At 43.6% G+C, this 50,632-nt stretch overlaps 1 protein-coding gene across 1 annotated transcript; it reads right to left on the bottom strand.

Moving 5' to 3' along the window:
- Positions 1–9,353: 9,353 nt before the first annotated feature.
- Positions 9,354–49,371, bottom strand: NLRP8 (NLR family pyrin domain containing 8). The gene is made up of 10 exons (XM_512922.6): positions 48,934–49,371; positions 44,614–44,688; positions 41,127–42,726; positions 35,019–35,189; positions 30,877–31,044; positions 26,563–26,715; positions 23,461–23,631; positions 20,965–21,135; positions 17,713–17,883; positions 9,354–9,483 (listed from the first exon to the last, which is right to left on the bottom strand). The coding sequence occupies exons 1-10, from the start codon at positions 49,298–49,300 to the stop codon at positions 9,354–9,356; spliced, it is 3,177 nt and encodes a 1,058-aa protein (XP_512922.5). The 5' UTR covers positions 49,301–49,371.
- Positions 49,372–50,632: the final 1,261 nt, after the last annotated feature.

The raw sequence follows: 50,632 nt of genomic DNA, 5'->3' as shown, positions 1-50,632 counted from the left end.
CAACGTCTCTCATGAACATAGATACAAAAATCTTTGACAAAATTCTAGCCAACCAAATCTAAGAACACATCAAAAAGATCATTCCCCATGATCAAGTGGGATTCATCTCAAGGATGCAAGGGTGGTTCATCAGCAGACTGAAGGACAAAAACCACACGATCATCAAGACATGCAGAAAAAGCATTTGATAAAATTCAACATTTACAAGAAAAAAAACAACACCATCAAAAAGTGGGCAAAGGATATGAACAGACACTTCTCAAAAGAAGATATTTATGTAGCCAACAGACACATGAAAAAATGCTCATCATCACTGGCCATCAGAGAAATGCAAATCAAAACCACAATGAGACACCATCCCACACCAGTTAGAATGGTGATCATTAAAAAGTCAGGAAACAACAGGTGCTAGAGAGGATGTGGAGAAATAGAAACATTTTTACGCTGTTGGTGGGACTGTAAACTAGTTCAACCACTGTGGAAGTCAGTGTGGTGATTCCTCAGGGATCTAGAACTAGAAATACCATTTGACCCAGCCATCCCATTACTGGGTATATACCTAAAGGATTATAAATCATGTTGCTATAAAGACACGTGCACACATATGTTTATTGTGGCACTATTCACAATAGCAAAGACTTGGAACCAACCCAAATGTCCATCAATGATAGACTGGATTAAGAAAATGTGGTACATATACACCATGGAATACTATGCAGCCATAAAAAAGGATGAGTTCATGTCCTTTGTAGGGACATGGATGAAGCTGGAAATCATCATTCTGAGCAAACCATCGCAAGGATGAAAAACCAAACACTGCATGTTCTCACTCATAGGTGGGAACTGAACAATGAGAACACTCGGACACAGGAAGGGGAACATCACACACCGGGGACTGTAGTGGGGGAGGGAGCATTAGGAGATATACCTAATGTAAATGACGAGTTAATGGGTGCAGCACACCAACAGGGCACATGTATACATATGTAACAAACCTGCACGTTGTGCACATGTACCCTAGAACTTAAAGTATAAGAAAAGATGAACAAAGAAAAAAAAATTCAACATCCCTTTATGATAAGACGCAGAAGAAACATAACTCAGAACAATAAAGGCCATGTATGACAAACCCACAGCTAGCATTATATTGAATGTGGAAAAGAAGAAAGCCTTTCCTCTAAGAACTGGCACACAGGGTGCCCACTTCCGCCACTCCTATTTAACACAGTACTGGAAGTCTTAGCCAGAGCAATTAGGGAAGAAAAAGAAACAAAGGGCATCAAAATTGAAGAAGTCAGATTGTTCATGTTTATAGGCAATATAATCTTTCATTTAGAAAAGCCTACAGACCCCACCAAAAGACAGAGAACTGATAAAGGAATTCAGTAAAGTTGCAGAATCAACATACAAAAATGTTGATTTTTGGATAAATTTTTCAGTATGATGCAAGTTTTTATATAATAAATGAACTCAGTATGATGCAAAACTCAACATAAAAACAGCATTTCTAAACACTAATAATGAACTAGCTGAAAAAGAAAGCAATGTCCGTTATAATAGCTACAAAAAAGTACCTAGAAATAAATTTAACTAAGGAGCTAAGAAATATCTATAGTAAAAACCACAGAATACTGAAAAAAATTGAAGAGGATAGATAAAAATGGAGACATCTAATGTTCACGGATTAGAACAATGTTGTTAAAATGGCCATCCTACCCAAAGCAATCTACAGATTCAATGCAATCCCTATCAAAACATCAACGACATTCTTCACAGAAATAGAAAAACAATCCTAATATTTGTATAGAACCACAAAAGATCCCAAATAGCCCAAACAATTTTGAGCAAAAAGAAAGCTGGAGGCATATTACCTGACTTCACAAAGCTATAGTAACCAAAACAGCATGGCACTGTCATGAAAACAGACATAGACCAACAGAATAGATAATTCAGAAATCCATATATTTATAGCCAACTCTTTCTTTTTTAATGTATTTTTCAGGACTTGTTAGAATATTTTAATATTTAAGTTTTTTTAATACTTTAAGTTCTAGGGTACATGTGCACAACGTGCAGGTTTGTTACACAGGTATACATGTGCCATGTTGGTTTGCTGCACCCATTAACTCATCGTTTGCATTAGGTATTTCTCCTAATGCTATCCCTCCCCCAGCCCCACACCCTAGGACAGGCCCCAGTGTGTGATGTTCCCCGCCCCGTGTCCAAGTATTCTCATTGTTCAATTCCCACCTATGAGTGAGAACATGTGGTGTTTGGTTTTCTGTCCTTGCGATAGTTTGCTCAGAATGATGGTTTCCAGCTTCATCCATGTTCCTACAAAGAGCATGAACTCATCCAACTCATTTTCAAAGGCACCAAGATTAGGGAAAGTACACTGTGTTCACTAAGTGGTACTGAGAAAACGGGATAACCATATGCAGAATTAAATTAGACCCCTGTCTCTCACCATATACAAAAATCAACTCAAGATAAAGTACTTAAACATAAGACTTGAAATAATAAAACTACCAGAAGAAAACATAGGGAAAGCTCTTCTGAATACAAGTCAAGGCAAATATTTTGCAGCTAAGACTTCAAAAGGACAGGCAACAAAAGCAAAAATAGACCAATAAGAGTACATCCAACTAAAGAGCTTCTGTACAGCAAAGGAAATAGTCCAAGAGTAAAGAGACAACCTGGCTGGGCACAGTGGCTCAGGCCTGTAACCCCAGCACTTTGGGAGGCCAAGGCAGGTGGATCATGAGGTCAGGAGATCGAGACCATCCTGGCCAACATGGTGAAACTCCGTCTCTACTAAAAATACAAAAATTAGCTGGGTGTGGTGGCACGTGCCTGAAATCCCAGCTACTGGGGAGGCTGAGGCAGCAGAATCACTTGAACTAGGGAGTTGGAGGTTACAGTGAGCTGAGATGGCGCCACCGCACTCCAGCCTGGTGACAGAACAAGACTCTGTCCCCCCTCCCAAAAAAACCCCGCAGAATGGGAGAAAATATTTGCAAAATAATGATCTGGCAAGGAACTAATACCCAGAATACACGAAGAACTCAAACAACTGTATAGCAAAACTCCAAGTAATCCATTTAAGAAGTGGGTAAAAACCTGAACAGACATTTCTCAAAAGACATCCAAATGACCAACAGATATGAAAAAAGATTCAACATTACTCATCATCACAATCTCACTGTGGTTTTGATTTGCATTTCCCTCTAGTTGGAATGGGTATTATCAAAAAAGATGAAAAATAAATGCTGGCAAGGATGCAGAGAAAGAAACTCCTTTCCACTGTCGGTGGAAATGTAAATTAGCACAGCCATTATGGAAAACAGTGTAGAGGTGTCTCAAAAAACTGAAAATAGATTAATACCCTATGATCCAGCGATCTGGTGATTTACCCGAAGTATATCAAAGGTATGTCTGCACTCTCATGTTTACCACCCCACTATTCACGATAGCTAAGATATGTAATCTACCTAACTGTCCATCAACAAACGAATCAAGAAAACGTGGTATACACCCACAAGGGAACATGATTCAGCCTTCAAAAAATCCTGCCATTTGTGACAACACGGATGAGCCTCTAGCTCTTCATGTGAGCTACAGCCTGTAGTTCATTGTGTGAAGCAAAATAAACCAGGCATGGGAAACTAAATACGGAATGTATTTTACTCATATGTGGGAGTTAAATTGAGCAAATGGGACTATGGAAGTAGGGGATGTAATTGTGGGTATTAGAGGATAGGGGAGTTGGGGGAGGCGGGGGGGGAGAGGAGGGAGAGGGGAGTGGGGGGGGAGTGGGGGGGAGTGGGGGGGAGTGGGGGGGGGAGAGGAGGGGGGAGAGGAGGGGGGAGAGGAGGGGGGAGAGGAGGGGGGAGAGGAGGGGGGAGAGGAGGGGGGAGAGGAGGGGGGAGAGGATGGCTCATGGGTGCTAAGATTACAGGTAGAAGGGAGAAATGGGTGCAGGTGTTCTGCAGCACTGCAGGTGAATATGGTGAACTATAACTTATTGTCCACTCTCAAAAAGCTAGAAGGGAGGACAGAGTGTTCACAACGCAAATGTTTGGGGTGATGAATATGCTAAGTCCCCTGATTTGATCATGACACATTGTATACAGGAATCAAAATATCACTCGGGCCGGGCGCAGTGGCTCACGTCTGTAATCCCAGCACTTTGGGAGGCCGAGGTGGGTGGATCACCTGAGGTCGGGAGTTCAAGACCGGCCTGACCAACATGGAGAAACCCCATCTCTACTAAAAATACAAAATTAGCCAGGCATGGTGGCGCGCCTGTCATCCCAGCTACTCAAGAGGCTGAGGCAGGACAATCGCTTGAACCTGGGAGGCAGAGGTTGCAGTGAGCCAAGATTACACCACTGTACTCCAGCCTGGGCGACAAGAGCGAAAATTCATTTCAAAACAAAAATCTCTCCATAAATATGTACAGTTATGTGTCACCTAAAATAAAGGAAAAACTGCAGCAAATGTATCTATTTTTGGCAAAGATCAGGGGTCAGCAAATCTCCCAGAAGGAGCCAGGCATTTTCGGCTTTGGGGACGTTTGCTCTCTGCCACCCCTGCTTAGCTGCTCCTGCACTGGGAAAGTAGCTGTAGACAATTTGTCAGCAAAGGAGGAAAGCTGTGTTCCAATAAATCTTTATTTACAAAACTGGGCAATGGGCTGGATTTGACATACAAGCCCTACAGAGAATCCCATAAGAATGTTATGTGTCATTATTAAAAAGTCAAAAAACCGACGCTGCTGAGGTTGCAGGAAAAAATGGAAAGCTTATACACTGTTGGTGGGAGTGTAAATCAGTTCAGCTATAGTGGAAAGCAGTGTGGAGATTCCTCAAAGAGCTAAAAGCCGAAGTAGCGTTGGACCCAGCCATCCCATCACTGGGTATATACACTAAGAGGAATATAAAGCATTCTCCCATAAAGACACATGCATGCAAATGTTCACTGTGGCACTGTTTACAATAGAAAAGACATGGAGTCAACCTAAATGCCCATCAAGGACAGACTGGATAAAGAAAATGTGGTACACGTACACCATGGAATACTATGCAGCCATAAAAAAGAATGAGATCATGTCTTTTGCGGGAACATGGATGGAACTGGAGGCCATTATCCTAAGCAAACTAAGACAGGAACAGAAAACCAAACACCACATGTTCTCACTTATAAATGGGAGCTAAATAAGAACACATGGACACAAAGAGGGGAACAACAGATACTGGGGTCTACCTGAGGGTGGAGGGTGGGAGGAGGGTGAGAAGCAGAAAGAAATAACAACTGGGTACTGGGCTTAATACCTGGGTGAGGAAATAGTCTGTATAACAAACCCCCATGACACAAGTTTACCTACGTAACAAACCTTCACATGTACCCCCAAAACTAAAAGGTAAAAAAAGAATGTTAGCTGTCAGCACTTCCGTTCAGTTTTGTACTCTCTCCCTATTCTTTATATTTGATATTCCACTATTATTTATATTTACCTAATTTATATTTGATAGGAAAGCAATCAGATAAAGAAGAGGTATAAAAGTGGAAAAAAGGTGAAAATTAACATTTGTATGTAGGTATGTATGCCTAATAAATTACTCAATTTTAAATTATATGTAGTTATTAAATTGGGCTGGTAACAAATGTAACTATGAAATCCCATACAAAATCTAATAACCAGTTAAACGTGAGATCAAATGAACAGCAACTATAGAGGTAAAACACATGCATAATTTAGAAAAGTGGCATCTCTGTTTTGAGAGCTTTAAAATGCGGCTGCTAGATAAAAGGCTCAATGTGGTGAGGCAGAGGCAGATTCCCAACACATCAGTGATCCTCCATCGGTATATCATCATCCAAGAAGTCCTGCTGATAATGTTATCAGGACAAGAAACTCAATGTTTCTATGAAAAGCCAAAACTAGACAAGAGAATTCTAAGAAGAATGATATTCATTCTGTTGATGTCTAGGCTGCACTTTAACATCTACGATAGAAGGTCACCATTTCCGGGGGCTAAATTTTGAAATATTTATGTTCATGAATTCCTACTTTACATTTAGCCCCCAAATAATGAGCAAATGGAATAGAAGGTCTCAATCAAATGGTATAAAAGAGACAAGATGACAGATTAATTCAATACAGTACCCTCCTCACTCCAGAAAAACAAACAAATCTTTAAAGTCCCGCTGAAAAAACTGCTGCAAATAAATTTGAGACATGACAAAGAATGCATTACGTAAACAGCTCTTCCAATCCATGGTAATGATCAACAGCTCAGCGGAATTTTTTTTTTTTTTTCTTTGAGATGGAGTTTTGCTTTTGTTGCCCAGGCTAGAGTACAGTGATATGATCTCAGTTCACTGCAATCTCCGTCTCCTGGGTTCAAGTGATTCTCCTGCCTCAACCTCCCCAGTAGCTGGGATTACAGACACCCTCAACCATGCCCGGCTTTTTTTCTTTTTGAGACAGAGTCTTGCTCCGTCGCCCAGGCTGGAGTGCAGTGGCACCATCTCGGCTCACTGCCAGCTCCGCCTCCCGGGTTCCTGCCATTCTCCTGCCTCAGCCTCCCGGTAGCTGGGACTACAGGCGCCCGCCACTGCGCCCAGCTAATTTTTTGTATTTTTAGTAGAGACGGGGTTTCACCGTGTCAGCCAGGATGGTCTCGATCTCCTGACCTCGTGATCCACCCGCCTGGGCCTCCCAAAGTGCTGGGATTACAGGCGTGAGCCACCGCGCCCGGCCTAATTTTTGTATTTTTAGTAGACAGGGGATTTCGCCATGTTAGTCAGGCTGGTCTTCAAACCCCTGACCTCAAATGATCCACCTGCCTCGGCCTCCCCAAGTGCTGGGATTATAGGCATGAGCCACTGTGCCCAGCCTATTAGAAGGATTTTGAAGAGTTAAAAAACTGCATATGACTTTTGTAATCCCAGCACTTCGGGATCCCGAGGCAGGTGGATCACCTGAGGTCAGGAGCTCGAGACTAGCCTGGTCAATATGGTGAAACCCCATCTCTACTAAAAATACAAAAATTAGCCGGACATCGTGATTTAGCCGGGCATCGCGGCGTGTGCCTGTAGTCCCAGCTACTCAGGAGGCTGAGGCAGGAGAATTGCTTGAACCCGGGAGGCAGAGGTTGCAGTGAGCTGAGATCGCACCATTGCACTCCAGCCTGGGCATAGAGTAAGACAATGTCTCAAAAAAAAAAAAAAAAAAAAAAAAAGAAACGGCATGACTTTTAAATGTACTTTAAAAAAAAATATTACTGATAAGGTAAATAGCCAAAATGATGTACCACGTTTGACATGTGAGGCTGACAATGTCCACAATGTGTCACTGGACCCTGCTTTGTGATGGGTGAGGGAAAAGGTGCTCCTACATTAGTGGAAGTGTAAATGGGTGCCATCTTTTTGGACGGTACTTTAGCAATCTTTATCCATTTTAAATACAATTAGACCCAGCCGTGTGTAAAACAGCTAGACTGAAGACCATTTAGGAGTCGATTAATAACAGGTGGGTTAAGTTAAGCACCAACGTGCCCTGCATCCTTAAAAACGCACAACAATCAGCACAGAAAGTTGCCCCATCTGTAAGGCTCTTAACGCCATACACGTGCGCAGAATGTCTTTGGGTGATGAGCAGAAAATAGGGAAGAGACACTACGGGGGCAGGGAAGGACACACTTCCCGCCACACCTTCTCGTATTGCTGCTCTTTCAAATTAATACTGAAAAAGGCCGGGCGCAGTGGCTCACGCCTGTCATCCCAGAACTTTGGGAGGCTGAGGTGGGTGGATCATCTGAGGTCAGGAGTTCCAGACCAGCCCGGCCAACATGGGGGAACCCCGTCTCTACTAAAAATATGAAAATTAGCCAGGCGTGGTGGCGGGCACCTGTAATCCCAGCTACTCGGGAGGTTGAGGCAGGAGAATTGCTTGAACCTGGGAGGCGGAGGGTGCAGTGAGCAGAGATCACGCCATTGCACTCCAGCCTGGGCGAAAGAGGGAGACTTTGTCTAACACACACACACCAAAAATCACCAAATACTAAAAAGTACCTCCCATTAAAAAATCATTTTAGTAGAAGATAAGTAGACATAAATGAATTTCATCAAAACAATTGAGGTATTCTTACAATTACCCATCCATGGAAGACCAAAAAACTAGGTACACATGAACACTGATGATAGAACATTGAAGTTTATGTGCTGTATTGCTCAAAATAGAACCATAGCAAGAAAATAAGCTTTTCTACACATTCCTATAACTATTTAGGGACAATATTGACTATTGGTAAATGGAAAAATACTTATTTCTGAGCACACGTTTAAAAGCTTACATCCTGACCACAGAACAATTAAGATTTTCTAGGTTTTTCTCCCCCTTCTGAGTTAACATAAACCACCTGGATACATGGAAATTGAAAGCAAAACACAGAAGACAAAGACTCTCAACTTAGGCAATGAAATTAAGAAGGAAGATTATTTGAGAAAGAACGAATTTCGGACTGTCATATCTAAACACTTCTATATACACGTAATTTGAATTAAACATTTCCCTTACCGCTCTACACAATCCTTTAAAGGGGCTGGAGGACCAAGACGTGAACTAGGGCTGTAAAAACCAACAAAAGCCTCAGGGGTGGGTAAGGAAATGAGTATGGCCTAGAGACAGTGATTTTAAGATGAGGTGATTGAGCAGGTTCATACATTCAGAGCTGAGAATAAATAAAGGTAGAAGAAGCAAGAAGACGATGAAGACTTTGTCTATATCCTGTCTTAGGTGACTCAAAGCATTTCATTTAAGCTTTATATAGCATATATATATATACACACATATATATATTTATGTGTATATGTATTTTTTTTTTTTCTTCTTGAGACAGAGTCTTGCTCTGTCGCCCAGGCTGGAGTGCAATGGCGTGATCTCAGTTCACTGCAAACTCTGCCTCCTAGATTCAAGTGATTCTCCTGCCTCAGCCTCCTGAGCAGCTGGGATTACAGGAGCCCACCACCACGCCTAATTTTTTGTATTTTTTTTTTTTTTTAGTAGAGGCGGGGTTTCACCATGTTGGCCGGGCTGGTCTGGAATTCCTGACCTCAGGTAATCTGCCCATCTCGACCTCCCATAGTGCTGGGTTACAGGCGTGAGCCACCACGCCCAGCCTTACATAGCATATTAATATACAAAGGGCATCACCGTCCTCACTCCAGGGTTCAAAGCTGAGGTTCTGTGGTGTTGACCGGGTTGCTCTGTTTCAGGGGAAAGTACGTTAATGCATACAGGATAACGCCCGGTATTTGCCAGTCGTCACAGAGTGGGAACTGATCAATCAAGCCCCAGAGAAAAATGACTGGACGGCGTAAGGATTAATCTGGGATAGGCAGTCACTTTTTCCCGTGAAGTCGGGTGGGTGAGGAGTTGGGGAGAAGCTAGTTATTCGAGTCCAGGCAGGAATACAGCTGGAGGGAGGTAAAGGAAGGCTGTTGGTTGAGGTTATTTTCTGAGGATAAGTGACTTCCCTAAGCTTGCATTTTGTCTCTATGCTTTTTCTACAGACCATACCCCTCCCACCTCACCTTTCTACCCAGGTGTCCTGAATGATTAGAAAGAAGCAGTTAAGATTATAGGGCTTGAAGTCTCAGACCCAGCTTTGAATGATTTGCTGCTTTCTACCCCAGGCAAGCCATTTAACTTATCTGGGGCTCAGCTTCCTCCCTCGGTAAACAGGACAAACAACACTGTCAGAATTATATGGCATTTCAATAACTAAGTTACGGTTAACCATAGTATTTGCACAATTAGCACCAAAACACCCTCTGGACTCCTACCAAATGCAGACCAGACATTAGCTAATCCTGACATTCAAGTTGCAGTACCCCCTACTCTGTACTTAATTTTTACTTGAGACGTAGCCTCACTCTGTCGCCCAGGCTGGAGTGCAGTGGCGTGACCTTGGCTCACTGCAACCTCTGCCTCCTGGGTTAAAGCGATTCTCCTGTCTCAGCCTCCCTAGAAGGTGGGATTATAGGCACATGCCACCACGCCCAGCTCATTTTTGTACTTTTATTAGAGATAAGGATTTCACCATGTTGGCCAGGCTGGTCTTGAACTCCTGACCTCAGATGATCCACCTGCCTCGGCCTCCCAAAGTGCTGGGATTATAGGCGTGAGCCACTGCACCCAGCCCTCTGTACAGTATTTCAGACCGAATGTCTGAAAAGGACAACTCACCTAAATACCCCAAGTAAATATGAGGTTTTAGAGGAAGATCTTTTCAGCAAAATGGGGTAACTGGACTTTGTTCTTTCAAGGAATCCTCTGGTCCTGGGCTTTGAGCAGCCAGAAGGGAGAGGGTGGGGGCACCTAGTAAGCTCAATACGCGGGTTCTAATCAGCAGTGGAGAACAAAAGCGGGAAGGGCAGAGAGCAAGACAGGAGGAATACTCACCAGCTTCCCACCTCACCTCCAAGAGCAGGTCCAGCTCTGGGCCAGCTGGCAATCACGGAAAAAAGAAGGCCACGCCCAGCTCCACGCCCACGTGGCGATAGTTCCTGGGGAGCGCTGAGCCAGTGATGTTGCTGCTGCTCATTGGCTGCAACCGGCTCTGAACCACCAGCCCCAGGGAACAGGCACTTTTCTGCACCTGTGTGCACCACTTACAGGTGCTGCTGCTGGCAAGAGGCTGCCTTTACCCCCACACACCTGTGCTGAGGGCGCCCAGATGCTCACAGCCTTCAGCTGGCTGTCCTGAAGCAATTAGTGTGTGTGTGTGTGTGTGTGAGTGTGTGTGAGAGAGTGCATGTGTGTGTGAGAGAGAGAATGTGTGAGACAGAGACAGTGTGTATGTGTGTGAGAGAATGTGTGAGACTGTGTGTGAGAGTGGGTGTGAGAGAGACAGTGTGTGTGAGACAGAGAGTGTGTGTGTGTGAGAGACTGTGTATGATAGTGTGTGTGAGTGTGTGTGTGTGTTGGGTGCCCTTATTTTACATAATCCGGAAGTTGCACTTGGCATTTTTTAACTTTTTGTGTATTGACAAATTATAATTGTATATTTTCCTGGGATCCAGTGTGATCTTCTATGTATACAATGTCAAATGATTAAATCAAGCTAACAAACACATCCATTGCCTTGAATACTTATTTTTTTTTTGGTGAGAACACTTGAAATGTACTCTCTTAGTAATCTTGAAACAGAAGTTTATACTTTTGATAAAGTCCCATGTATTTATTTTTAGTTTTTTTTGATGTGGAGTCTTGCTCTGTGACCCAGGCTGGAGTACTCAGTGCAAACTCCGCCTCCTGGGTTCAAAGAATTCTCCTGCCTCAGCCTCCTGAGAAGCTGGGACTACAGGTGTGCACCACCATGCCCGGCTAATTTTCAAATTTTTAATAGAGATGGGGTTTCACTATGTTGGCCAAACTGATCTCGAATTCCTGACCTCAGGTGATCCACCCGCCTCGGCCTCCCAAAGTGCTGGGATTACAGGCATGAGCCAGTGTGCCTGGCCAAATGTGTTTGAAAATTCCATTTGAAGAATTTATGGTGAATGCATTTTATAATTTATCGTCTCTCCTTAGGTCATGAAGGTCTTCTGATTAGTTAACTTTTAGAAAGTGTAGTGTCTTTCCTTTCATATTTAGATTTATACTATACTTGGAATTAATTTTGTATATGGTATGAGGTAGGAATTCAGATTTTTTTCTTCTATGTAGGAACAATCAATTTAGCACCATGTGTTAAAATACCACTCTATCCCTAGTCTTTTGTAATGTCAGCTTGTCAGAAGTCACGTGATCATGTTTATGCCCTTCTGTTCTGGACTCTATTCTGTTTCCCTAGTATATTTCTCCAATCTCTAATTAAATGTATGGAAAATACCATACTGTGCTAGTTATCCTGAACTCTTTGCATTTCTTTTTTTTCTTTTTCTTTTCTCTTTTTTTTTTTTTTTTTGAGACAGAGTCTCACACTGTCACCTGGGCTGGAGTGCAATGGCATGATCTCAGCTCACTGCAACCTCCGCCTCCCCAGTTCAAGCGATTCTCCTGCCTCCACCTCCCTAGTAGCTGGGATTACAGGTGCGTGCCACCATGCCTGGCTAATTTTTTGTATCTTTAGTAGAGACGGGGTTTCACCATATTGGTCAGGCTGGTCTCGAACTCCTGACCTTGTGATCCGCCCACCTGGGCCTCCCAAAGTGTTGGGATTACAGGTGTGAGCCACCACGCTTGGCCACATTTCTTCATATACTTTAGAATTTGCTTGTAAATTTCCACTAGAGTACTTTGGGAATTTTATGGTAATTGCAATAACTTTATGAATACAGCCAAGGAAAATTGTCATCTTTGAAAGACAGTGTTCCCATTCATGAAGTTTGTATATTTCTCCATTTATTAGGTATTCTTTAATTTTTTCTTTTGAGACAGGGTCTCACTCTGTTGCCCAGGCTGGAGTGCAGTGGTGCAAGCACGGCTTACTGCAGCCTCGAACTCCTGGGCTGAAGTGATCCTCCCCACTTGGCCTCCCCCAAAGGGGTGGGATTACAGGCGTGAGCCACTGGGCCTGGCCATGGCACAACTGTTTTTTTTTTTTTTTTTTTTGGAGACAGTGTTTTGCTCTTGTTGCCCAGGCTGGAGTGCAATGGCGCGATCTCGGCTCAACACAACCTCCACCTCCTAGGTTTAAGGGATTCTCCTGCCTCAGCCTCAAAAGTAGCTGGGACCACAGGCATGCACCACCACGCCTGGCTAATTTTGTATTTTTAGTAGAGACGGGGTTTCTCCATGTTGGCCAGGCCGGTCTCAAATTCCTGACCTCAGGTGATCCCCCTGCTTCGGCCTCCCAAAGTGCTGGGATTACAGGCGTGAGCCACTGCGCCCGGCCACAACTGTTATTGTTTATTCCTATTTGAGATTATTGACACCAGTATAAAAGAAATTTTATGCTTTTAAAAACTGCTTAATAGTACATAGTAATACATTTTATTTTCATATATCGAGTTGTTGTGTGTGGGATCTTACTAATTCACTTTTTAATTATTATTTTTTAATCCCCAGGGTTTACCAGGATTATCAGTTCTTGTTCTATGTATGTAATCACATTGTTTGTGAAAAATGACAGTTTTATTTCCATCTTTATAATGTTGTGTTTATTATTCCTCTTGTTGCCCTGTTACACTGACTAGGACCTCCAGTGCAAAGTTAAATAAAAGTTGTAATAGTGGTTGGGTTTTTTGCTCTCATTTTTATCTTAGGGAAAGAATTTTCACAAATAGTGAAATATTAGATTAAATTAACAATAAGCATGTTAGCAGTAATTTTTTAGAAGCCCTTCCTCAAATTAAATAAGTCACCATCAGTTCCAAGTTTGCCAAGTGTTTTTTAAAAATTGCAAATTGATGTTGAATTTTATCTTTTTTTTTTTTTTTTTTTTTGCATCTACTAGGTTGGTCTTCCTGAATCTGAAATAGTTCCTGCCAACTTTGTGTTCTTGTTGTGTCATGTCACTGAGGCCCTGCCGTGTTTATCTCAGCACGTTCCATCCACAGGCACATGATATCCATTTGTCTTCTTATTGGTGATGTTAACTTTGAGTACTTGGCTAAGGCACCATGTACCCTGTTTTCCCACTACTCTTACTTTGTAATTCACATGTAGTTTCTGGGGAGAACCTTAAAGACTCATGTGAGTACATCGAGTCTCCATCTACTGGTTTCAGCACCTTCTGATGGTTTCTCTAACACCACATTTCGTCATTCATTTATTTGCTTTTTTTATTATTATTTTTTGAGATGGAGTCTCATTCTGTCACCCAGGCTGTAGTGCAGTGGCACAATCTTGGCTCACTGCAACCTCCACCTCCTGGGTTCAAGTAATTCTCCTGCCTCAGCCTCCCGAGTACCTGTGACTACAGGCATGCACCACCAAGCCCGGCTAATTTTTGTATTTTTAGTAGAGATGGGGTTTTACCACGTTGGCCAGGCTGGTCTCGAACTCCTGACCTCAGATGATCCACCTGCCTCAGCTTCCCAAAATGCTGGGATTACAGGAGTGAGCCACCGCACCCGGCCTACTTTCAAAATATTCTTTTTCTTTCGCAATTGCCCTATGCTGCGTCTCCTTTGCTGTGTATCTGTTGTTTAAATTCTTTTAAATGAAGACAGGAACCAAGATCTCACGACTGTCATCCACATTTCTACCATTATTTGGTTTGATGATTAAATTATTCCAGATTTGGCCGGTGGGAACTCATTCAATCAGCCTCCTTGTTCCTATTGCTATGTCCCCATTATTATTATTATTTCAGAGACAGGGTCTCACTCTGTTGCCCAGGCTGGAGTGCAGTGATGCATCATGGCTCACTGCAGCCTTGAGATTCTGGGCTCAAGTGATCTTCCCACTTCAGCCCCCCAAATAGCTGGGACCACAGGCATGCGCCATCATGCCCAGGTGATTTGTAAAACATCTTTTAATGTAGATGGGGACTCCCTATGTTGCCCAGGCTGGTCGCTAACTCTTGGGCTCAAGCAACTCTCCACCTTAACCTCCCACAGTGCTGAGATTACAGGTGCAAGCCACTGGCCTGGCCCCCATTGTTCTCTGAGCATTGTCTTACTTCTGGCACAAGATGTTCCAAGCCCATTCTGTACATTCCCAGCACCAACTGTGGAGTCAGCTCTTTCTCTGAAGATTCTTGGTTCCTTTAATGAGGAACGGTACTTAGAAAACAATACCTGAGCACCAGTGTGCTGTTTCTATGATACTATTGTTTCTACACTGAAGTTTCTTTTTCATGGCTGAATAGTACTCCATTGTGCGTAAGTACCACGTTTTCTTTATCCATTCATCTGTTGATGGACACTTAGGTGCTTCCAAATCTTGGCTATTGTGAATAGTGCTGCAATAAACATGGAAGTGCAGATATCTCTCTGATTTACTGATTTCTTTGGGGTATATACGTAGCAGTGGGATTGCTAGGGTGGAGGTTGAAGACCCCAACTGCTCTGGCTTTTGAAATAAAATTTCTTCAGAATTAAGAAATCAACCTGGGCCAGGCATAGTGGCTCACACCTGTAATCCCAGCACTTTGGGAGGCCAAGGCAGGCAAATCACGAGGTCAAGAGATCAAGACCATCCTGGCCAACATGGTGAAACCCCGTCTCTGCTAAAAATACAAAAAAATTAGCCGGGAGTGGTGGTGCGCACCTGTAGTCCCAGTTACTCAGGAGGCTGAGGCAGGAGAATCACTTGAAGCTAGGAGGTGGAGGTTGCAGTGAGCCGAGATTACACCACTGCACTCCAGCGTGGTGACAGAGTGAGACTCCATCTCAAAAAAAAAACAAAAAACAAGAGAAACCAACCTGGATGATACCTGATCATTACGTTGTAAAAAGATGGCTGTTTCAGAAGGGAAAAAAAAACCATTGTGATTGCTTTCTAGATCTTTGAGTTTTAAATGCTGCCATAACTAATTTAAGAATGTAGTAGTTAGTTAGGACCTTAAAAAGTTAAGAGTTAACACTTCATTTTTAGAGCTCCTTAAACGTGAGGTGATTTCCTTTTTCCAGTACTTGCTACATTTATTATCTTCCTTAGAAGTTCCTTGTGCACACTTTCCCCAGACACGTTAAGAACAGGTTTCTTCCTTAACAGTTGATGGACCAGTCTATTGGTAAATAAATCACACTCCAAAAAATCTCAAATTGCATTCATGCATATTTTTAATTAAATTTTTCTAATACCCTTGAAGATATGCAGACATATCTCCAAGAGATGTTTACATGACGTATTCAAAGACATTCTGGTAGCCAGGAGTAGATGTGGGTTGGAACTCACCTTACCTTGGTGCCCCCAATGCAGTGACTAATCTATGTGTTAACACATGACACTCCGTAACATTGATGGAGCTATTTGGAGGTCATGCCCTACACCAGTTCCCAGAACGAATGGAGCCATTCCAGAGTCAGGACGGCCCACAAAATAGGCAACTGTTTCCCAATTTCTCATTAGGAAAAAAAAAAAAATACCCAGAGGGCCACCAGATCAGTCACCAGAGGGTCCAGATCGATTCATCTCTATTGCTTCATCACAGCACTAAGAATTCCAGTCCTGTATCATCTTCAGGAAGTCTCCTTCCACTACAGGGCCCTCCAGTCTTGCCAGCATATCCACTTCATTGCTGTCTTTCTTCTCCCTGGGAAGGATAAAAACAAGGTTTTGTTTTCTTACATTTGGTTTTCTTTTGCAGCCCCAAAACAAAGAGACAGAACCTCTAGAACAGAAATTTACCACCTAGGAGACCACCATGGCCCCATGCAGTAGGTCAAGATGAATAGGAGCACTCTTAGGAGCTCAGGAATGAATTCAAAGTGCCTTGGGGTTCAACCAAGACAGCCCCCATGATCCCTCCTCCTACGAATCACACTCTTGGATGGCTCCCTCTCTCACTGGACCAGGGCTGGACTGTGGCCAATAAAACAAGGCAGACGTGATGGGACGCCACTTTCAAGATTAAGTAATAAAAGACTGTGGCTCTGTTTTGAGCTGTCAGTCATCTCTCTCTGCCACCGTCTCCCTCTGCCTCTGCCTCTCTCAGCCTCTCATTCTGGAGGAAGCCAGGTGCAATGTCATGAGCAACTCCCTGGAGAACAACTGAGGCCCCCCCTGCCCACAGCCACACAAGTGAGCCTGGAAGCAGATTCAACAGCCCTCATCAAACCCCAGCCAGTGGCTCAACTGAGACCTCGGGAGATACCATGAGCTAGAACCTCCCAGTTACATCGCTGTCGTATTTCTGACCCTCAGAAATTGTGTAAGACAATACGCCTTTATGTGGCTTTAAGTTACTAAGCGTTGAGGTAATTCACTGCATAGCAATAGACAACTCATACACCAGGAAAAATTGTATCTTTCACCCAGAACCCACCACTGGTTGAGAACATGTGTTAGGCACTGTGTTAAGTGCCGTATGTGTGACTTTTCTTTCAGTCATCATAAAATCTCCATGGGAGAAGACACCATCCCAATTTTATAGATTAGCAAATTGAGGCTCAGAAAGATTAACTTGTTCATGGCTATATAGCTGGTAAGTGATAGCAACAAACTCAGCTGTTCAGGAAGAAAAGGTGAAGAAATGAAGAAAAGAGAAGACAAAGACAAGAAAGAAGATATCAGATAGGAGAATCCCAGTTAATGGTTCCTTTAGGTAAAAGTGGGAGTTGGGGGTTTGAACAGCTACATTAAGGGAAATATAAATCCCCAGGAAACAAAAGCAGAATGGTAGCAACACCTGAAACAATAGCATTCCAGGTCCACAATCTCACTTTCTATTTTAAGAGACAGGGTCTCACTCTGTTGCCCAGGCTGGAGTGCAGTGGTGTGATCATGGCTCACTGTAGCCTCAACCTCCTGGGCCCAAGTGATCCTCTCACCTCAGCCTCCTGAGTAGCTGGGACTACAGGCATGCACCACCATGCCTAGTTAATTTTTCTATTTTTTAGTGGAAGACAGGGTTTTGCAATGTTGCCCAGGCTGGTCTGAACTCCAGACTCAAGCAATCTGCCTGTCTCAGTCTCCCAAAGTGCTGGGATTACAGGCATGCACCACTACACCCAGCCCAGCATCTCACGTTTTACAAGGAGCTTCTCTTGTGTGGTAGGTTTTGCACAGGAAACCCGGTGGAGACTTACAAAATGACCTCTTCTCTCTTCTTTTGGCTTGAGAAGGCCTCACACAAGGTCAGAATACCATAGACTCCAATCGCATTCTTGCTCAAGTCCAGATGTCTCAGATGTTGGTTTTTGCGGAGCATGGAAGCCATGGCCTGGCAGCAGATGGAGGTGAACAGGCAGTTTTCCAGCCTGTGACACAGAAACAGACAGCAGAGAAGTCATCATGACTCATCTGAGAGCTCAGCCAGTGTGACAGCTTACAGCCAAGAAATCACACTGACAGGAATGCGTAATGTTGTTCCAACTATGGTCTATTCACCTGTAGTCAATCAGTTTCTTTGTGTCCTTTTGGTGATTTCAGAGCAGGCTATAGTATTCCTCACTCTAAGAATTTATGAGCCAAGTATATCTTTCAAAAATGGCTTATACCTACTTCATTCATTCAAAAGATATTTGATTCCACCTAGTGGACATTTTTGACACAAGCGTGAGCAACACACACCATCCTTGCCTTCCTGTAACTCACAGTTGACTGGGCAGGGTATTGAGGGAGGAGACAGGTAACAAAATACATGTATTCAAATAGCACGGTTTTATTGTCCTAATGGGCCAGGTGTTTGGATCTTTTTAAGAAAAATTTTTTTTGGAGACTGAGTCTCACTCTGTTGCCCAGGCTGGAGTGCAGTGGTGTGACCCTGACTCACTGTAGCTTCAAATTCCTTGGCTCAAGCAATCCTACTACCTAGTAGCCTCCCTAGCAGCTGGGACTGTAGGCACACGCCACCACACCCAGCTCAAATCCTTCTATAAGTAAGTCACTTTGCCCTCCCACACAGTACTCACTGAAAAGTTGGGGAGGCACATCTACAAATAAGTGACCATGTCTCAAAGAGGTGCCGTGTATCATAAATATGATGCCGGCCCATAAAAGTCCTTGAACGAAGAGTAAAATTCATGGATTATTAGATTAATGGGTTAACGGGTTATCATGGGAGTGGGATGAGTGGCTGTATAAGAAGAGGGAAAGAGATCTGAGCCAGTATACAGCATGCTCAGTGACTCACTAGTGACCCTGCCGAGAATCCCCCCAGCACTAAGGCTCTCACCAGATGCAGCCCCTCCACCTTGGACTTCTCAGCCTCCACAGTCCTTTTCTTTATATGTCATGCAATTTCAGGTATTCTGTTATAAGCAGCAGAAAACAGACTAAGACAGATAGGGTCCATGAATTTTACACTGAGCCAAGTTACTGCTCATGGCCAAAACTAGATTAAAAAAATAATCTCAGTGACTCACCATTTAACATTAGGTATATCTCCAAATGCTATCCCTCCCCCCTCTAAAACTTAAAGTATAATAAAAAAATTTAAAAAAAATTAAACAGCAAACCCAAAGGGGACAGGTGGATGAAAAGGACCCAAAGCAGATAATTGTCTTGTTAGCCCCACAGGTATACTGGAAACATAAAATTAATTTTGTGATCTGAAAAAAATAATAATCATCTCATACAAGCAAAGGCTTAGAAAATACTGCATAAACACTTTCAAGTATAGAAAGTTCTTTTCTACCTGAAAATATATTTCACTCAATCTAAGAGATAAATCAACATTTAAAACCCAAACTAGATTTGAGGCATCAAAGAATCATGACTGGCAGTGAATTCATACTGAATTTCATTTGAGAAGCAAATCATCAACAAAAATGAACACCATTATCCAAACTAATCCTGGAAATGAAAGATGTTCTACAAGACAATAATTTAAATGAGCTAGATTAAATACCAAGACTATGCTAATGGAGAGCAAAAAATTTGGATTGAAAGAGGTAAAATTAGATTCATTTTTTGATCATGAGAGGAGATGTTTACAAGTCTTTTCCAAATACTTAAGGTAACCAAAGAATTAAAAACAGAACGAATGCTTTTATATCACTGGCTGGTATACATGTTAGCAAAGAGACCACAAAAAACAGGGAAATATATACATTATATATTTTCATATATAAATATATTAATATAATTAATATATATTTTAATATTATATATAATACATATATTTATATAATATAAATTATGTATATATAAATATATAATATGCAACATAATATGTAAGTATATAATGTATAATATATTGTATATTTACATATAATATATTCATATTTATTTTATATATTTATATATACTTATATATAAATAATATATTACTTATATGTATAATATATAAAATAAGTATCTACATATAAATATTTATAAAATAAGTATATATGTGTCTGTACATATGTGTACACATATGCAGATATCTTATGTATCTTTACATATATACGTATATATGTATCTTATGTATCTGTATATATGTATATATGTATCTTATGTATCTTTATATATGTATATACCTATCTTATGTATCTTTATATACGTATATACATATATATGTATCTTATGTATCTTTATATACATATATATGTATATATGTATCTTTTTTTTTTTTTTTTTTGAGACAGAGTCTCACTCTGTGGCCCAGGCTGGAGTACAGTGGTGTTATCTCGGCTCACTGTAAGCTCCGCTTCCCAGGTTCACACCATTCTCCTGCCTCAGCCTCCCAATTAGCTGGGACTACAGGCGCCCGCCACCACGCCCAGCTAATTTTTTGTATTTTTAGTACAGACATGGTTTCACCGTGTTAGCCAGGATAGTCTCGATCTCCTGATCTCATGATCCGCCCCCCTCAGCCTCCCAAAGTGCTGGGATTATAGGCGTGAGCCACCGCGCCTGGCCACATGTATCTTTATATACATATATATGCATATATCTGTATCTTTAGATACATCTTTATATACGTATATATGTATATATGTATCTTTATATACATATATGTGTGTATATATATCTCCTAAGTGTAAAATTCAATTTCAGAAGACCAGTCATCTCAGAAATCAGTCTAAAATTGACAAACTCTTTGTTATCTTTTATTCAACTGGAAGAATATTTTCTAAAACAATTGTTAACACAGATTGCTGCATCCCACCCTCAGAGTTTCTGGTTCCCTAGGTCCGAAGTGGGGCCCCAAAATTTGTGTGTGTCCTGCCCAGGCGAAACTGCTGCTGATCCACACTTTGAGAACCACGGCTCAGAAGCTTCCCAGTTCTCCAATTCAATGGAGGGAACAATCCAGAAACTTAAGAAGACAGCCCTTTCCTGTTATATACTCCATCCTGAGAGACGCTTATATACGATTCTCCTGGTCTCACAGGAGGAGACGAGGGGCCACTTACTCCAGGATCTGTAATGTACAGTCAGGGTTCTTCAGGGCCTCACACAGCAGGATCACCCCATCATCCTTCAGGCTATTAAAACTCAGGTCAAGACTTTTCAGGGTTTTATTTTTACAGAGCGCAGAGATCATATCCTGACAGCAATTAAAGGTCAAGTCACACTTTCTCAGCCTGCAAAGAAACACAGGTTAAAAAACAAACAAACAAAAAAAACAACAACGAAAACACCCTTAGGTTTTACTTCTTTGTTTTTGGGTTCTGTTTTTGTTTGTTTTGTTTGTTTGTTTTTTGTTTGTTTTTTGTTTTTGCATAATGGCGTAACCAAGATGCAATGAATATACCACACAATTCACCCACTTAAAGTGTACCAAATATTGGTTTTCAGTCTATTTATAAAGTTGTACGATCATCACCACAATTTTAGAATATTTGTGTAAATTCGGTTTAGAATATTTTTGTCACCCCCAAGGAAAACCCTGGATACTTTAGAAGCCACTTCTCACTTCCTCCCCCAACCCACCCCAACCCTAACACCACTAATTTGCTTTCTTTTTCTGGATTTGCCTATTTTTGGCATGTCATTTAAATGGAATCATGTAATATGTGACTTTTTGCATTTACCTTCTTTTATCTACCATAATATTTTGAAGATTCGTCCATGCTGTAGCATGAATCAGTATTTCATTTAACAATTAAATAACATTCCATTGCGTGAATACACCATACTTTCTTTATGCCGTCATCAGGGCACAGACACAGGTTGTTTCCAGATCTTGGGTGTTATGAGTACTATGAATAATGCTGCTGTGAACTGTGTGCAGGTTTTCATGTGGAGGTGGGTTTTTATTTCTTTTGTGGATACACCTACAAGCAGGACTGATGGCTCATGGATTAAGTCTGTGCTTCACCTTTTGAGGAATGCCAAAGCTGCTTTCCAAAGCAGTGGCACCGTTCCCTGCTTCTTTTTGGAGAACTAACAGTATCAGTGTTTCAGGGGGTATTTTGCACCACCTCTTGCCTTTCACAAACATTTGCTGAGAGTTACTATGCTTGGGGCATTGAATTAGGGGATGGGAATTCACTCAGGCAGAGCCCCTGCCTTTTAGCAGCTCATATTCTCATGTGAGACAAGAAATAAAGAGAGGATTCGATGGTTATGGTTCGGTGATGTCCTAGTAAACCAGCTCTCTAGAGCAAACAAACAAAAGCCCTCATGTGTAGTGATTGCCAGTTTCCATGGTGCAAACACTTCTGCCATGGCTGATTTCAAGCTGTGAAAATGAACTACCTCGTGACAGAGCAGGAGCACCGTGATCTCGGACAGACACTGCCACTTTAAGTTCCAGCTCCCTTTCTAACCTCATGCATTTCAAGGAAATCATTTCTCTCCTAATTACAAGCAGCCAGAAACAACAGACAGTAAAACACAGATAAGACAGCTCTGGCACAGAGGGAGGTGGGGGGAAAGTCTCTCGGGTAACTGCCAAACTTCACATTCATGCCATGAGCCCCAGTAAAACAGTGGACCTTTTTTCTTTTTCTTTTTTTTTTTTTTTTTGAGACAGAGTCTCACGCTGTCGCCCAGGCTGGAGTGCAGTGGTGCGATCTCGGCTCACTGTAAGCTCTGCCTCCCGGGTTCACGCCATTCTCCTGCCTCAGCCTCCTGAGTAGCTGGGACTACAGGCACCCGCCACTGTGCCCAGCTAATTTTTTGTATTTTTAGTAGAGACGGGGTTTCACTGTGGTCTCGATCTCCTGACCTCGTGATCCTCCCGCCTCGGACTCCCAAAGTGCTGGGATTACAGGCCTCCCAAAGTGCTGGGATTACAGGCCTCCCAAAACAGTGAGCCTTAATAGCACATTCCTTTCTCTTCAGGTGCACTAAGATAGGGAAGCTAAAAGCAGACTCAGGGGATATGCCTGCAGCTGCAGAAGGATGTATGGGAACAGACACACAACTCTCCCTCCCAGATAAGCACAACCAAGAGTCACAGAAGCAGTCCAAGCCTCTGATAAATATTCCCACCCTGAATCTTTAAAAACTCTTAGTCTATAAGAGAGTGTAGCTCTGACCTAACTCGGCCAGAAGCCCCTCTCAGTTCTGTTTTCTCTAAAATAAACCTGTCCTTAACTGTCAAGCCACCTTTTGTGTTTCTTTCCTCTTTCTTTAATTCTTACACCTCGAGGTAGTCGTTCTTACAGCGATGAACAGATAGATGTCAATATTCCTTAAATTTAAAACACCCTGCAGTCCCTCTGAGTTCACTCCTGGGTGTCTTGGTACACAGTTTGAGAACTCTGCCTCTAGATCACTTGTCTCTGAATCAGAAATAATAACCCTCCTCTTTATTGTGCTTTTCCCCTCAGTGCTAGCACCATGCCTAACATGCAGTAGGCACTTAATAAATATGTGACATAAATGAATATATAACATGTTCTCTTCATCACCCTGTTCTGCTCCAGGGAATTCAGAGAAGAAAACATTCTGGGACTTACACCAGCCTCTGCAGAGGACATCTCAGGTGTGGCAGGGCATTCCAAATATGCTTGGCCCCTTCATCTTTCAAGGCGTTTTCTGCCAAGCTCAGGTGGGTCAGCATCTTACTCTGCCTGAGACAGGAGGCAAGGCTTTCACAAGTAAGCTGTGTAAGGTTGCAGTTCTCTATCCTATGGGAGAGAAGCACACAGATGACTGAATGGAGAGGGGTCTTTGTCTCACACAGAAGGGTGATCCTCTCAGTCAGGGCTCTCCCTCTGGATGCAGAAGCATCCTCACACCTCTGTCATCACCACTCAGGACTTCCAAGCTTTCAAGGAAAGGACAGCAGCTTCGATGTGGGAATGGTGGGATGAAGGCATTGTGGATCAATAAAACTGATAGACTAAAAAGCTTCTGCACAGCAAAAGAAATAATCAGCAGAGTTAACAGACAGCCCACAGAGTGGGAGAAAATCTTTACAATCTATACATCTGACAAAGGACTAATATTCAGAATCTACAAAGAACAAATCAGCAAGAAAAAAAAATCCCATCAAAAAGTGGGCTAAGGACACGAATAGACAATTCCTAAAAGATACACAAACGGCCAAAAAGCAAATGGAAAAATGCTTGACATGACTAAGTATCAGGGAACTGCAAATCAAAACCTCAATGCAATACCACCTCACTCCTGCAAGAATGGCTATAATCAAACAATAAAAAAAAGGTGTTGGTGAAAAAGGAACACTTTTACACTGTTGATGGAAATGTAAACTAGTACAGCCACTGTGGAAAACAGTGTGGAGATTCCTTAAAGAACTAAAAGTAGAGTGACCATTTGATGCAGAGATCCCACTACTGGGAATCCACCCAGAGGAAAAGAAGTCATTATATGAAAAAGATACTTACACACACATGTTTATAGCAGCACAATTTGCAGTTGCGAAAATATGGAACCAGCCCAAATGCCCATAAATCAACAAGTGGATAAAGAAAATGTCACACACACACACACACACACACACACACACACACACACATACACACCATGGAATCCTACTTAGCCACAAAAAGGAACAAAATAATGGCATTTGCAGTAACCCAGGTAGAATTGGAGACTATTTTTCTAAGTGAAGTAACTCAGGAATGGAAACCAAACATCATATGTTCTCACTCATATGTGGGAGCTAAGCTATGAGGACACAAAGGCATAAGAATGACAGACTGGACTTTGGGGACTTGGGGGAAAGGTTGGGGGGTGGCAAGGGATAAAAGACTACACATTGGGTACAGTGTACACTGCTTGGATTTTGGGCGTGCAAAAATCCCAGAAATCATCATGAAAAAGCTTATTTATGTAACCAGACACCACCTGTTACCCCAAAACTTATTGAAATAAAAATTAAAACCTGAAAAAAAAAGACTAGGTACAGTGGCTCACATCTGTAATCCCAGCACTTTGGGAGGTCGAGGCAGGTGGATCACCTGAGGTCAGGAGTTCAGGACCAGCCTGGCCAACGTGGCAAAACCCCGTGTCTACTAAAAATACAAAAAGCAGCGGAGTGCGGTGGCAGGCACCTGTAATCCCAGCTACTCGGAAGGCTCAGGCAGGAGAATCACTTGAAGCCGGGAGGCAGAGCTTGCAGTGAGCCAAGATCACACCACTGCACTCTAGCCTGGGCAACAGAGCAAGATTCTGTCTCAAAAAAAAAAAAATTAAAACATAGAAAATAAATATATGGGATTAAGAGGGAAGAGAAAGAGACCATCAAAGAATAAATAGCAGACAAGGAGACGGCTGAGGAAGAGACATAATTTCAGAAGTTATAAAAAAGGAAAGACCCATTAAATACATGGGAAGACATGCAAATTAGATAAACTAAGATGAACAGTCAGATGATAAAAAAAATAGTTGCTAGTAATCAAGGAAATGCAAATTAAAACCATAAGGTACCATTTCCTGCCCAACAGATTGGCAACATCAGTAACAACAATACTGATAATAGTAAGACTTGGATAAGGATCTGGAGTTAGGAGCACTTTCATACCCATTGCTCTGGCCAATTGGTACACTCTGGAAACAAACCTACTAAAACTGAAGATGAATACTCACCAAGGCCCTGCAATTCTTTTCTTAGAATGTTCATCACAGTGTTTGTGTGTGTGTGTGTGTGTGTGTGTGTAGCCAACAATTAGAAACAGCTCAAACCTCAACTGTGAGTAGAATGAATAACTAAATTCTTGGATCTTCGTATCAATATCATTCTGTAGTGAAGAGGAATTAACTATTGAAGCAACTAAACAGATGAACACTAAGATATAGATCAGGAAAAAAACACATCACAGGTGATACTTTCATGTAAAATCCTTTTTTTTTTTTTTTTGAGACGAGTCTCACTCTGTCATTCAGGCTGGAGTGCAGTGGTGCGATCTCGGCTCACTGCAACCTCTGTCTCCTGGGTTCAAGGGATTCTCCTACCTCAGCCTCCCGAGTAGCTGGGATTATAGGTGCGTGCCACCACACCTGGCTAATTTTTGTATTTTTAGTAGAGATGGGGTTTCACCATGTTGGCCAGGCTGGTCTCAGACTCCTGACCTCAGGTGATCCGCCCGCCTTGGCCTCCCAAAGTGCTGGGATTACAGGCATGAGCCACCGTGCCCGGCCCTTTTATGTAAAATTCAAAGCAACACAAAACGATGTGATGCCTGTTTAAGGATACACGGGTAGTAATATTAATACTATACATAAATTAAGGAGCCTGATCAACCTGATTCAATATGTCATCACAGTGGGGTCGGGGGCAGGGTCAATAAAACCAGTGAGGACAGGCGAAAACAGAACTGATGAGTTCTATTTCATAAACGGGATGATGGATACATAGGACTCATTATGCTTGATATAGAATATTAGGTATAAATCCGTACTTTTATGTAGATATGTTATTTCTCTTTCATTCTTGGCTGGACCCTTATTGACCTATCTATATAATTACATCGATCACAAGACTTATGTTTGCTCCTATACATGTACCTTCCCTATGACTTCTTTTCTCACAGAAGCACTAAATCTACCAAACAACCACCACAACCACAACCACAGCCACTAGAAAGGAGACTTACGACAGCCTCTCCAGCTGGGCCATGGACAGGTAATACGCCCCACAGTTCTCCAGGGAGTTTTTTCTTAGTATGAGAGTCTTTAGATGTCCGTTACCTTGAAGATTATTGCCAAGATCAGTCCAAATTCTAGGGGTGGCCAAGCAGTCTTCCAACCTGTAGAAGCCAGACACAAATGCTGAGCCATGGTTCTGGGGAAAATGGTACCTGTAGGGCCTCCTGGATTCCACTGTCTCATGTCTCAGTCTTCACAGCAGAGACTCGGGGGATTATTTCCAACTTTCCGGCCAGCACACCTGCACCAAGCTCAGGAACTTCCTCCCAAGTCATCAGCAAAAACCAACACACTCTTGGGGCTGTCATCAACTGGAATACAATAACGACTGAGCTCTAACTATTTCCATTCAGCTCCTTGAAATACAAATTTCAAAAAAAGTTAGTTAGAAAAATATAATTGTGTATATTTATAGGGTCCAATGTAATATTTTCATTTATGTGTATATTATAGAAAGCATCAATCAAGCTAATTAATACATCCATCATCTCACCAACTTAATTATTTTTGTAGTGAGAATGTTAAAAATCTACTCCGTTAGCAACCTTGAAATAATAGGTTATTATTAGTTATAGTCACCCTGCTGTGCAATAGACCTCAATGCTTATTTCTCCTGTCTAACTCACACTTTGTGCATTTATTTGCCAGTCATCATCAAGGTGAAGAACTGAGATCCAGTGACATTAGAGAAGTTTTCCTGAGTCTCACGGCCACTGTCTTCTTGGGCTGGATTTCGGCCTCAAGGTGGGCTGTTTATATAAAGACATTCAGTGAAGCATTGTGCTTACCGCCTCCAGGTTCCAGCCACCTGAGCTTTCTGTTCTGTGCAAGAAAGGTAATGAAATGCGGAGATTATCCAAGCTACATTCAACTCTGTTGGATGTAAAGGAGCAATGCTGGCAGATGAAAACAAAATGAGAGATCATACAAATTCTGTTGAGAGAAGGTTCGCACATGGAAAGGCTGGAAAGTGGGGTCTGAACTAAAGGTGGAACTACCATTCGATCCAGCAATCCCACTACTGGGCATCTACACAGAGGAAAAGAAGTCTTTATGTGAAAAAGACACTTTCACAGGCAGTTTATAGCAGCACAATTCACAACTGCAAAGATACAGAACCCACTTAAGTACCCATTGACCAAAGAGTGGGTAAGGAAAATGTGGTATAGACACACCATGGAATACAACTCAGCCATGAAAAAGGAATGAAATGATGTCTTTTGCAGCAACTTGGATGGAGCTGGAGGCCATTATTCTAAGTAACTCAGGGATGGAAAACCAAACGTCGTATGTTCTCATTTACAGGTGGGAGCTAAGCTATGATGATGCAAAGGCATAAGAATGATGTAATAGACTCTGGGGACTTGTGGTTGGGGTGAAGGTTGGAAGGAGGTGAGGGATAAAACACTACACATGGGGTACTGTGTACACTGCTTGGGTGACAAGTGCACTAAAGTCTTAGAAATCACCACTAAAGAACTTATCCATGTAACCAAAAATCACCTGTACCCTAAAACCTATGAATATAAACAAACAAACCAAAAAAGTAGAGTCTGAGTAGGTGCATGGCAGTAAATGTCTAACCACTGCCGTTCTGGAAAAGGGAGTCCTGGTGTGCAGTGTTTGCCAGTGCCTGCTGTGTAAATGCCTCTGCCATGGCTGATTTTCAGCTCAGAGTGGGAGGTCACTGAGCCAGGAGTGGGAGGAGGTGCAGAGCAGTGCACCATGACATCATGTTTCCACCAAATGGGTACAGTAGACAATGGCAGCCCCAGGGCAGTGGTCAGGAGCTAGCAAGCAGTGGCTCGTGGGCCTCCTCTGGAGTGCCACTTGGTTTTCTACAGCATATCAACCAAGAATGTTTTCAAATTAAACATTATTTTATTTTATTTATTTATTTTTTGAGACAGAGTCCTGCTCTTGTTGCCCAGGCTGGAGTGCAATGGTATGATCTTGCCTCACTGCAACCTCTGCTTCCTGGATTCAAGTGATTCTCCTGCCTTAGCCTCCTGAGTAGCTGGAGTTACAGGTGTGAGCCACCACAACTGGCTAATTTTGTATTTTTAGTAGAGACAGGGTTTCACCATGTTGGCCAGGCTGGTCTCAAACTCCTGACCTCAGGTGATCCACCCACCTTGACCTCCCAAAGTGCTGGGATTACAGGCGTGAGCCACCATGCCTGGCCTATTTTATTTTTATTTTTTGAGATGGAGTTTTTCCTCTGTCGCCCAGGCTGGAGTGCAATGGCGTGATCTCGGCTCACTGCAACCTCCGCCTCCCGGGTTCAAGCAATTCTCCTGCCTCGGCCTCCCGAGTAGCTAGGATTATAGGTGCGCACCACCACATCCAGCTAATTTTTGTATTTTTCGTAGAGACGGGGTTTTGCCATGTTGGCCAGGCTGGTCTCGAACTCTCAACTTCAGGTGATCCACCCACCTCAGCCTCCCAAAGGGCTGGGATTACAGGCATGAGCCACGGTGTCCAGCCGCCACAAAAATTTTTAAATGGTTAAAAAAATTATTAAAAGAATATTTTGTGACATATGAAAATTATATTAAATTCATGTTTCAGTGTTCATAAAGTTTTATTGGAACACAGCTGTATCCATTTGTTTACCTATGAACTCCGGCAGCCTTAGCACTGCAGTAGCAGAATGGAGTCATCATGATGATGGCATGGGCCCAGAGGCCAGAAGTGTTTCTTACCTGGCTTGTCATAGAAAAAGTTTGCTGAACCCTAGCAGTGATAATAATGAACCATAAAATGATTAGGAAACAATGCATTTTGATAATCTATGACTTTTGTTGTTTAATATATTTGTAAGCCCATGATTTAATTTTTAAAAACGTTTAACAACTGGCTCATGAAATTCCTGAATGATGAAAAATCAGCTCTTTCAGGCTGCCATGTGATCCAGCCATTCACCACTGGTATATACCCCAAAGAAAGGAAATCAGTCCATCGAAGAGATGCCTGCACTACCATGCTTGCTGTAGCTCTGCTCTCAATAGCTAAGATTCAGAAAGAACCTAAGTGTCCATCAACAGACAAATGGATAAAGAAAATGTGATACATATACACAATGGAGTACCATTCAGCCATGAAAAAGAATGAGATTCAGTCATTTGCAACGACATGGATGGAACTGGAGACCATTCTGTTAAGTGAAATAAGCCAGGCACAGAAAGACAAACAGCATGTTCTCACTTATTTGAGGGATCTAAAAACCAAAACAATTGAACTCATGGACATAGAGAGTAGGAGGATGGTTACCGGGGGCTGGGAAGGGTAGTGGGAGGGTGGAGAGCAGGGGAAGGTCAGGATGGTTAAAACCATTTATGCCTAGGATTCCATTATTGGAATGCTAAGCACTTGGGAGTTATTTATATCTCACTGCTCAAGGTCATCACCAAACTCTGACTGAAAAAATTCAAAAAATTGCAGCCTTGGGCATAAACGGGTTAACAGGTTGAAAAAGAATAAGACCTAGTATTTGCTAGCACAACAGAGGAACTATAGTTAATAATAAATTGTACATTCCAAAATAACTAAAAGTAGAAATCAATTGTTTGTAAATCAAAGGATAAATGTTTGAAGGGCTAGATCTCCCATTCTCCAAGATGTGATTATTTTACATTGCATGCCTGAACCAAAACATCTTACGTACCCCATAAATATATATGCCTACTATGTATTCACAAAAATTAAAATAAAAAGTTAGAAAATATCCAGCTTTTGCAATCCAGTAGGAGCTGGGGCTCAGATTTCCTGGTATCAGACGGATCTAGAGCATGGTCAAATTGCACTTTTTATTTTTATTGTTTTTAGACAGAGTCGCCCTCTGTCGCTCAGGCTGGAGTGCAATGGCACGATCTTGGCTCGCTGCAACCACCACCTCCCGGGCTCAAGCAATTATCCTGCCTCAGCCTCCCGAGTAGCTGAGATTACAGCCCGTAATTACAGTAGCTGAGATTAGCCTGCCACCACGCCGGCTAATTTTTTGTATTTTTAGTAGAGATGGAGTTTCACCATGTTGGCCAGGCTGGTCTCTTTACCTCGTGATCCTCCCGCCTCAGCCTCCCAAAGTGCTGGGATTACAGTCGTGAGCCACCACGCCCGGCTCAAATTGTACTTTTAAAGTTGAACAAAGCCAACAGCAGATCAAAGGAAAGGACAGAGGGAAACTGAGCCTCTCATCACCGCCCTTGAAAAGACCATCTGGGTACCCCGGTTCCCACTCTAACCACCGTCTCACATCTCACCTGAGACACTGCAGACGGCACCGGGGGGATCTCAGCGCCCTGCATAGAAGCTTCACGGCCTTGGACTCCACTTCCACATGTTGTATTTCCAAGTATCTCAGATGCTGGTTCCCCATCAAAACACCGATTAAGTCCTGGTTCAACATGGTGCTATTCACACGCCTTAGGCTGGAGAGGGAAGAGCGTCTCCTTGGAATAGGGTCCCGTCCACAGTCGTAGAATTCTGCGGCCTCACAAACGAGGCTCCCGGAAGCTGCACGTGGGACAGGTGCAGTCCCACTCTCAGGGGGTTTACAACTGAATTCAGGACGCAGACATTAAAGAGTGACACAAACCTGTGATTATTCAGGTCCTATCCTGGGAAAACTGTAAGTCTAAATGAATGGCTACATTTTCTTTATCCAGTCTATCATTGATGGGCATTTGGGTTGGAACCATCATTCTCAGCAAACTAACACAAGCACAGAAAACCAAACACCGCATGTTCTCACTCATAAGTGGGAGTTCAACAATGAGAACACATGGACACAGGGAGGGGAACATCACATACTGGGGCCTCTGGGGGGGTGGGGGGCTAGGGGAGGGATAGCATTAGGAGAAATACCTAACGTAGATGATGAGTTGATGGGTGCAGCAAACCACCACAGCGCATGTATACCTATGTAACAAACCTGCACGTTCTGCACATGTACCCCAGAACTTAAAGTATAATAAAAAAAATTAAAAAAAAAAATGACTCACAGGATCAGAATTCGATTGGACTGAGGTCTACAAAGGCTTTCTTAAAGCAAAGGGAACGTCATCCCATTCCTGAAGGATTCGGAGGACTGGTTTTCCCCGCACTCTCCTAAAATCATGCTTTTGGTTTTAAAATTTTTATTTATATTTCTTTATTTTAATAACAAGGCTCAGCTTTTTTTTTTTTCTTGTGAGATGGAGTCTCACTCTGTTGCCCAGGCTGGAGTGCAGTGGTGCGATCTCAGCCTACTGTAACCTCTGCCTCCCAGGTTCAAGTGATTCTCCTGCCTCAGCCTCCCAAGTAGCTGGAACTACAGGCACCCACTACCATGCCTGGCTAATTTTTGTATTTTTAATAGAGACGGGATTTTATTATGTTGGCCAGGCTGGTCTTGAACTCCTGACCTCAAGTCATCTGCCTGCCTTGGCCTCCCAAAGTGCTGGGATTACAGGCATAAGCCACCACACCCGGCCTACAAAGCTCAACTTTCTGATCTACTTTCTTTTTTGAAAAATTTTTGTAGATATGGGGTCTCACTATATTGTCCAGGCTGCTCTTCCACTCCTGGCCTCAAGTGATCCTACTGGCTCAGCCTCCCAAAGTGTTGGGACTACAGTCATGGGCCACCACTCCTGGCCATCACACGCCTTTTCTAAAACCAGGGACACAGATTTGCCTTGCACCTCTAATGCTTATGTTCACTGCTGAATCTCTTTCTTTCTAATTAGTTGTTTAAAAACAGTTTTCTTGAGGTATAATTGATTTGATATTAAAAAACCTGCATATATTTAACATATACAATTTGATGAGTTTGGACTATGCATATATTCGTGATGCCATCACCACAATGGAGGTGGCTAACTAGTTCTTTTTTTTTTTTTTTTTTGAGACAGAGTCTTGCTTTGTTACCCAGGCTGGAGTGCAGTGGCGCAATCTCGGCTCACTGCAACCTCCACTTCCCAGGTTCAAGCAATTCTCCTGCCTCAGCCTCCCAAGTAGCTGGGATTACAGATGTGCACCACCACACCAAGCTAATTGTTATATTTTTAGTAGAGACAGGGTTTCACCGTGTTGCCCAGGCTGGTCACGAACTCCTGAGCTCAGGCAATCCGCCCACCTTGGCTTCCCAAAGCGCTGGGATTACCGGCGTGAGCCACCACGCCCGACCGGCTATTTCTTCTACATTCAGTCAGTCCATAAGGAGGGGCCCGTTCTGTGCAACATGGAATTCAGAACTGAGTTCTCAGCTTAACATCCCTAGTTGCACCATCTTTCACAAATCACGTAACCTCTCTAAAGTTTAGTTTCAGGTCTACAAGGGAGAGCATACGACATTTTCTCCTTAGAATGGCTGTGAGAATTAATCCCATGAAATTCTCAGCCCATGGCTTGTCACATGGTAGGCACTCAGTAAGCAGGAGGGAATAATAACTATCACAATAATAGGAGAGAAAATATATCTGATGATGGCCAGGGGCCATGTGATGCCTGGTGGCTTATTTCAAGGAAGGGGCCAGTGGTTCACACGGTGAATTATCGGGTTTTTGGATCTTAAAAACTCTGGAGAGATAGCGTATGGAGTGGTGGCTAAGAGAACTGATTCTAGAGCCAGATTTTACTGCTTAGTAACGATGTAACCTCATGCCTCAGTTTCTTCATCTGTGAAATAGGGACACCTACTGCTTGGGATGAGTTTTAAGAGCATTCATGTGCAAAGAACCTAAGATAGCCTAGCAGATGGGGGGCATTGCATACACGCTCACTCTTACATTATAAAAAATAGTGGCTGGGTGCAATGGCTCACACCTATAATCCCAGCATTTTGGGAGGCTGAGACAGGTGGATCACTTGAGATCAGCAGTTCAAAGCCAGCCTGGGCAACCTAGGGAGACCTTGTCTCTACAAAAAATAAAAAAAAAAAATTAGCTGGGCAATGGTGGGATATGCCTGTGGCCCCAGCTACTCGAGAGGCTGAGGTGGGAGGATTGCTTGAGCTCAGGAGGTCAAGGTTGCAGTGAGCCATGATCATGCCACTGTACTCCAGCCTGGGCAAGAGAGCAAGACCCCACCTGGAAAAAAAATGAAGTAGTGTTTCTCCTCTTCCATGTAAATCTCATCCTTCCCAACCCAGTTCAAATGTGCCCTCTTTGGTGAGGCTTACCCCACGCAGGCACCTGCTAACAGTGGTGTGTTAGAGAAGCACAGAGTGTTGGGGAAGATGAGCTTAAGGCTGTCTGCATTGGAGTGATTTACCTAAGGCTTGTCAGCCACAGGATCTTAGATAAATCACTTAACCTCTCCAGCTCTCACTTTGCTAAAAAATGGGGGCTGGGCGTGGTGGGTCACATCTGTAATCCCAGCACTTTGGGAGGCTGAGGAGGGCAGATCACTTGAGGTCAGGAGTTCGAAACCAGCCTGACCAACATGGTGAAACCCCATCTCTACTAAAAATACAAAAATTAGCCGGGCATGGTGGTGCATTCCTGTAGTCCCAGCTACTCGGCACGCTGAGGCAGGAGAATTGCTTGAACCCTGGAGGGGGAGGTTGCAGTGAGCTGAGATCCAGCCACTGCACTCCAGCCTGGACAACAAAGTGAGACTCTGTTTTAAAAAAGGTGGGGGGATAATAGTACATATTAATACTTCAAAGGAATGCAGTGGTGAACCATACTCAGTGCTCGGGTCGCACGTGGCTTCTGTAAGGCGGTGTCCCTCCAGAGAGTAACCACCACACCCTGGATTACACAGTGTGCTGATTCCGCTTCAGGTACGGTCCTGTGGGCTTCGCGTGCGGGACTGCATTTCATCTCTCTGTTGTGATGATCATTTAATTTTATTTATTTATAGTTTGTTTTGGGACAGGGCCTCACTCTGTCACCCAGGCTGGAGTGCAGTGGCCAGATCATGGCTCACCATCACTGCAACCTCTGCCTCCTGGGCTCGGGTGATCCTCCCACCTCAGCCTCCCAAGTAGCTGGGACTCGTCTCGAACACCTGAGCTGAAGTGAATAGGCGTGAGCCACAGCACCGGGCTGAACATTTTATGGATGGGCGCATTGAAGTGCACCAGGGAGATGTCAGGAATTCCGTGACCCACTGTGTACACCATTCACTTAAGGACACAGAGCTATTAAGTTGGTGCAAATGTCACTAATGGCAAAAACTGCAATGGCATTTGCACCAAGCTAACAGTAACTAGAGACAGATCGAGCCGTCAGCCTGGCTCCTGTGTGTGGTTTCCTTCACCACGCACCCCATGACTCACTCCTCCTGCACCTCCGTCCAAGGCTGGACATGGGTGCCTTCTGGAAGTCTAGTGTGAGTGGAGAGGGAATGAAGAAAGTGGATGGGAAACAAACCATCTCCATAAAGTTCCTTCCAGTGGGATTTGTGTTATACTCACAGTAGCTTTTGCAGTTTGCACTGAGGGTGCCTCAGTGAGGCCGCGAGAGCCGTCAGAAAAGGAGGCCCCAAAACGCTGTTGGTCATAGTCAGGACTTCCAGCTTATCATTCGTTGCAAACACAGAGCATAAGTCTTGCCACCAGCGATGCAGCCCATTGCTCTCTGGTGCTCTACATGGAAGGGAGAAGAGAGAAAACACCTCTTCGTTAAACTGGAGAAAATCTACGAGGAAACCCCAGGGCTGGTGTTCCCTATCCTGGTTAGGGCCACAGGCCTCTAGTGACTTTAAGACATCCTCATTTAAATAAAGCACTCAGAAAAACCATCACCAGGTTTCTCATTTCATTCCAGGGAGACCCATGGTCACAAATAAGAGCCCTGTATTTTCCCATGACTTGGAAAAAAGGAAGTTGCTTTTATTTTTTATTTATTTATATTTAAGACAAGGTATCACTCTGCCACCCAGGCTGGAGTATAGTGGTCTGAACACAGCTTGCTGCAGCCTCTAACTCCCAGGCTCAGGCGATCCACTTCATCTGCCTGAGGAGCTGGGGTTACAGGCACACGCCACCACACCTGACTGATTTTTGTATTTTTTGTAGAAACAGGGATTCTCCATGTTACCCAGGCTGGTCTTGAATTCCTGGGCTCAAGCGATCCTCCTGCCTTGGCCTCCCAAAGTGCTAGGGTTACAGGTGTGAATCACCGTGCCTAGCCAGGAATTGCTTTTTTAATTACATGAGATTTATGTGGGGGGCAGAGATTGAATTATATTCTGTACCTACATTCTTACCCTGTGTATATATAATTCTTATTTTTAAAAAAAATATAGGATCAGAATAAAGGAAAAATTAATCTTTTTGACACAGTGAGTACAAGAAAGAAAAATCCAGAGCTAGATTGGCATGTAGTTTGGCTGTAGAAGGACCTGCTGACTTTCTCTTTCATTCTTCCCCATACAATCCTTTCAGAGAGGCTGACCAAGATACACATGTGAAGATTGTTGTTGGTTGCATTAAAGACATAGTTGAAAGCGGCCGGGCACGGTGGCTCACGTTGTAATCCCAGCACTCTGGGAGGCCAAGGCAGGCGGATCACCAGGCCAGGAGTTCGAGACCAGCCTGGCCAAATAGTGAAACCCTGTCTCTACTAAAAATACAAAAAAATTATACAGCTGTGGTGGTGGGCACCTGTAATCCCAGCTACTTGGGAGGCTGAGGCAAAGAGAATCGCTTGAACCTGGGAGGCGGAGGTTGCAGTGAGCCAAGATTGTTCCACTGCACTCTAGCCGGGGTGACAGTGTGAGACTCTGTCTCAAAAAAAAAAAAAAAAAAAAAGAAATAGTTGAAAGCAACCCAAAAGTATGTCAAGGGGGAAACAGTTTAATCATCTCTAGCACACCTATTTTTCAAAGAATACTTCATTGAAAATGGCATGTATAGACATGGCCAAGACACATGAGATGAAAAAGCAATTTTTAGAATATTTACACTAGCATGTAATTTTTGCATAAAATTTAAATCCCATGAAATAGATTCATCCATTTTCACATCCGTCAAATACATAGAAATGCAAATAAGTAGGAATGATATCAACTCCCTGCAGGAACCCATACAAAAGCGATCAATGGACTAACCAACATGAAAGAAATATGTCGTGTCTTAAGATTTCTACGGATGTCAGGTCTTTACGCAGCATCATAGAAAGACATTGTGATTCACTGCGCTTAGATTCTTGAGGTCTTAGTCGGGTGACCAACAGTTATCACCAAGTTGAACAACAAGCTTTGGTGTTTATTCCCCTCCCTAATAAAAGGTCCTCAGGGACTGGAGGGCCCCTTGAATGTGATTTTGTGGAGTGTGTTGGAATTGCCCACATAAGTTGGGAGTAGACATGAAAAAAACATGGTCTGATGTAGCCATTCAATATCTGAGTGAACAGAATTCACTCTACCTGTGGCAGGCCAGGTTTCGCTAGCAGCTGAACAGGCAGGCCTCCGTTACAACAGTTTCAGCACCGACTGAGCGGGTAAGTTAAGTATTAAAAGCTGACAGAGCCAGTGCCCTCACACAAAGGCTGGAATGTAACAAAAGCCCACCAAGAGTTTTGCCCAGGCCTTTCCTGGGCCTTGAGGTATGACAAGATAATGAAGGAATTCTCATCAGGACCCACTCAGGATTAAACAAGTTTTTATTGGGGGTCTGAAGAAACTCCCAGACCTCCACAAACAAGTTTTATTGGGGTCTGAAGGAACCCCCCAAGCCTCCATGATTTAGCAGGAGACAAGATAAGGGTAATCACCCCAGCATCTGGACCCATCTAGTTTAAGTAAATTTACTGAGGCTCCAGACGGAGGTCTTCAGGACTCAGACCTTTGTTATAGATTAGAAGACGCTAATCACTTGTGTCTTCAGAGGAATGAACACTTACACGTAAACATATAGCTTAGAAGGCATATAAGCTCTGGAAAACTTTGTAATTTTTAGTTTGTCTGGTGATATTTCTTGGCCTTCTCCCTGTGTACCCAGTTACAGAAATAGACTCTCTTCTTTCCCAGTTCATCTGCGTCTCGTTATTGGGCTGTGAGAATAAGCAGCCTGACCCTCAGTTTGGTTCAGGGACATACCCAAGAAATATGAAGTGATATCCATGCTGATAAAGTTAGAGATGTGATGTGTGAGTATCTCATGATGCAGCAATTCCTTTAAAAAAAAATACACCCTGGCCGGGCGCGGTGGCTCACGCCTGTAATCCCAGCACTTTGGGAGGCCGAGGTGGGCAGATCACAAGGTCAGGAGATCAAGACCATTCTGGCTAACAGGGTGAAACCCTGTCTCTACTAAAAAATACAAAAAATCAGCCGGGTGTGCTGGCGGGCACCTGTAGTCCCAGCCACTCGGGAGGCTGAGGCAGGAGAATGGCGTGAACCCGGGAGGCGGAGCTTGCAGTGAGCCAAGATCGCGCCACTGCACTCCAGCCTGGGTGACAGAGCGAGACTCTGTCTCAAAACAAACAAACAAACAAACATACATACAAAAAAACAAAAAATACACCCTGGCTGGGCGTGGTGGCTCACACCTGTAATCCCAGCACTTTGGGAGGCTGAGGCAGGCAGATCACGAGGTCAGGAGATCGAGACCATCCTGGCTAACACAGTGAAACCCCGTCTCTATTAAAAATACAAAAAATTAGCTTGGCATGTTGGTGGGCGCCTGTAGTCCCAGCTACTCGGGAGGCTGAGGCAGGAGAATGGCGTGAACCCAGGAGGTGGAGGTTGCAGTGAGCCGAGACCTCACCACTGCACTCCAGCCTGGGCGATAGAGCGAGACTCCGTCTCAAAACAAACAAACAAACAAACAAAAAACAAAAAATAGGCCCTGGCTGGACGCGGTGGCTCACACCTGTAATCCCAGCACTTTGGCAGGCAGAGGCGAGAGGATTTCTTGAGCCCAGGAGATCAAGACCAGGCTGGGTAACAAAGTGAGACCCCCGTCTCTACAAAAGATAATAAGACAATAAATAAAAATATACGCTAGAGCAGGGGTTGGCAAATTTTTCCTGTAATTGACCAGGTAGCAAATATATTCAGCTTTGCTGGCCGTAAATTTCCTGGCAATGACTCAGTCCTGCCGTGGCAGTGTGGTTAACACTCACAGACAATATGTCACAAGCATGGCCGGGCTCCAATCAAACTGTATTTACCTAAACAAGCAGAAAGCTAGGTTTGGCCTCCTGGCTGTAGCTTTCTTACCTCTGCCCTGGAGAAACTCAGCCATGGCTGAGGAGCCCTGCACACTGCTTGTCATGGTGAAGAACGGAACAGAACTTAAATTACTTGAAATTTAAATGTCTCATCCCATAAGGAGAGACCAACTTTTACTTATCTATCCACACACTAGCCCAGTATATGTCTAGGATGAGCATTAGCGCTACACATCCATATGCTGAAGACTTATGCAGTCTTTCATGGAAAGACAGGAATCTGGAAGAGATTGTGGTTCCTTTTTGCAGAGCAGTTAAGGAAGAAGAAGGCATTTCCATTATGCAGCAGAAGGACAATGTCCCCTCTCTTGCCAGGGGTCAGTCTAAATTGCCTCTCTCTTCTCGTCATAGCCACTGGGGTCAAATTTTAGCTCGTCTTAGCTTCGACCAGATGTGTGACCTTGGACAAGGTGCTTCATACACCTGACCTCCAGTGCAACATGGAGTTGAAGGGAGAAATAATTCACATAAAGCAAGTGCTTGACATTGTGTCTGCTATATGGCAATTGCCAAATAAATATCAACCAATATGAAGAAATGAGTAGTCAGTGCTTTTTGCCACTTCTTAAGAAAAAGAAATCCATTATATTTGCCAAAATAAAGATCTTCTGGAAGAGTTTTGGTCGAGTGGAGGGGATGAGGAATTACATGAGTGGTAACAGTTTGTATCTACTGAGCACTAAATGAAGGACTGGACTTATTCAGTGTGTTGTAGATTTTAACACGTTTAACAACCTTATGATATATATATATATATATATATATATAAAATAAGCTATATATATATATTCTTTTTTAAGATAGTGGCACGATCTTGGCTAACTGCAGCCTCTGCCTCCTGGGTTCAAGTGATTCTCCTGCCTCAGCCTCCCGAGTAGCTGGGATTACAGGTGCCCGCCACCATGCCTGGCTAATTTTTGTGTTTTTAGTAGAAACGGGGTTTTACCATGTTGGCCAGCCTGGTCTCGAACTCCTGGCCTCAAGTGATCCACCTGCCTCGGCCTCCCAAAGTGCTGGGATTACAGCCATGAACCACGGCACCCAGCTTGTTTCTTTTAATTCAAGATGGAAAAGATATTTTTACACGGAAAGAAAGACCCTCTAGAGGTGTGCTGTCTGATATGGTAGCTACTAGCTGCATGTAGCTATCTACATTTAAATTCAGTAAAGTTAAATAAAATGTAAAGGTTCATTCACTCGGTCATACCAGCCACATTCCAAGAGCTCAGTGGTTGCCTGTGGCCAGTGGTTCCTGTATTGGATAAGACAGATTCAGGGTGTCTTCATCATCACTTTAAGTTCCATTAGCAGCACTTTCCTTGAGACCAAAAGCTTCTGATACACGAAAGTAGGAGTGAGGCTGGGCGCAGCGGCTCATGCCTGTAATTCCAGTGCTTTGGGAGGCCAAGGTGGGAAGACTGCTTGAGGCCGGGAGTTGAAGATTAGCCTGGGTAACACAGGGAAACCTCATCTCTCCAAAAAAATAAAAAATTAGCCCGGCATGGTGGTGCATGCCTGCGATTCCAGATACCTGGGAGGCTGAGGTGGGAGAATTCTTTGAGCCCAGAAGGTTGAGGTTGCAGTAAGCCACGATCGTACCACTGCCCTCCTGGGTGACAGAAAGAGACCCTGTCTCAAAAACAGAAGTAGGAGTGATAGAAGAAGCAAGGTCCCATCTTTATGGGCATGCAGCACAGAGGGAGGGAGGGTGAACAAGGGATCCCATTTTGCCCAGTATTCTCCCAGGTTTAGCACGGAAAGTCCTATATCCCAGGAACATCTTCAGTCCTGGCAGTAAAACAAAGTCCTGGGTCTGAGAAATCTCCTTAATCCTAAACAAACTGGGACAGTTTGTAAAACAAACATGTATCACTGTAGACATATGTTTGTTTCAAAACAGAAGTACTGGCTGCGTACGATGGCTCATGCCTGTAATCCCAGCAATTTGGGAGGCCGAGGTGGGCGGATGACCTGAGGTCAGGAGTTTGAGACCAGCCTGGCCAACATGGTGAAACCCCATCTCTACTAAAAATGCCAAAATTAGCCGGGTGCAGTGGCATGCATTTGTAATCCTAGCTACTCGGGAGGCTGAGGCAGGAGAATCGCTTGAACCCAGAAGGCAGAGTTTGCAGTGAGCTGAGATTGCACCACTGCACTCCAGCCTGGGCAACAGAGTGAGACTCTGTCTCAAAAAACAAAACAAAACAAAACAACAGAAGTACTGTGCAAACTAGGCTAGGAAAGAGATCAGAAAGGTTTGCAGATTGACCCCCTAAACACCCGGGAGACCATAGTCAAGACCCCCGGGTAGGACGGGCTGCCCAAGGAGGGACCGAAGCACTTACTCAGAGCCAGGAGGGGAGCTGGAGCTGAGCTTCCACACGTTCATGAAGTTCAGGGTGACGGTCAGTTCCACCTCATGCAAATATTGACACCGCTTCAGGCAAAAAGCAGACACTTGAACTTCTTTGTTGTTGCCAATTCTCAAGACAACTTTATGATAATCATTTAGGGCTTGGCTTACAAAGGCTTCCTCCCGGATTTCATGCAGACAGTAGAATAACTGCGGGACCCCACTGCCCGGAGAAGGTGGGTCACATTTATGCAACAGAGGTATGACTTTCAGCAGTTTCCTCTTATTACCGAAAGACACCTTGCATTGGAATGACTGTTCCACGGCCGAAGCGCAGGCCTCGTTCAGAAAACCGAATAAGAAAAGTCCCATGTGAGAGAGATAGCTTTTGCTTCCTCTGGGACTCGCTATCAGGCGCTGGATATTCACGTGGCTTAACACATGAAAATTTTTGAGTCTTTGTGGGAAACAGAGAACATAAAACAAGGCCGCAAAAAATTCCTGAAAAGTCACGAGGGTAAAGACATAGTGGTCTTCCTCACCTGCAATTCTCCGAAGAATACTCATGCCAAGGAAGGCGGTGACTCCCGTCTGATCCAGCTTGGCTTCCTCAAGATCTTCTTTACCTAACACCCATTTCCTGTGCCACATGCTGTCTGCGGCCAAGTGACACAGACCTTCCAGTTGTGCTTGGTGGATCTTTCTGGAAAAGTTCTCAGCTCTGGTGGGAAACAAGCTAGAAATATACCGGACGAACACAGAGGTGGCATTTGGACATGCATGTGTGAGATTGTTTCCTCTCTCCATTTGCTGTTTCAGACCAGAGCAGACCATCCAGCAAACCACAGGGACCCGGCACATGGAGAAGAGAATGGTGTTTTCCATGGCGAAACTCAAGACTCGGTCTCCCTCCTCTGTGTGTCCAAAATACATCTGGAAATACTTGATTTTTTCCATCGTATTAAACCCCGGAAGGGTTATGAGAGAGGGACATTTCAGCAAGGGCTTGCATGTCTGCCAAGAGGAAAATCTTATCATGATCAGTAGCGTGGCCTCTGGAAGCATCGTTTTGCTCAGCAAACTGCTCAGTAGGACAGACCCAGGCAATTTCTGCCTCCAGTCTTCACTCAGGTCCTCCAGTCTGTCAATGAGGGTAGATGTGAGCTCCTCAAAGCCATCCAAGAGCAGCAGAAGTTGGTCGGGTTTGGACATAATCTTTGACACGAGGTCCTGAGATCCAGGCCACTTTTGCTCAATCAGCTCGGAGAAGCTCTGGTCTGTCATCTGGTTCACCTCTTGGCAATGGAAGTAGAAAGCACACCAGCGCTTGTGGGCGTAGAACTTGTTTCTGGCCCACTCAAACATCACCTTTTTGGCCAGGATTGTTTTTCCGATCCCAGGAGCTCCCTGTATGACCACGGTCTTGGGCTGTCTACCCTGGGGTCTTTTGGGCAGAAGCAGACATGGTAAGTACTCCTCGTGCCTGTGTACATCTTGGTAGAAGAAGTCCCTCTGGTTTCCAGGCCAAGTCGTAAAGTCCCATATGGGGAAAAACTTTTCCATCACATTTGATTTATACCGCCGTATTTTACCTAGATTTGTGAGATGGGAGAAATAAAGGGTATGACATCAGAGTGAATCGCAAGAACTAATAGAGCAATAAGAAAACCAGTCTCAATGTCTACGTGAAGCCCCGTGATGCCCTTGCATAAATGAAATAACCTTTCCTGATACTGCTGTGTCAACTAGGAAGCACCAACGAACAGAAAACTCAGCTTGAAGTAGCTTAAACAAAACAAGGACTGCTTTCTACGTGAGAAGTATGGCAGGCGTAAAGCTGTTGAAATTAGGTTCAGTGGCGCCATAGTTTCAGGTCCAGCAGCATCACGATTCTCTCAGCCCTTTCTTTGTATTTCTTGCCTCACAGATAGAAGATAGCTGCTGTAGTGTTAGCCGTGTTATCTCCATTCAAATCAGAAATACTTGGGAGGGCCGGGTGTGGCGGCTTGTACCTGTAATCCCAGCACTTTGGGAGGCTGAGGATGGTGGATCACTTGGGGTCAGGAGTTCAAGACCAGCCTGGACAACATGGTGAAACCCTGTCTCTACTAAAAATACAAAAATTAGCCGGGCATGGTGGTGCACACGCTGGTAATCCCAGCTACTCAGGAGGTGGAGGCAGGAGAATTGCTTGAATCCAGGCGGCAGAGGTTGCAGTGAGCCAAGATTGCGCCACTGCACTCCAGCGTGGGTGACAGAGTGAGACTCTGTCTTTAAAAAAAAAAAAAAAAAAAAAAGCCAGGCAAAGTGGCTTACGCCTGCAATCCCAGCACTTTGGGAGGCCAACGCGGGCACGAGGTTAGGAGTTTGAGACCAGCCTGGCTAACATGGTGAAACCCCATCTCTACTAAACATACAAAAGTTAGCTGGGCGTGGTGGCATGTGCCTGTAATCCCAGCTACTCAGGAGGCTAAGGCAGTAGAATCACTTGAACCTGGGAGGCAGAAGGTTGCAGTGAGCTGAGATCGTGCCACTGCACTCCAGCCTGGGCGACAGAGCGAGACTCCGTCTCAAAAAAAAAAAAAAAAAAAAAAAAAAGAAAGAAAGAGAGAAATAGAGACACACTCTATTGAAGTGGTCCCCAAGTGGAAGACAAGTTTTCCATGGACCAGGTGGTGGGGGATGGTTTTGGGATAATTCAAGTGCATTACGTTTATTGTGTACTTTATTTCTATTATTATTACATTATAATATGTAATGAAATAATTATACAACTCAGTATAATGTAGAGTCACTGGGAGCCCTGAGCTTGTTTTCCTGCAACTCGATGGTCCCATCCAGGGGTGATGGGAGACGGTGACGGATCAGGCATTAGATTCTCAGGAGAGCACAGCCTAGATCCCTCGCATGCACAGTTCACGAGAGGGTTTGCACTCCTATGAGAATCTGATGCCACTGCTGATCTGACAGGAGGCAGAGCCCAGGAGGTAATGTGAGCAATAGGGAGCAGCTGTAAATACAGATGAAGCTTTGGTTGCTCCCTGCCACTCACCTCCTGCTGTGTGGCCCAGTTCCTAACAGGCCACAGACTGGTACTAGTCCATGGCCCGGGGGTTGGGGACCGCTGAGCCAATGGTTTGTGTCTGTTTTTTTATTTTATTATTTTTTTGAGATGGAGTCTCAATCTGTCACCCAAGAGTGCAGTGGCGTGATCTCACCTCACTGCAACCCTCCGCCTCCCCGGTTCAAGCAATTCTTCTCACTCAGCCTCCCAAGTAGCTGGGACTACAGGCACCTGCCACCACACCCGGCTAGTTTCTGTGTTTTTAGTAGAGACAGAGTTTCGCCATGTTGATTCTGATTGTAGAAGAAACACTGGACATGGTAACTTAAAATCTGCCTTGCCTTAGCAACTGAGCAGCTCATCCCAGTCCATAGCCCATGTTTTCACCAGGGTCTGCTGTGATACAGGCACATACCAGATTCTCCTTCCTCCAGATTCACCTGTGTTTCTCCCACATTCAAGTCCTCTGGTTCCAAGGTAGGTAGAATGGCTGGAACAGAAAAAAGGAGGCTGTTCCACGGGAATGATAAGATCTTGGTAGCAGGGAAACAGCATGGAGCCAATGGCCTTTTTAGGACAAAAGCGGCCACATGGCTTCAGAGTCTCATCCTCTCACCACCTCCGTTCAGGGAGAAGAAAATCACCTAGATCTATCTCTATCACAGCAATTTTAGGAAATGAGAAAAGGTGTTGTTCTACAATGCATTGAGTAAGGTGTTCAAAAACATGTTATAAATGGATAGCCCAGCCAGACACTGAGGGAGAAATATAAATACACACATACTCATACACACACATGTGTATGTAAAATCCATACACAGTTTAATATCTACGTAGGGGTGTATCTATACGTCCACTCGGCCTTTCATTACCATGGGATCTACATCGGTGGGATCAACCAACTGAGGATGGAACATAAACTAAAAACCCAATAAAAATACAACAATAAAATAATACAATTAAAAAACCAATACAAGGCTGGGCACTGTGGCTCACGCCTGTAATCCCAGCACTTTGGGAGGCTGAGGCAGGAGGATTGCTTGAGCCAAGGAGTTCGAGACCAGCTTGGGCAACATAGCAAGACCTCAACTCTACTAAAAAAATAAAAAATAATTAGCCAGGCATGGTGGCATGCCTATAGTCCTAACCACTCAGGAGGCTGAGGCAGGAGGATTGCTTGAGCTCAGGAGGCAGAGGCTGAAGGGAGCCATGATCATACCACTCCACTCCAACCTGGGTAATAGAGTAAGACCTTGTCTCAAAAAAAATAAAAAACCCAATACAGGATAACAACTATTTACATAGCATTTACATTGTGTTGGGTATTATAAGTAATTTAGAGTGATTTTAAGTCTGCGGGAGGATGTGTATAGGTTCTATGCAAATACTATGCCATTTTACATGAAGGAGTTGAGCACCCATGAATTTGTTCAGTACCCTTGAGGGAGAGCCTGGAACCAATCCCCCATGGATACCAAGGAACTTCTAGCTTAATATCTATGTATGTGTGCATATATGTGTACATACACGTGTATATCTCTACATACACATACACATATAGTCATTGATTCTTGTTATGTGTGGTAGTTCTCGTCTATAAAATTCTTGTGAACACCAAATTCACTAATACTGAACCATTGCCTCCAGGAAAACACAAGGTTTGTTTCCTGCTAGTCTCTGGTTACAACATTTTCATCGACTGATCAATATAAAAACTTGTTTTACATGTGTTTTTGTTTAAAGACACCTTATTTAGTATATATTGCTGATTAATTAACATTGAGCTCATGGTCAACCACACTGATAAATCCTGCCTGAAGGAAGCTCAGCTAACACGTGTATTTTCTCCCTAAGGCACAGCATGGCCTTCTTGCCCTGAGGAACATGGAAAGGCACATCAGCACTAGTTTTGGGTACCATTTTTATTTTTATTTTTATTCTTATTTTTTTTGAGACTAAGTCTCACTCTGTCACCCAGACTGGAGTGCAGTGGTGTGATCTCAGCTCACTGCAACCTCTGTCTCCTGGGTTCAAGCGATTCTTCTGCCTCAGCCTCCCGAGTAGCTGGGACTACAGGCGTGTGCCACCACGCCCGGCTAATTTTTGTATTTTTAGTAGAGATGCGGTTTCACCATGTTAGTCAGGCTGGTCTCAAACTCCTGACCTCATGATCCTCCCGCCTCGGCCTCCCAAAGTGCTGGGATTATAGGCGTGAGCCATCGTGCCCGGCCTGGGTGCTATTTTAAACAGCAAAACCACCAACTCAAAGCACAAAAGTGTGGCACCAAATAGGCGTGGAAATGATACCGGCTTACAGGGTGAGAGCTAAAGCCAGAAGGCAGAGCATCACCTTATTTGACTGGCTAGGAGGTCAGCTCGATTTTTTTGCTGCGTTGCTGTCTGGGAATGATCTTGAAAGCACTGTAACTATTGATTTGGGGGTTACGAATACATTTTAATGAGTAGGCACATTCACGAATACAGAATCCATGAATAATGAGGATCAACTGCGTATGTGTGTCTCTGTGTCTCTGTGTGTGTGTGTGTGTGTGTGTGTGTGTGTGTGTTTCTTGAGATGGAGTTTTGCTTTTGTCACCCAGGCTGGAGTGCAGTGGCATGATCTAAGCCCTCTGCAACCTCTGCCTCCTGGGTTCAAGCAATTCTCTTGCCTTAGCCTCCCGAATAGCTGGGATTACAGGCATCCGTCACCACGCCCAGCTATTTTTTTTTTTTTTTGTACTTTTAGTAGATAGTAGAGACCGGGTTTCACCATGTTGGCCAGGCTGGTCTCGAACTCCTGACCTTGGGTGATCCGCCCACCTCTGCCTCCCAAAGTGCTGGGATTACAGGCGTGAGCCACCGTGCCTGGCCTCTCTGTGTATTTTTCATCAGGTTTTCGTAAATATTAACATTTTCTGTTTAACACTGAGATTTTCTCTACCACTGGGTCACGGGGTTTCCATCCCCTCTGATTTTCTTTTCTGGTGACTCTCTCTCCTTTTCACATCATGAGCTATTTCCTCCTGTGTTACGTCTCAACCTTAGCATCATTTCCTCAAAGAGGACTTCCTAGGCTGCCTTATCAAAAGAAAGTCCCTTTTCACAATCAATTACTCTCTAGCCATCTAATATTTGAGCACCTATGACATGCTAGGTGCTGAGCCAGCTGTTGGGGTGCCAGTGGCTAAGGAGACATAGGGCACCCACTCTCCTGTTGTTTATGTTTAAAATTGTGGAGCTGACGTCTTCTCCATTCTTACCAATGAGACTGACTACTTGTAATATCAGCTATTGGGAGAGGCGGGTTCACAGCTCCTATCATGTTTCTGGATTGGTGTATTTTCCTTCAATACAGTAGTCCCCCCTTCTCTGCAGGGTCTATGTTCCAAGATCCCTGGTGGATATCTGAAACTGTGGATAGTACTGAACCATGTGGATACTGATTTTTTTAAATACATATCTAGGCCGGGCGTGGTGGCTCACACCTGTAATTCCAGCACTTTGGGAGGCCGAGGCAGGCAAATCACCTAAGGTCAGGAATTGAAACCAGCCTGGCCAACATGGTGAAACCCCGTTTCTACTAAAAATACAAAAATTAGCTGGGCGTGGTGGTGCGCACCTGTAATCCCAGCTACTGGGGAGGGTAAGGCATGAGAATTGCTTGAACCTGGGAGGTGGAGGTTGCAGTGAGCTGAGATCACACCACTGCACTCCAGCCTGTGTGACAGAATGAAGACTCCATCTCAAAATAGAAAAAAAAATACATACCGATCTATGATAAAAGTTTTAATTATAAATTAGGTACAGTAAGAGATTAACAGTAATAATGAAATAGAACAATTATAATACTATACTATCATAAATGGTATGTAAATGTGGTCTCTCTCTGTCTCAGAATATCTCACTGTACTGTACTCATCTATTTTTGGCCATGATCAACCCAAACTTCAGAAAGCAAAACCTTGGATAAGGGGACGACTGTAGTCCAGCTCTGCTTTATACATATTGAAGATGAGGTTTTGGATTACAATATCCTCCAGTGGGATTCACCCTTTGTTGCTGCGAAATGGCCTTTTAAAGTCTTTAACCTTCTTGCTTTAAATATAGCACTCCTGACATCACCATAGCTATACCAGCTTTCTTCTGCTTACTGTTTCCATAGCATATGCTTTTCCACTATTTTACTTCCTACTTCTCTATGACTTCATTTAACATTCACCTCATATAAGCAGTATTCAGTTAAGTTTTTAAAATATAGGCCCATATGGGCTGGGCGTGGTGGCTCATGCCTGCAATCCCAGCACTTTGGGGGGCCAAGGCAGGCGGATTACCTGAGGTCAGGAGTTCGAGACCAGCCTGGCCAACATGGTGAAACCCCGTCTCTACTAAAAATAAAAAAAAATTACCCAGGCATGGTGGTGGGTGCCTGTAATCCCAGCTACTCATGAGGCTGAAGCAGGAGAATCACCTGTACCTGGGAGGCGGGGTTTGCAGTGAGCCGAGATTGTGCCATTGCACTTCAGCCTGGGCAAGAAGAGCGAAACCCCATCTCAGAAAAATAAAATTAAAAAAATGCCCGTATGACAGTCTTTGCCTTTGGGTTAGATCCATTATCTTCCTCCACTGTTTGCTTTCTTGCTCAGAAGGCCGATAAGTGATAGGGGTGGCGACTAGAGTAGTTTAGCTGCCCAGCAGCCAAGCCCACCCCCACTTTATCCACCAGATCAACACTCACCATTTATCTCTCTGCGGACTAGAACACACATTTTATCACAGTTCATAATGGCAAAGATGTTCGAAGTCACATCCCAAGCGCGTCGTCCAGGGAAACGCTCTATCAAGAGATGAACCACCTCTGCCCAGCTGGCTGTCTCGACCTGGTCCCAGGTGATGGGCATGGTGCCAGTACTGAGCTCAGTCAGTAAAAGCTGCTTGAACCGTTGTAGCTCCTCATGGCTCACGTTTCTCATGTACAGCATGACCCCATTTTCACATGGGGAGCCGGGGTAGCAAGAGAATGTCCAGGGCGGAATATGAGAACTGTGAGTGGAGGAGGATGAAAAGGGAATGGGGGTGTCAGAGGGTGGATTCACGTCACTCATCTTTAGTCAAGGCAGAGAACACCTCAGTGTCCACGATAAAGACAACCGATTGGAAGAGAGAAACACGAGACCTGTGGAGACATAAAACGATAAAACAAGAAGATGAAAACACTACCCAAGAAGATAGATTAGTGTAATGCTTACTTGGCAGGTATTCTGCGTGCCGGGTACTCCCTTTACCTCCTTTCCTCAAAGATTCTCTGCCCTGTGGAAAAACTGAAGATGCATTGAATGTTTGGGATTAGTCCATTAGACTAATGGATTGTTTGTAGTTTTTATTCTCTATGACTTCTTTTGGGGAAGAGGCAAGCAAAATATCAAAGCCTTCACAAAAGGTTTAGTGAAAAGAAAAATTAGAAGCAGGTAAAATAATTCAGTGAAGCTAAAATCTAGAAAATATATGGTTGGTTAGAAGGCTCCATTAGATTAAAAGTGATCTCAAATTCAACAAAGTTTTTATTCTTAAAAAATGGATCATGTATTAGAGAGATGCAAATCAAAACCACAACAAGATGTCATCTCACACCAGTCAGAATGGTGATTATTAAAAAGTCAAGCAATAACAGATGCTGGTGAAGTTGCAGAGAAAAAGGAACACTTATACACTGTGTGTGGGAGTGTAAATTAGTTCAACTACTCTGGATGACAGTGGGGCAACTCCTCAAAGACCTAAGAAGAGAACTACCATTCAACTCAGCAATCCCATTACTGGATATATATCCAAAGGAATATAAATCATTCTATTATAAAGACACATGCCTGTGTATGTTCATTGCAGCACTATTCACAATAGCAAAGTCATGGAATCAACCTAAATGCCCATCAGTGATAGACCGGATAAAAAAATATGGTACATAAACACCATGGAATACTATGCAGCCATAAAAAAGAATGAGATCATTCTTTTTTGCAGGAACATAGATGGAGCCGGAGACCATTATTCCTTAGCAAACTAACACAGGAACAGGAAACCAAATACCACATGTTCTCATTTATAAGTGGTAGCTAAATGATGAGAACACATGGACACATAGAGGGAACACCACACACTGGAGTCTGCTAGAGGCTGGAGGGTGGGAGGAGGGAGAAGATTAGGAAAAATAACTAATGGGTACTGGGATTAATACCTGGGTGATGAGATAACCTGTACAACAAACCCACCCCCATAACACGTTTGCCTATATAACAAACTTGCACATGTACCCCTGTATCTAAAAGAAATGTAAAAAAGAAATAAAATAAAAAGGATCATGGGTGTATTTTTGTCCCCCCTGCCCCAACTTCCAATAATAGTTTATTTATTTATTATTTATTTATTTACTTAGAGACAGA

The sequence above is a fragment of the Pan troglodytes genome, chromosome 20, assembly GCF_028858775.2.
Source record: "Pan troglodytes isolate AG18354 chromosome 20, NHGRI_mPanTro3-v2.0_pri, whole genome shotgun sequence".
In the NCBI taxonomy this organism is placed as follows: Eukaryota; Metazoa; Chordata; class Mammalia; order Primates; family Hominidae; genus Pan; species Pan troglodytes.
The sequence above is the reverse complement of the archived record's forward strand: the minus strand, read 5'-3'. Positions and strand labels throughout refer to the sequence as shown.

Coding starts and splice junctions, on each gene's coding strand:
- NLRP8 (XM_512922.6), bottom strand. CDS start 49,300: ATGAGTGACGTGAATCCACCCTCTGACACCCCCATTCCCTTTTCATCC. Junction 31,045..35,018: donor TGCAAACTGCAAAAGCTACT/GTGAGTATAACA, acceptor TTCCCTCTCCAG/CCTAAGGCGTGTGAATAGCA. Junction 21,136..23,460: donor TGTCCTCTGCAGAGGCTGGT/GTAAGTCCCAGA, acceptor GTTTCTTTGCAG/GCTGAGAAAGTGTGACTTGA.